General features: G+C 53.9%; 3 protein-coding genes across 3 annotated transcripts; all 3 read right to left on the bottom strand.

The window, feature by feature from the left end:
* Positions 1-3,138: 3,138 nt before the first annotated feature.
* On the bottom strand, positions 3,139-5,452 carry S1PR4 (sphingosine-1-phosphate receptor 4). Its single transcript, XM_037165207.2, has one exon. The coding sequence runs from the start codon at positions 4,677-4,679 to the stop codon at positions 3,525-3,527; it is 1,155 nt and encodes a 384-aa protein (XP_037021102.2). The 5' UTR covers positions 4,680-5,452; the 3' UTR covers positions 3,139-3,524.
* A 5,294-nt stretch (positions 5,453-10,746) lies between these two features.
* GNA15 (G protein subunit alpha 15) lies at positions 10,747-31,634 on the bottom strand. Its single transcript, XM_037165240.2, has 7 exons — positions 31,073-31,634; positions 23,618-23,802; positions 19,478-19,632; positions 18,696-18,824; positions 16,169-16,298; positions 14,883-15,036; positions 10,747-11,657 (listed from the first exon to the last, which is right to left on the bottom strand). The coding sequence occupies exons 1-7, from the start codon at positions 31,215-31,217 to the stop codon at positions 11,431-11,433; spliced, it is 1,125 nt and encodes a 374-aa protein (XP_037021135.2). The 5' UTR covers positions 31,218-31,634; the 3' UTR covers positions 10,747-11,430.
* Positions 31,635-38,449: 6,815 nt separating this feature from the next.
* On the bottom strand, positions 38,450-62,016 carry GNA11 (G protein subunit alpha 11). Its single transcript, XM_037165260.2, has 7 exons — positions 61,632-62,016; positions 47,771-47,955; positions 45,602-45,756; positions 44,800-44,928; positions 42,772-42,901; positions 42,483-42,636; positions 38,450-41,178 (listed from the first exon to the last, which is right to left on the bottom strand). The coding sequence occupies exons 1-7, from the start codon at positions 61,765-61,767 to the stop codon at positions 40,988-40,990; spliced, it is 1,080 nt and encodes a 359-aa protein (XP_037021155.1). The 5' UTR covers positions 61,768-62,016; the 3' UTR covers positions 38,450-40,987.
* Positions 62,017-67,104: the final 5,088 nt, after the last annotated feature.

Below are 67,104 nucleotides of genomic sequence, written 5' to 3'. Positions count from 1 at the left end.
TTACTCCCCTGCTTCCAGCCATTCCCCAGGCCTCTGCAGGGAGGCTCCGGGCCTGAGGAGTCAGAAGTGCCCTGGCAGTGCAGGGAAAGAGACAGGAATTATTCTGGCCCACATGCTCTTCATCGGCAAATGTTTCTTACCTGCTTCTTCCATCGGCCTCCCATTCTCCCAGGCCAGGCTATGAACACACAAGATACACACACACATACCCAGAGACAGGCCAAGATAGGGGCCTGAACATGGCTCAGATGTTGAGACTTGAACCCTAGAGCTGCCCATGCTGCCCCCTCACCCTAGCCTTGGTTTTTCTGTCTTAAATGTGGAGAATCAACTAACCCTGCTCTGCGGAGATGAAACCCTGGGCAGCCCAACGAATGATATCTAACATTTTTTCTGAGTTTTCTGAGGAGGAAAGGGACTGATATTCATTCATTCATTCATTCATTCATTCAATCATTCAATCATTGAAGAGGCAGTAACATGCATGGATTGAGAAGCCACCTGCCTGGGTTGAAATCCCAGCTCTACTGCTTCCCAGCTGTGTAACCTTGAGTAAGTTACCTAATATCTCTGGGCCTCTAATTCTACACCTACAAAATGGAGCTAGTGGGGAGGTTTTGTGAGGATTAAATGAGTTAATACAAAGGCACACCAGGCACCAAGTGATATATAAGGCATTGTTGTTATTATTATTCTTTCACAAGTACACACATAATAATTCCAGGACCTCTTTATGTCTCAGGTTATCAACATCCAGGTGGGCAGGGGCTATCAGTGTTCTCATTTGACAGATGAAGAAGCTTAGGTCCACGGTGTTCAGCACAGCTGAGAAGTGGTGATAGGTTACAGACCTCTGAGCCATCTAACAAGCCGGAGACGAGGACTGTTGGGAACGATTTCGCCACTGTCAGGGAGGAGGGCTGGGGAAGGAAAGGTGGAGGGGGAAGAGGTGCTCAGGCTCAGCAGAAGGAGTGCTGCTGACTCCTGTGTTTCCAAAACTCCCGGTCACTGAGCACCTGCTGTACGCTGAGCTCTGTGCCAAGTGCCAGGGACATAGTAGTGACCTGGACGCCACCACAATCTCCATCACCACACAGCTCACACACAGTCCAGGAGAGGAGGTGGACACATGACTGGAGTGGTCAGAGCTGCCATGGGACTCAAAAGCAGCTGAGGGAGTCCAGAGGAGGACTAGGGAAGGGGAAGTAATCAGAGGGGACTTCCTGGAATAGGTGATGCTAAAGCTAAAACCCAAAAAATGGGCAGGACAGATGGGGCAACTAAGAGCCAGCTCAATACAGGGTGAGCACAGGCTGAGAGCTTTGGGGGTGGTCCAAACTTCACTCACATCAAATTTCACAAAGCCCCCATCCTGCCTACTTCTGCCTCAGGTAAACACATCTGAGAGAGGCATCAAGAAAATATAAGAATCATTCCAGCTTATTGTGCACCCAGACACGTGCCAGGACTCTCTCCAGCTGTGCCCAACAGAACTTCCCATGGTGATGAACGTCCTGCCTCTGTAGTGTCTGAAACAGTTGCTATGAGCCAATGTCACCACTGGGTACTTGAAATGCAGTAGCGTGACTGCCATGGGTTGAATTTATATGCTGAAGTCCTCACCCCCAGGACCTCTGAACGTGACCTTATTTGGAAAATAAGGTCATTGTAGATGTCACAAGTTAAGGTGGCCCTAATCCAATATGACTGGTGTCCTTATGAAAATAACAGGGAAATTAGGATGACTCACACTCACACACACACACACACACACACACACACACACACGGAGAATGCAGTGTGAATGTGAAGGCAGAGATGAGGATGCTGTGTCTACAAGCCAAGGGACACCAAAGATTGCCAGCAAACACCAGAATCCCTCGTGGCTCCAGAAGGAACCAACCCTTCTGGCATCTTGATCTCGGACTTCCGGCCTCCAGAGCCAGGAGAGAATAGATGTGTGCCCTTTAGGCCCTGCAGTCTACGGAACGTTGATATGGCAGCTCAGCGAGGCCACACACCGAGAAACTGTAGTTTCAAACTCCCTCTCATTTTAGTTAATGACAAAGAGCTGCACGTGGCTAGTGGCTGCTACACCGGACAGTGCAGTACACGGTTTCCAGTCAGTGCACCGCCCTCCCACCCCGCATTGTGCAGAGGAAAACAGGGATGGGGGTGGCCCCGAGAACTTGGGAAGACAGAGTGATGGGGAGACCCACAGGCACTGGCCTGGTCCCGGGAGGGTGATGAAAGGGAACATCCCCCCAGCCAAAGGTGGCCACGTTCGGGGGACGTTCACCTGTGCTGTCCGATATGGCTGCCACAGGTCCCAGGGGCCATTTAAATGCAAATTAATTCCAAGTTCAGTTCTTCTGTTGCACCAGCCACTTACTGAGTGCTCAACAGCCACGTGGGGCTCCTGTACTGGCCAACACAGACATAGAACCTTTCGCCATCACCTGACCTTTTGTCGGACACATGGATGCCACTTCCTGTGGCGAACACTGAGCATGTAACAATAATTTCATGCCGTGGGTTCTGCTTGTTAGCAGCCCACTTTAGATGGGGAAGGATGAGGATGAGGACAGGGCTGTTGTTGGTGCTGAAAGAAACTCTGGAGAGCGGGCATGTTTCCTGAGGCCGGCAGGACCAAGCTGCTGCCCCTCTGCTGGCCTGCAGGCTGGGTTCCCAAGCGAGGCAGAGCCCAGGGGTGGAGGAAAGAGGCTGCGGGGGGGACCAAGATGAAAGATGGGGCAGGAAAGGGGAAGTGAGTGAGCGAGAAGGGGCGGGTGCCAAATCTTGCTGACCTCCACCCTGGTAGCCTTATAACGCTCAAACACTTCAGCAAAGTGGTCCAGTCACCCGCAGGGGTGTGCACACACCCCCTCCCTGCTACACCAGGAAGCATCTGCAGGCACTCGGAGGTGCAGCTTGTGCTCACAGCAGGGGCATGTTCTGCCCCCCTTCTCTCTCTTTTTCACACGCACACCGCCCACTCTCACAACCACACGCTCCCCCGAGCACGCAGACCCAAGGCCTTCACCGGCCACAGCCAAGGATGCAGGCTCCCAGCAGACCCACCAGCCTCATGCGATCGTCCCTCTGCAAAAACGGGAATAAGAGGAAGGCTGAGACATCTCATACCACCATTGAACTTCCATGTTGCTAGGGCAGTGACCCCACAGCCTACCCCTTATTGCCTAGGAGCCCCACTGAAATCCAGAGAGCAGCTGGGGCATACATAGTAACCTCCCTGTCCCCATGCCAGGGCCCTCTCTGTTCCAGTGGGCAGTCACCTCCTTCTCCGAGACCACGAAGCACCGGCAGACCGGGGACTGTGAGGAGGAACACAGAGCCTTGGGACCCCTGGCCAGTTTTCTGCTCCATCCTCTCCATCTGGACCTGCCTGCTGCCTCTCTGCATGCTCCCAGGCTCCTGGCCCACCCACTGTGGGCCCCTCCAGGCCAGGAGGAGGACCTGTGGGGGCATGCACTGGCAGCTGGGCCTTCTTCCCCAGCGGTGGCTCAGACGCTCCTCACACTGGAGATACTAGTCAGTGGCTCTCGCATCCGAAAGCTGAGTGACCGGGAGCCCCGGAAGCTGTCCCTGGGTCTCAGCGAGCTGTCAGTGGTGGAGGCTCCAGAGTGGGCCTCAGCAGCCCGGGCCAGGCAGTCCCCAGGCCCTCGAAGGCCCAGCCTGAGACACCCGCTGCACAGGAAGCCCAGCACGGCCCGGCAGACTTCCCGGCTGCGGAAGGAGTAGATGAGCGGGTTGACAGCAGAGTTCAGCACGGCCAGCGCCAGGATCCAGTCCATGCCCCTCAGGTACTCCTGGGCCCAGACGGTGGAGCCGAAGATGTCGGCCAGCAGCAGGCCGAAAAGCGGACCCCAGCAGACCACGAAAGCCACCAGGATCATGAGCACCGTGTTGAGCAGTCGGCGGGCCTTGCGGCGGACCGGGGGACGAGAGGCCTTCTGCCCGTTGGCCCGCACCACCCGGAAGATGGCCCCATAGAGCACCATGATGGTGGCCAGGATGCAGGCAAAGATGACCACACAGAAGAGGATGTAGGCCTTGGAGTAGAGCGGGAGCAGGCTGGAACAGCTCTGGAAGGAGCACACGCAGTTCCAGCCGAGCAGGGGCAGAAGGCCCAGCAGGGCAGCCAGCAGCCAGCAGAGCCCGATGAAGCCCAGGACGCGGCCCCTCTTGGTGTCCCCACTCTCAGCCACCGGCCGCACCATGGTAGCAAAGCGCTCGCCGGCGGTAAAAAGCAGGCTGAAAGTGGACGCGGCCAAGGCCATGAAGAGGACGCCCTCCCGCAGGAACCAGGAGGCGGGGGCCAGGCGGAAGGTGTGGGCCCCGGACAGCAGGACGTTGACTAGGTAGGCCAAGCCGGTGAGCAGGTCGCTCAGTGTGATGTTGACCAGGCAGTAGTAGACCCAGCGCCGGGACTGCATGCGCGTCACGATGGCCACCAGCACCAGAAGGTTCTCCAGCACCACCATGCAGCTCACGGCCACAAAGAGCCCCTGTAGGACCCCCAGGCTCCCGTCGGTCTCCGCCCGCCCCGTCAGCCGGCCAGAGTGGTTGTAGTGCAGGATAATGAGCTGGCTATGCCCACGAGCCGCCAGCCGCTGGCAGTCCTCGTGGGCCTCCACTGGGGACCCTGTGGCGTTCATGACAGTCCCCCAGGGCAGACTGAGGCCCAGGGTGGCTGGCCCCAGGCAGGGTGGAGCTGCTGCCTTGCCTGGTCTTGGTTTCCTGTTATTTGAAATTTCCTGTTATGTTCAAGGTACCCCCAGGGTGGGGGTGAGGCCCGGGCAGGGAGGGGCATCCCAACGGTCTGCCCTAACCCCAGGACTCAGGAGGGCGCTGCAGCTGCCCCTGCAGTGAGACCCCAGCTCTGTCTCACCTCCGTTCCTCGAAAGCCCAGGGGGAAGGGGGCCCAGAGGGAGGGAAGATGCGCCCCCAGAAGCACTGGCCATCCCTCCCGGCCAGGTCACCCCCTCCAGGAAGGGGCGATCCCATCACTGTCTCCCCCACTGCTCCAACTGTGCACGGAACGCAGCTGGTGCTTCATAAGTGAGCGTTAAGTGACCACCCACACGTGAGCGTAAGCACTGCCGGCCACCCTGTTGGGGTTCAGGTGCGCCCCGCTTTATCCTCATGACAGAGCCAGAACAGACCTAGGGTACACCTGTCCCAGAAGGGGAAACTGAGGCCCGAAGAGGCGGCACCAGCTGTCACACAGTGGGAGGTGACCACCTACAAGAACGCAGGGGGTCTCAGGGTCCAGACCCTCCTTACCAGAGTTTTCGGTTGTCTCTTCTGGCCCCTGAGGGAGGCCCTACTAGGAGCAGAGTTGTGAGCCCCCACCCAGGGCAGTCCCTCACCTCTGGGAGCAGGAATTCACAGGAAAAATGGGGCTCACCCCACACCCACCCATGTCCATCAGCCGAGCTCGGCGGTAGCATATTTCTGAATCTGAAATGGCTGAGGACTGAGGTGTGGGCAGTACGTGGGGGTGAGAAGTGGGAGAGGCAGCCCCGACCGACGTGGCTCGGTTGATTGAGCATCGTCCCACCAGGTGAAAGGTTGCCGGTTCGATTCCTGGTCAGGGCACATGCCTGGGCTGCAGGCTTAGTCCCCAGTTGGGAGCATCTGAGAGGCAACCAATCAATCTTCTCCCAGCCTGCTCCTTTTCCCTCCCTTCCCCCTCTCTAAATAAAATTTTAAAATAAAAAATGAATTGAACAGGAACTAGTATAAAGGACACATGGACAACAACTAAGGGGGGTGGAAATGGGAGGGAGGTGAGGAGCACTGGGGGGTGGGCTGGGATGGGAGTAAAAGTCAGAAAACTGTACATGAACAACAATCAAACAAATACATTTAAAAAAATGAATTGGGGGAAGTAGAGTGGTCCTGGGGGACTGGAGGGGGAGAGGCACAGCCCTGCCCTGGGGTCTTGGGGGGAGAGGAGTCTCCCGTGCCAGGTCCACACAAAAGGCAGGGAGGGCAGAGATCGGGGAAGGTGGTCCAGATGACCTTGACCCCGCCCAGCACTCCTCTCTCTGTTCACTGTTCAGCTGTGGCAGCAGGACCGTTACAGGGAAGTTCAGAGAAGGGCACTGCCTTAGGAGGCGGTAGCATATTGTCACTGGAGGTGACAGGCAAAAAACGGCCCTAAGGGGAGGTTTGGGGGGAGGGGCCACCCAGGCAGCAGTGCAGGCAGCTGGGGTCAGAGGCGGAGGGCAAGGTGGGAAGCTGAGCCAAGCCTCTCCCACACCGCTGTGTGCAGTGGGACCGCTGACCCTCATTGCTGCTCACGCAAGGGGCCACCTGACTTGGGCACACTGACAGAGATACACCGCATGTCCCGAGGCTACCCCTGTATCCTGGATTGAGTCCTGATTCCAGGCTGAGCCTTGATCTTGGGCTGAGCTCTGAGCCCCAAGCTGAATCCTGACCTTGGCTGAGCCCAGTCCCAGGCTGAGCCCTGATCATGGATTGAACTTTGATTCCAGGCTGAACCCTGAGCCTGTGACCATAAGCTTACTATGACCCTGATGCATGACCTTGGGTGAGACCCCTGAGCCCTAATCCCAAGATGAGACCCAACCCCAGCTGAGCCCCTGACCTCTGGCCCAGAGAGCAAGTTCAGGAGAAACGCACAACACTGGGTGGGAGGCAGCAGTGTGAGCACCGAGGCAGAGCTGTCCAACAGTGGCCTCTCCCGTGAACCGCCCGCTGCAGAGAGAGAGGCCATGCACACAGCATGCCTCATTTAATCTCACAGTTCTCTCCGTGCAGCAGAAGCACAGGCTCCCTCCAGAATCTGCCCTGAAGACACAGCTCCAACAATATGCAGGTTCACAGGCAGAAGGTCATCACTGCTGTTTGTAAATGAAAAACATTAGCACACCAAATGCCTGTACACAGGAGCGAGATGGATACATTCTGCTGCTCCAGAGTGGAGCACAGCTTTTCCAAAAAAGCTGTGAAAAAGAACACAGATGACCTCTGTGGACAGAATGGCATGATTTCCGGGCCATATTGTTAAGTGGGGGGAAAAGTATGAAAGAGCTTAGGTCATATGGCACCTTTTGTGTAATTAAAAAAGGGGGATAAAACATACACGTATCTGTTTGTTTTTGCAAAACAAACCCAGGAAAGATAAACCAGGAACCAATGAGATTGGTTGCCTATGGGACCGGTGGATGGGACTGAAATTGAAAAGAGAGAATGACACCCTCTGAGTGTTCCTCTTTGCACAGTGTTTGAGCTCAGTGAATGCTTCCTAGGGTCCACAATGAAATGACATCAACTGGGATGGAGAAAAGGAGCTTTAAGGTGGGCTAGTAGAAAAGAAATTAAAGTAATTGCATTTCACATGAAAAACATAATCACCCAGAAATGGAAAAGAACCAGCCCATACAAGCTTTGGACACAGTACCAGCTCTCAAGATGAAAGGAACTACAAGGAGATTTTGAACTTTGTTTAGATTCGTTTTTGAGAGTGGAAAGGAGGTAGCGATTCTGAAACTCCCGCCTTTCACGTTATGGAGCCGAGCACAGCAGCGAGTGCATCGACAGCAAAAGCCAGGCCTGCCCCGGGGGGCGGGGGTGAGTGTGCAATGGGAGAACACAGAAGAACCTTGCAGGAGTAGAACCGGATTGAAAGTGCCAGTGTGAACTCATGATTTAAACAAAAGTCTGTTTCCTGACTGTCCGCCGAAACTCCCCAACAGCAATGGAAGCATCAAACACCCAGATCTTGCCTTCTAAATATCACCCCCTTCAAACAAACAAACAAAAAAAGAGTGAGGCAGGAAGTGTGCAAAATGAGCCTGGAACATAGCATGTTGGTGTGTCAGAAAGCAAGAAAGTGCTCCGAGGAGGGTGGGGACCTGTCCCGGAGGAGAGGCGGGAGCCAGCCTCAGGGCCTGCGGGTCCCACCTGCAGCTCTGAGCACCAGCAGTGAACATCTTCGAATCAGAGAGACAGGAAGTAGATGGTGGGAGCTCAGGCCCAGGGGAGGGGGTGGGCAGCGAGGGTTTAATGGGGACGGTTTCAGTTTTACAAGATGAGAAGTTCTGGAGCTGGTGGCAGTGACAGCTGCACAACAGTGTGAATGGGCTTAATGCCCCTGAAAACTCGCCTGAAACAGTTAAAATGGTCAGTTTATATCGTGTGTAATTTACCACAATAAAAAATTGGGAAAAATCCTTCCCATGATCCAGCAATTCCATTCTCAGGTGTCTGTCCAATGACAGTGGGAAAAATCACTCCTGTAACCATCCTGGAGTCACTGATCCGGCCGAGGATCACTGCCGAAATCACTGGGCTGCAGCTTTGTAGGGGAGCAGGATATTTGCATAATATCAAAGTATATTCCTACGGAGTACATATTAATTACAAAGAGAAAAATAGCCTACCCGAGAAACCTGGTGAATGTCGCCTTAACCAAGAGATCCAGATAAAACGTCACCGGAAATGCACCAAAGAAACACGGCCGGCCTCCTGATAGGACACTGAGGGGGACACAGCCCTTCTGTGAAACCCCTGTCAAAGGACGCAGCCTGCATTGGATCACAGGGACATAGCAGACAGACGCACACTGAGGACGTCCCACCGAATAACTGGCCTGTACTCCTTGAAAAGTCAAGGTCAGGAAGGTCATGAAAGACAGAGAAGGCTGAGCCTGCCTTGGATGAAAGGAGACCCCAGACACACCAAACTAAATGCACTGAGTGGTCCCCGATGAGAGACCAGAATGGAGGAAAGCTGCTGTAAAAGACAATACTGAGGAAATTTTCATGCGGGCTGTGCATCAGATAGTACTGTATGTGTGCTGCAGGTCCCGAATTGGACTATCGCCCTCTGCTTTTACAGCAGCAGATTGTTTTCATAAGAAATACACGGTGTTTGGGAGTAACGGTGCACGACATCTCCAATTTACGCTCAAATTAGTTAGAAAGTGAAAAAAAGAATGGGTATATTCTCTACAGGATATATTATGCACATTTATATTATGTTTATAATATAATAGCTAGGGGGTCAGCAATTTTTTTTTTCTGCAAAGAGCCAAAGAGGAAATAATTTTCGGCTGGAGAGCCAGACAGTGTCCGTGGGAACTGTTCCCCACGGGAAAGACAGCTGGACACAATATGTAAATGAATGGGTGTGGCTGTGTGCCAATAGCGCTTTATTTACAGAAACAGGCACCGACCGAGTGGTTTGCTGAACCCTGACCTAGATGAAGGGCAGATGGGAGTTCACTGCAGTAGTCTTGCAACTTCTGTAGGTTTGAATGATTTTCAAAATAGAAAGATGATGAAGAAAAGAGGGATTTCCAAACTCCGTGGCCAGGAGATGGTCTCTAAACACATTGTATTAAAAGGAATCAGGGCTCCTTGGAGAAAGGGCCAAATGCAGAGCTGGTGCTGGTCAAGTATAGGACAAGCCAAAGAGCATCTTGCTGGGCCAGAACCATGAACTCTTAAGACCACAGGGGTCCTGTCAAGGGGACTGAGGAACAGAGTCATTCGACTGGCCACTGGCCAAGGGGTGCCTGGGGCGGTCGGAAGCTAAAAGAGGAAGGAAGGATTCTGCCCTGGAGCCCTCAGAGGGAGTGTGTGGCCTCCGGAATCGGGAGAACACGTTTCTGTCATTTTAAGCCAGCCAGTCTGTCTAACCCACTCGGTCTGTTACAGCAGTGCCCAGAAAAATACCAGCACTCCTTGAAACTGTCAAGGTCACTAACAACAGGGCAAGTGTGGGAAACATCACAGCCAAGAGGAGCTTAAGATGCTGTGAGGGCTGAGTGTCCTGTGGGGTCCTGGGACAAAAAAAAAGACATCAGGGAAAAATCTAGGAAATCCAAATAGAGTATAAATGTTAGTTAATAACGTGTCAATATCGACTCATTAATTATAAAAAAGCACCATGTTAATGTAAGAGGTTAATAGTAGAGAAATTGGGTGTAGTTTTTTTATAAAGCAACTCTCTACACTACCCTCACAATTTTTCTGCAAATTTAACTATTTTAAACATAAACTTTTTTAAGTTAAAAAAAAAAGCCTGTTGAATGAATAGAATCTTGGCTCTGTGATCTCCCAGGTGTGTGACTCTAGTGAAACCGTTCAGTGACTCAGTTTTCTCATCTGTAAAACGGAAGTGAGAGGGCTCTGGCCAGGTAACTCGGTTGGTTAGGGCATCCTCTAGACACACCCAAGTTACAGGCTCCACCCCTCATCAGGACACATGGGAGAATCAACCCGTGATGTGCCAGTAAGTGGAAAAACAAATCTCCCTTTCTACTCCCTCCCTCCCTCCCTCTCTCTAAAATCAAATGTTAAAGCATTTGAAAAATGGGAACAATAGGGATTCTCCCGGGATTGCGCTACACGGAGAATCCCTGAGAATGCTGGGAACCCACGATCTGGTATAAGTGGAGCCATTATCTTTATCTTCATCTTCAGAGATGGGTGGGAGCTGTGCTGGAATCTGGGTGAACAGCAACGCGGGGTAGGTTTAAATGCGCTCCCCTCCAGGGGAGGGGTTGGACTCCACCTCGGGGCTCAAAGTGTGCACCTTCCCTGAGAGCTCTGGGTAAATTGCCCAGCACCAGTATGTGAACAAGAACTTTTCCCCTTCCTTCTCCATGTTTCCATCCCATCTTGGATAGGACATCTGAGAAGGGACAACAAGGGGATATACAGCACACCCCTAAGAAATCACAGGTCCCCAGAACATCATTTCTTTAATGTTCAACCTGGCCCTGCAGGTGAGGGAATAAATACAGTAGATTTTCAGATGCAGCGCGCCAGGCCCCCAGCCTGGAAACGAGGGGGATGCCTGTGGGCCTCAGTTTCCCTCGTCTGTAATCCTAAACAGGATATACTTCGAGCCACGAGACTGTTAGAAAGTACACCTCCTAAAGGGAGGTGTCTGAGGTACCGAGACTTCAGGTTGGGAGATACCGCCTCATGTCCGCTAGAGGGCGCCAGAGTCCGGTTCCTGGCCCGAAGGACCACAGTCCCATCCCTGGGGATGCGCATCAACCCTGGGGGATTTCAAACTCGTGTCCGATAGGGGAAACACCCAGAGGTGGGGATCCTAAGAGAGTCCACCCACCCAAGTCTTCCCTCCCCTGCTCTCTTGACCTCTTCTTCCACCCTGGTACCCCAAGTGGCCACTGTGCTCTCTTTCCGAGGAGGTAAACTGAGTCTAGAGGGGAGCCCAGATGCTGTCCTGGAGAGGGGCAGAGGAGAGGTGGCAACTGGCCTTCCGTCCCCAACTCCTTCGTGGCCTTCCCACCACCTGGACCAGCAGCGACAAGTGGAGTGTCTGGGCTTTCGGCGCTCCGGCCCCGCCCGCTCATCCTGCCTGCCACACTTTCATCCGACCGGAGGGGCGGGGCCCAGGTCACAGCAGGTTGATCTCGTCGAGGTAGCGGGCCAGGACTGAGTCCCGCACGTCCTTGAAGACTTTGCGGATGTTCTGGGTGTCAGTGGCGCATGTGTAGTGGCTGAAGAGGCGTCGGGAACGCGGGCCCTTCCTGCCCCCATCAGCACCGTTCACGCAGCTGGTGTACATGCGGGTGTACATGTCCAGGATGAACCTCTTGGCTGCCTCTGCGTCCTGCTTCGGGCCTAGGGGGCAGAGGTGAGGGCAGTCAGGGCACAAGGCTTTTGAGGCTGGTGGGGACTCTCTTCCCGTCATGGGCAACTTAGGGCGACAGAGACCCCAGCAACCACCCAACCACTACAGTCCCAGCAGGTGGACGCCACCTAGCGGGATACATGACTCCAGCTCAGCCATTAGGGGCATCAGGCTGGGTGGGTCACATGACCTGGGATGTACCAATGAGCCTCAGCTCTGGGACTCTGGTTGGAATTTGTGTTGAAGCAAGACCATCCCTCTTTGCTGGGTTTGGAGCTGCAGAGACAGATGCTGGTGCAGACAGGAAACTGAGGCCAGGAGGAGGGGAGGGATGGCAGCGCTGGCAAGCACACAGGCCGCTGTGTGAAAACACAACATGAGTTAAGGGCCCAATGCCTGGCTCTGCTACTTACAAGTTTGGTTACGTGTTAACCCATATAACCTCTGTGAGCCTCAGTTTCCTCGTGTGTAAAATCAGGATCAGAATAGTCCCAGGTCTCCCAGAGTGTGAGGACTCAAAGCAGTCACGTCCAGGGCTCTGTGCTCAGTGCTCAGAAGGCTTCATGAGTGTGTGCTATCATCACTCTTTCAGAAAGGCAGTTTAGCATAGTGGGTAGGACCTGCCATCCCTGAATCCAAGGGCCTGGGTTGGAATCCTGTCCCTGTCACTGGCTGTATGATTTCTGGCAGGTGACTGTACCTCTCTGGGCCTCAGTTTCCCCATCTCTAAAGTGGTGAAAAGAGTTTTACTTCACAGGGTTTTGTTTTTTTTTTAAATGAGGATTAAGCAAGTCAATACGTAAGGATGCTTCCATTGGTGCTACATGAGCTAGTTGTTACTGGCTAATTTCTGTCACCAATATTATTTAATACACAGGAGGCAAAGGCCAAGAGCCAGAAGTTTAGAGTACTGAGTGCCACAGCCTCTGGCTGGGAGAAATGGATGAGTTGTGGGGCTTCCTTTGACTTTAAAGAAAACAAATAATCCTCAAAACGATCTACTTTATCCCTGTCCCCCAACTCTCCAAGTGCTGCTCAGCTAGGAATGGGGGTGAGGAGTGTCCAGGCCACCATCCTGGAACAAGTTGACATCTGTCACCCAGACCCTGAGTTTTGTGGGTATGATGGGCTGAGACTGGCTACTTGGGCTCTGACAAGGTCAGGGGGTCGCATCCATGGTGATGCCACCAAAGTTTAGCTCACATGAAGTAAGGGCTTCATCTACCGCGTCTGACTGTATATTGGGAAGAATAGTGTCTCCTCACCCACAGTCATGTCCACTGAGAACCTCAGAATATGATCTTATTTGGATATAGGGCCTTTGCAGATGTAATGAGTTAAGTTGAAATGAGGCCATACTCAGGTTGGACCCCAAATTCCGTGACTTGTGTCCTTATAAAAAGAGGAAAGATAACCAGAGACAGAGAGAAGGCCAAGTGCCGATGGGGGAAGAGACTGGGGTGGTACATCTATAAGTCCAAGAAAGCTAAGGACGCAGGCGGACACCAGAAGAGCGGCCTAGGCCAGGTCCTCCCTCACAGCCCCCAGAGGAACAGACCCTGCGTGGCCACTCACTGGCCAGCACCTTGGTTTCCCACTTACAGCCTCCTGGGCTGTGAGGGAATAAAGGTCTGTTGTTTTCAGGCCCCCATTCCATGGCCATAGGTCACGGCAGCCCAGGGACACAGACAGCTGGTCTCCAAGGCGGCTGCCGTTGCCTCCTGCCCCCCGCAGGTGCATGCCGCTTGGCCTTCACCGAGTAGACTGTTTGCCTGCATCTGAGCCTGGGCCGGCCTGACCGATGGTCCTGACCAATGGGATGAAGCAGAGGTAACCGTCTGGGACTTCTGAGGCAAGGTCAAGAGCAGAGGCTTCCATCTGGGCCGACGAGGCTGGCCACCCTGAGACAGCCATTTTGTGAACTTACCCTGGATCAGCAGATACCAGACGGAGGGAGAGAGAGGGAAAGAAAGTGAAAGAAAGATGGAGAGGGAGACGGAGAGAGAGAGAGAAGCAGTCAGTAAAAGGGGAAGGGGGCGGGAGGGGGCGGAGCACAGAGTCGCCGTCCACACCCAGCACAAGAAGCTGTCTCTGAAGTGCATCTCCAACTGATGCCACAGGTGGACTTCCTAGCCTCAAATTTCCCCAAATTCCTGACCCCCCACAATGGTAAGCAAAGTGAAATGGCTGGTTTAAGCCCCCAACTTTGGGGCGCGTTTGTTACTCAGCCGGGACGCTCCTAGCAGCTCCCTTCTCCTTCACAGTGGCACTCGGGGAAAGCACTGGCTGGCGCACCCTGCCCAGACTCACGGAAGCCCAGGTCTCCTCTGGAAGATACTCCGCATGGTGCCCAGCACTCGCTCTGCTCCGCTCTGGTTAGCCTGGGCCCTTTAGCTTTGCGCCTCGGGGCACACCAAAGGTTTGTTCCCAAACCTGCTATATTCATCCTCATTAATGCACTCATAAGGAGACACTACACAAATCTATTGGCTACAAGCTTAGCATGGAAGAGGGTTGCTGCGTCACTGAAAACTGGGCCACGTGCGTTGGAAAGACTTGTTTCAGAGGTCAGTCACAGATATAAAGATAAAATTGTGCCCTGGCTGGTGTGGCTCAGTGGATTGAGTGCCAGCCTGAGAATCAAAGGGTCACCGGTTGGATTCCCAGGCAGGGCACATGCCTGGGTTGCCAGCCAGGTCCCCAGTTGGGGGTATTTGAGAGGCAACCACACATTGATAATTCTCTCCCTCTCTTCCCCTTTCTCTAAAAATAATTAAATAAATATTTAAAAATAAAAAAATTATATAAAATCACCACACAATTAAGTATAGATGAGCCAACAGTGAAAGTTAGAAAAAGTGTCAGAAATCGAAGAAGATTCTGGAAATAGTTGTGGACGCCTTCTGGGTATGCTGTATGACAACGAACTCTATCTGGCAGACCCGCCCCCACAAGATCTATAATACATGTCTTCTGAGAATCCTCCACTTGAAGCGATCACATCGAGCATGAAGGTATCTGGTATGTATCCCCATTCTACAGATGGGAAAACTGACGAAGAGAGGCTGGGCAGCGCAAAGACCTGGGTCTGGAACTCAGGCCCGTCCAATTGTATTTGAAACTCCACTGACTGCAGACTGGGGAGAGGCCCGGGCGGGTGTCATTCTTGGGAGCTGCTTTTGGGAGGTAGGCATTGAAAGTTCTAGAACACTCACCCTGGAAACTGGGGAAGTAGGTAGCCAGGTGGGAGGTGGAGATCTTCTCCTCCAGTATGTCGGTTTTGTTGAGGAAGAGGATGACGGATGTGTTTTTGAACCAGGGCAGCTCCAGGATCGTGCCGAAGAGGGCCAGACTCTCCTTCATCCTGTTCTGGGTTGGGGGACAGAGGCAGCTGATGGCTGGGGCCAGCCACGCGGGGATGGGTCCGCGGGCGTGCAGCTGGCTGCCTCTGTGTGCCCGATATGGTTTTGTGCCTCACCTGGTTTGACTAGTGTCCCCCCCCAAATTCATGTCCACCTGGAACTTCAGAACATGACCTTGTTTGGAAATAGGGCCTGTAAAGATGTAATTCATTAAGAAGAGGTCATACTGAAATTGGGTGGCTGGCCCTGACTCCAATGAGTGGTGTCCTTATAAAAAGGGGAAATTAGGACCCAGATGCACACAGGGAGGAAGCCATGTGACTGACGATGGAGGCAGCAGTGGTGGGTGATGCACCTACAAGTCAGGGAATGCTGAGGACTGCCAGAGTCACCAGCCGTCAGGGGAGCACAGGACAGACTGTCCCTCAGGGCGCCGGAGGAACCAGCTCTACTGACGCCTAGATCTCAGACTTCAGTCTCCAGAACAGGAAGGGAGTTCTCTTCTGCTGTCTCAGCCCCACCCCGCCACTGTCTGTTACTTGTAACAGCCGCCTGAGCAACCTAGGACATCTCCTGTCACTGGATTTGAGCAAGAGCTACGTCCGGATGACCTCAGATGCGTTCTGATTTAGTCTGAAAGTCAGAATTATAACATCTCCCTCTCAAATGCACACACTGCCCAGGTGACACTTCGGCCACTAAATGTGCACGTGTCAAAGGTGACAGCATGCCCGACCTCCATGCTGGGTGTGAACTAGGAGAAGAGGTCATAAAAATTCATCTTCACAGCATTTCTGAATCAAGGGGTGATGCTGTCCCTTCAGTGTGGCAGTATTTCCAAGGCAGCCTGCACTGTGCTGGCAGGGGGGTGCCTCAGCACACGGCTGTCCCTGTGTGTATTTGTGGGTGCATGCATGCCACATGCGAATGTCGCTGGCGACACAAATGCTTGTGAATCAGAGTTTCAGGGCTCAATGATCTGATCATGAAAGAAGGTTAACGTAAGGCTCAGAGCCTCACCAGACACCCACAGGCTGCTCAGGAGTAGCACTCAGGCCCCCCGCCCGGCTGGGGGTCCCTGGGCCCACGGGGGGAGAAGAGCGGAGGAGATGGCGCTCCTGCCTCTCAGGGCCCCTCACCTCTTGGTTGTTCTCCTCCAGGCATTGGTCGTACTCGCTCAGCGAGGCCAGGTAGATGAGGGCGATGACATTCTCGAAGCAGTGGATCCACTTCTTGCGCTCTGACCTCTGACCCCCAACATCGACAATCCTACCAAAGTGCCCCCTTTCAGAGCTCAGGCTTAATCAGAACCCCACAACATAGCACCCAGACCCCAGTCACATCTAGGACATGCCAAGATCAAATATGACGATCAGCAAGAACAGGGCCAGCGACTGGGCCCACACCGCGTGTGTGTTACTGAATTTCACCCCCCAATGGGACCGCTATTGTACCCATTATACAGATGAGGAAACTGAGGTGCCGAAAGGAGAGGGGACTTCCCCAAGCTTCTACTGCACTGGGTTGCCTGATTTCTGCCCTTGTGGTGGAGGACAGATCCAGAATCTGCCCTGGTTCTGGCTGGTTGAACCGGGGGAAACTGCAGACCACCTGTACAACTCGGTTTCCCTATCAGTGAAATGGGGGGGGCTGTGTTCTGGCTGGCCAGGAGACTGTCCAGTGGTGAACGCTATCCCCTCTGTGTGTGGCCCAAGGTGAGGGCAGGGCCTCCACCCCCGCTCGCCACAACAGAAGCCAGAGTCCTCCTGCCTTCCTGTGCTACCGTCTAAGAAATGTGGGTCGCTGATAACAAACCCTGCGTCATTTCCCTGGGACGTGACCGGTACTCAGGCAGCCAACACAGGAAATGCCAGAAACCTCAGAGCAAGAAGGGACTTGCCCCCGGGGTAGGAGGGCAAAGAAGCTAGTGTCTGTGGCTCCTGATCCCAGAAACCCACCCCTCTCGTGAGTTAGACTCCCTCAAACCCCCATATCCGGAGGAGGATGTGGGTGCCATGGATGAGAGCGGGGCTCTGGAGACTGAGATGGAGTGGGGTGCACTCTGCGCCAGCCCCCCATCTCAGAGTCTGTCATCTCTGTGCCCTCACTCCGCCGGCTGACACCTCTCTCCTCAGCCTTAGGACATGCTCAAGTCTCCCACCTAAAAACGCGCCCCACAGCCCAGCCTTCCTCGTGAATGTTCCCCGCCTTCGCCTTCACTCCATCCATCTGTCCATCTATCCATCCTCCCCCACATACCCACCCATTCATTGATCTACCCATTTATCTGCCCATCCATCTGCTTACCCCTGTATCCACCCACTCTTCCATCCATCCGTCCATCCATCCATCCATCCGTCCATCCATCCATCCATCCATCCATCCATCCATCCATCCATCCATCCGTCCATCCATCCATCCGTCCATCCATCCACCTGTCTGTCCATCCGTCCATCCATCTGTCCATCCGTCCATCCACACATTCATCCTCCCATCTTTCCGGCCATCCTGCCACACTTGCCAACTCCACTCTGACCTTGTTCTGATCACCGCTATGAAGCGGGAGGCTGAAACTCCTCCCCAAACCTGTGGGACTCTCCATCTAGTGAAGGAGACCCATGGAAAACAGCTAAGTTATGAACCTTCCTGGAAAGGACTACTGCAGAGGCCAGAATAGCATGTGTGGGTTGGGAGGAGGCGGCCCAGGGAAGTGAGACACTCAGCACAGGGGGTTGATCACAACCCCTGTGCCCAGACATCACCCCGCACTCGCCACAGCTCCCTGACACCAGCCCACAGACACGGAGCTTGCTCGGGTCACTGATGACTCTAATTGCTGATCCCAGAAGTCTCTTCTCCCACTGCACTCTTCCCGACCCCTCCTTGGACTTTGACCCTGGCCATCACCCTACCTGGACACCAACGTGTGGCACTGGCCACCACAGCTCTGTCTTCCAGCTCAGGCCTGTGCGTGCCCAGCGCCTCCCAAGTGCCCCAGACCCCTCAGACTCGGTCGTCTTGTCTAATACCCCCATGCTGCTGCCGTCGTGGTGGCTGCACCTTCTGCCCGATCACCTTCCCGGGGAAACTGGGAGTTATTTTCAGCTCCCTGCTGCAAGTCTCTCGCTTATCTAGTCCTGCCCATTCTACGTCAGAAACATGCCTTGCACCATGCCCTTGCTTCCATCCCCTAGGCCACTTCCCTGGCCCTTACCAAGCCTTCCTGCCTGGACCATGCCTCCTGCCCCTAACTCTCCAGACCTCCAGCCTCACCCCTTATGGACCACTAGAGGGCTCGCCCTCTGAGCTTCCCCAGCCTCAGATCCACCCCTCTGGCATAGCTCTGATCACAGTCTGCTTCTCCTGCACAACAACCTCTCAAGAGCTGGCACTAGTGAACTCCTACTTATCCTTCAATGCCCTAATACTAATGTTCCCTCCTCCAAGAAGACCTCTCCTCCCAGAGCTCTGGTGCCTCACTCTGGGCTCTTTCAGGTTCCAGTCCTGAGTATATGGGAGGCTGGAGGTGTCCATGTCCAGCTCTGCCTCCTTTAGGCTAGAATCCCCTAGAGAGCTAGGCCTAGGAAACTCCTACTCATCCCGCAGGGCCCCAGCTGCTTTGCCCCTCCTCCAGGAAGCGCTCCCCACCGTGCAGGCTGTGCTCACCGCAGGTTGGTTTTCTGCACAGAGAAGCAGTACTCGTTGATGCCAGTGGTGGGCATACGGCTGCGAAGCACATCCTGGGCCGTGGGAATGTAGCCCTCCTCAGCAATGCGCTCCAGGTCCGACAGGTAGCTGGGGAGCAACAAGTCCTGAGCCCAGCCCTGAAGCTTTCCTTGGCTTCTCAGAACCACCACCCAGGGCCCAGTGAGGAACCCTGATGGGGGAGACCTCCCCAGGAGGGGTCAGGATCTCTGGGGCCCAGGAACACCACCCAGAGGCTGTGGGAGCACTGGGTGGAGCAGCTGGGAATGATGTGACCACAAGACAGTGTGACCTCAAGAACAGCAATACTGCAGAGGGGTGTCACCTTGGAGGGCTGTCACCAAGAGTGGCATTGCCCCCAGAGTAGTGACGGCCTGGGAGCAAATCACCCGAGGTGCCCGGCATCATGCCCAGGACAGGTCACCGCATGCATCACCCCAGAAATGGTGTCACCTGGGGGCAGCCTCACACCAGGAAAAACCTCACCCCCAAAACAGGATCACCCCAGGGACAATGTCACCCCAGGGATGGTGTTACCCTGGGGCACAACCATCCCACAGCCAGCGCGTGCCCCACGGCAGGTCCCCAGGGTGGGAGCTGGCCTCCTGGGACCCCCCTGTCCAGGTGCAATCCTGGGACTGGGTCTTTGCCTGAAGCTGTGCCCATGACCACCTTGCTCAAAGCCCCGCCCCCTGCACCCCACCCCCTGCACCCGGCACCCACCACCCTGACCCCAGACTCACTACACTGCCGAGTCGAGCAGGTGAAACTCGCGCCGGCGCTCATAGCAGGCCCGGACGCCTGCGTCCCTCCACAGCTCCTGCAGGGCCACCGCGTAGTGCTTCTCGAAAGTGGTCACTTTGTAGGGGTCCTGGCTCATGACCAGGCTGGCGTGGTGCTGGCGGGAGGGATGGGGCAGGTCAGAGCCAGCAAGCCCTCTTCCCCTCCTTCCTCGGCCGGCCACCTCTCCTTCCTAGCCCGTGAACGCCCTGCATCTTCTCACCTCATCTCCTCTGACGCGCTCCTGCCTTCATTCATGCATTTAACCCCAGAGCTAGCGAGGGGGAGAGCGGTGCCCGGCACCCGGGGCAGCAGGGAAACACGCTGCGGAGAGCAGTGCGGGAGGAAGGCCGTGGCAGGGTGCACCCCTCCTGCTCTTTCCAAGCACTGGTTCCTTGACTCCTAGGGGACAATCCCTGCAGGTGTCCCCATGTTACAGATTAGGCTCCTGAGGCATGAGAAGCAACGTGCCCAGGTCCCACACTGCGGCAGAGCACAGGACAGCCCCCAGGCTGGGGAACAGGTAAGGCCTGGGCGTCTGTGAATAATCCCTGTGTAGAACCAATCAAACCGTTTGCAGCCTGTTACGGCTTGGATTTGTCCACTACGTCATCCTGGGCGAATTCCCATCTGTAAGTCCCAAACCTGAGGACCTGAGGATGCGACTGTGTTTGGAGGTGGGGTCTCTGACGGAGGTGACAGAGGTAAAATGAGGTCCTGAGGGTGGGCCCAATCTCATACACGACTGGTGGCCTTATACAAAAGAACAGGGCGGCCACCTGAGGACGCAGGGAGCAGGCGGCCACCTGCCAGCCAAGGGGAGAAGCCCTAAGAAGCCAGCCCACCGACGCCGTGATCCAGGACTGCCAGCCTCCAGAACTGCAGACAAACACGTTTCTGTCGTGTGAGCTCCCCGGCGTCACGGGGTCACGGCGTCACGGCAGCCTGAGCAAAATAATGCACGGCCCGAAAACAGGTGAACGCCAAAGTTTTTAAAAATGTAGTAAAAATGAATAATAAATGTAAAAGCAAAAATTTTAAAAAATCATCCTAACAATTAAGAGTAAAAATTATATTCGTGAAGGTCCCAAATGGAGCTTAATGTGCTTTGAATGAAGTGAACAGGGGTCCTTTGCTCCTAAGACAGGAGGCGGGAACCAGGCAGCAGCGTCTGCGCACTGGCACCGTTTCCGGTGAACGCGGTGCTGCAGCCCCGCCGGGGCGAAGGAGAGGAAGGTCGGGTTCGGAAAGGGACGAATCGCACTGTGGTTATTCACAGATGACGTGACTGTATGTAGAAAATCCAAAATAGTCTATAGATAAACTATTTAAATAACCAAGAGAATCTAACAGGGTCCGCAAATGCAAGATCAATAAAGAAAAAATCAGATGTGTGTCTACATACTATCCACCAACTAATGGGGATTTTTAAAAATTTAAATCCCATTTACAGCAGTATCAAAAGATAGCAAATACCTAGGAAAAAGTCTAACAATGCATGTGAAACAAAGGGTTTCTATCTAGAATATACAAAGAATTTGCTTCAAATCAGTCAAGGAAAAACTGAGGACCCTGGCCAGGTGGTTCAGTTGGTTGGAGCAGCGTCTGGTATACCGAAAAGGTCACAGGTTCGATTCCTGGTCAGGGCACATGCCTAGGCTCGGTTCAGTCCCCGGTCAAGGTGTATATGGGAGGCAACTGATCAACGTTTCTCTCTCTCTCTCTTTCCCTTCCCCTGTCTCTAAAATCAATAAACATTTCCACAGCTGAAGATTTTTAAAATATTTTATTTACTTACTTTTAGAGAGAGGGGAAGGGAAGGAGAAAGAGAGGGAGAAATACATCAATGTGTGGTTGCCTCTCATGTGTCCCCTGCTGGGGATCTGGCCTGCAACCCAGGCATGTGCCCTGACTGGGAATCGAACCACCAACCTTTGCTTCACAGGCCCATGCTCAATCCATTGAGCTACACCAGGGCTTGAAAATTTTTTTTTAAAACGGAGAAACTATACTTTAAGTGGGAAAAAAACCCCAAAATTTAAAAAATGGACAAAAAGATTTGAAGAGCTGCTTCACAAAACAGAATGTCCAAGAAAATACACAAAAAGTACACAAGCTTATTATTAATTAAAGGCATGAAAATCGAAACCACAATGAAATGCCACCAAGTGCCCACCAGAATGGCTTGAATGAAGTGACAGACAATATCAAGTGTTGGCTAGGACAAGGAGCAACCAGAACTCTGCATGCACGGCTGGTGGGAATATGAATTTCTACAATTACTTGAAAAACATTTTGGTGTCTCTTACACGTCCCCTCTAGGTAGATACCCAACTGGAACAGGCAGATGACCCAGATGTCAACAACATTAGAACGGACAAATAAACCATGGCATACAGTTATGGTAAAAATAAACCACAACTATGCCACCAAAAGATGGATGGATCACAGATTTACTGCACAGCAACCAAAGCCAGACATAAAAGATCATTCCAGAAAACCGGAGAATTAAAAAAAATGTATGGTGATGGAAGATGGGATAGTGGTTGTCCTTTAGGGGAGCCTCCATTTCAGCTGTAAACTGGGGTACTAGTGGAGATGGGTCATTGCAAGGATGAAAGAATCATTTCGCCCTTGAATGCTCACCAAGCCCACACGGCAGCCCAGGGCCAGTGCTGAGCGCTTCAGGCGCTTTCCATCCGTCGCACAATCACACCAGCCCCGTGAGGGAGGGTGCTCCTCCCCCGGTTGCTCTTCCAAAGTCCTTGGACCATCCCAGATTCACAAGTAAGATGCTTTCAGATTTTAGAAAAGGCCATGTGACCTCACACCTCTTAGGGTGACCATTGTCCAACAAACAAAACAAGAACAAAAAACCATCAAGTGTTGGTGAGGATGTGGAAAAATTGGAAACTGCGCTATTGGTAGGAATGCAAAATGGTGCGGCCACTTTGAAAAACAGTACGAGGTTCCCCCCAAAATTAAAAATAGAATCACCATATAACCCAGCAATTCAACTTCTGGATGTTTATCCAAAAACAAAATGAAATTCCATCTTGAAAGGACACGAGTACTCCCATGTTCACTGGAACACTATTCTTCATAGCCAAGGGGCAGAAAAACCCCACGCCCAGGGATGGATGATGGGTGAAGAAAATGGGGTCTGTCCACGCAGTGGGACAGTATTCAGACTTTAAAAGAAGAAAATTCTTGTAAAGTTTATGACTCTGTGACTACTATGCTGTACACCTAAAACTAACACGAAGTAACTGCATGTCAACTGTGGTTCAGAAATAAAAAGAAGCCCTGGCCGGGTGGCTCCTTTGGTTAGAGCATCGTCCGGATACACACCAAGGTTGCAGGTCAACCCGGGTCAGGGCACATACAAGAATCAACCAATGAATGCATCAATATGAGAAGCAACAAAATTGATGTCCCGCCCTCTCTCAAAATCAATCAATGGAAATTTTTTAAATTAAAAAACAAAAGAAAAGGAACTTCTACAATAGGCAACAATGTGGACAAACCTTGAGGACATCATATTAAGTGACATAAGCCCGTCACAGGACAAATACTGCATGACCCCACTTGCAGGAGGCAATAGGCAGACTCAAGGGACCAGAGTAAAAGGGGCTGGGGGCGGGGTGGGCATGTGGATGGCTATTCGATGGGCGGTTTCGGTGACGTTGGGGGTTGAGGTCTGTTACACAACATCCTTTCTCCAGCCGATACTGTACTGTGCACTTAGAATTTGAGAGGATAGATCTCATGCTGAGTATTCTGATCACAACAAAATAGTTTTTTTAAAAGATGATGTGATGCATGAACTGTGTAGCAGCCCCTCCCCGCAGTAATCAGTCCCTTGTATTAAAGCTGCCACCAGGGAACAGGCGCTAACTCCGGACTCCCACGTGAATTATGGGGTCCAAGGGTGGAGTGCTGGGGGTGCACAGGGAAGCGGGGAGCATGTTGGTGTGGAGCGGCCTGGAACGCACTGCAGGATCCCAAGAGACCCCAGGAAGTGCGTTCTTAACAAGGACCTGGGGGGTCCTAAGCGACCCGCGCCCACCATGGTGCCCATGTGGCAGCCCTAGGACTCTCACCTGGCTCTCCGGCCTGCTGAAGGGGATCTGCAGCTGATCCATGGCCTCGATCATGGCCCTCATGGACACGAAGATGTTCTGGTACACGAGCCGCCGGAAGCCCTTGCGGTCCTCCTCCGAGTAGCCTGCCCCGTGGATGATGCGCATCTGCTTGATGAATGTGCTCTTCCCGCTCTCGCCGGGGCCTGCGGGGCAGCCAGCGCTCGGCCTCAATCCCGACCTCCCGGGCTCAAATCTCCTGGGCCGAGGCCGCGCTCAGGGACCCTGAGGAGCATCTTCCCCACCCTGTGCCTCAGTCTCCCTACCTATAGACCACAGATCAGGATAGGCCCTGCCTGCTCCATCAGTGCGAGGGCGGAGTGAGTCCACTGGAGGGGACCCCCGGGCGGGGTCGGCAAACTGGGGCGCTCCGGCTGAATCCAGCCACAGCCTGTGTTTGCAGAGCCAGGGGGTTCTCACAGTTCGCATGTTTTTTTGTTTCTGATACTTTCCACGGCCCCAGTTTTTACATTCTAAATGGTTGAAGGGACTAGAAAATTGTTTCGTTATCACGTGCAACTTAAGTGAACTCCAGGTTTCACTGTCAATCGATAAAGTTTTATTGGCACATGACCACACCCACCGGTGTTTGAATTGTCTGTGGCTGTTTTCTCCCTGCAGTGATGGAATTGAGCAGTCGGACAGACACCCTCTGGCCAACGAAGCCGAAGACGTTTACTCTGTTCTTACCGAAAAACCGTGGGCCATGGCTTACAGCTTATGTATAGAAGGAGCTACATTGGTGTTCACTATTATTATTAGCATCAGTGTTTATTTATCGTAAGTATAATTAATATTTTTTGCTATAATAATCTCACATGGAGAAACTTTTATGAAGCAAATAAAATAGGATAAAGAGTGTTAGGTGGCCGGAGGGAACAAGAGGAAATGATGGCAGGAAGGGGACTGGGCAGGTCGCGCAGGTCCTTGTGCTAGAACTCGGGCTTTTACCCCAGCGAGGTGGGCATCCTGGAGGGCTGTGATTGGACGAGGAACAGGACCACATTCGGGTGTTCACATGCGCCCTCTGGTGTCTGCTTCTGGGGAGGACAGGTTGTGGGGTACCAGAGCAGAGGCACTGGGCCCTGGTGGTAGGAGATGATGACGTGGCCCTGGGAACTGGTGAAAAGAGGCCCTATTCGCGAGATGTTTGGGAGACAGAATAAAAGGGCTTTCTTGATGAACCAAAGTGGGGAGAGAGGCCTTCGCGGGGCCAGCTACAAGGCCAAGTGCAAGATGAAACCACAGGCCCCTTCTGAGAGAGGGTGCTGGCCCTCTGTGATATCAATTCTGGAATCTTCAAGAGCCCAGGAGCAGAAGCTCAAAGACCAAGTCTCAGCACCCTACTGTCTGAGCTCCAGAGGCCCTCTCCTTCCCTCTGAGCGCCTCTGTTTTCTGTCTGTAAAATGGGTGTGGCAGCCAGACAGGAGGCGCCAGGCTGGGAGGCTCCTCCAACATCCGATCACCCTGCCCGCTTCTGGGGGGCATGGGTGCGGGGGTTTTCCAGGGACTGAAGTGGGGCCTGTGCAGGAGGAACTGGAAAAGCAGCGAAAAGGGAAGGAGTGGCCTGGTTGGAGCCCAGAAAGAGGAAATGAAAGCAGAGGGAGGGGAGCAGAAAGGAGGGTGGGGAGTGTGAGAGGCAAAGAGAAGGAAGGCGCCACCTTGCATCACCCCCCGGGGCTGTCTTATCCCCTGTCTACCCCCAGCATGTCTGAGGGTCTGGAGGGCAGGTCTGAGGTAGCACTGGGTGTTACAAATCCACTAGAATCGAGGTCTAAGAAAAAGAGCCACTTTTGCCCTGGCTCGAGGGGCTCGGTTGGCTGGAGCATCACCCTGTACACCAAAAAGGTCTCCAGTCAGGACACATGCCTAGGGTGCAGGTTCAGTCCCCACTTGGGGCATGCACAGTAGGCAACCAATCGTTTCTCTCTCACATCTCTCTCCCTCTGTCCCTCCCTCTCCATCCTTTTCTCTCTCTTTAAAAAAATCATTAATAGCCCTGGCTGGTGTGGCTCAGTGGACTGAGCGCCGGCCTGCAAACCAAAGGGTCGCTGGTTCAATTCCCAGTCAGGGCACATGCCTGGGTTGCAGGCCAGGTCCCTGGTTGGGGAGGGTGAGAAGCAACCACACATTGATGTTTCTCTCCCTCTCTTTCTCCTTCCCTTCCCCTCTCTCTAAAAATAAACAAATAAAATCTTTTAAAAAATCATTAATAAAAATATCCTAGGGTAGAGATTAAAAAATGAGAGAGAGACATGATGTTCATAAAGGACATCACTAGTGGGGAAACTGGGAAAGCTGCTGGTGTGAGTCAGGGCGGGGGGTGGGGGGCGCGTGGCTGACGGCACCGCACTGGGCTCGTGGCCAGCATTTGCCGTGGTCCTGGGGGACCCCGCTTTGTAGTGGGACTCAGGCCCACTGAAGTACTTAGGGGTAAAAAGGCATCATGTCTGCAACTTACAAATGGTTCAGAAAAAATGAAAACATATATATTAAATATGCACATGTATAGTAAATAAATTATAGCTATAATTATGCATTAAATAAACTACAAGTCTGTATATATACACTAACATGTAGCACATACGTTTGTGTATATATTTGGGGGGAGAAGGATAAAAGAAATGTGGTAAAATGTTAACATCTGCAGAAGAATCCAGGCGCAACTTTTTAAATAAGTCTGGATGCATTTCAAAGTAAGTTAAGAGAGAGGAAAAAAACTCTAAATGCAATGTGAAATGCTGGATTGGGTCCTGGAACAATAAAAAAAGGGGAGGCCTTTGGGGAAAAGACAGTCAAATGGCCCAATGCATTGTCTGGGGTTTAGTTAACAGCGATGACAGGAAGGGTCCCGTCAATTCCCCGGCTGTGACAGTGGTGCTGCAGTTCCAGGAGACTGCAGCTGCTCAGGAGTAGAGGGAGGGGAAGCTGCTCAGGAGTAGAGGGTAACTCTGTGTACTCTCTCTACAACTTTCCCATACATTTTCCCCAAATAAAAAGTTTCCTAGAAAAACCAACAAAAAACCTCTGGCGGGTGCCCCAGACCTGTGATCCCCCCAGCGTGGGGCGGCGTATGTCTCAGATTCTGGAACATCTTGGATTTCAGCTCATCGAGCTCACTAAATATTCTGGAATTGAAACACCTGAATATCACAGCCTCGCTTCCTAATGAGAAGCCCGGGGAGACCTCCAGTCTTCAGAAGCTTGGCGATCAGGGGAGGGCGGAAGTGATGGAGCCCCGCACCCTGGAGAGCCGCCAGCAGCAAGCGCCACCTCACCTGGGCCGTGGCAGGAGGGACGGCCCTTGGCCTCACTTTTCAGGCGGGAAAACGGAGTCCCGGAGCTGTTGAGGGGACTGCCTTGGGGCGCAAAGCTGGCAAGTGGCCAAGCTGAGACTTAAACTCCGTTCTGCCTGAGTCCAGAGATTCTGGGCTTTTTATTTTTTAAGATTTTATTGATTTATGTTTAGAGAGAGGGGAAGGGAGGGAGGAGGAGAGGGAACAGAACATCCACGTGCAAGAGAAACAGAGCTCCGTGGCCTGGCACACGTCCCCAGCCGGGGCCTGGCCCACTGCCCAGGCACATGCCTCCGGTTTGCGGGACGATGCCCAGCCCACTGAGCCACACCAGTAAGAGCCTCATGGGCTTTTTAGTGATCATACAGGAAGGTCCCATGTGCTGCCTAAACAATAGCAACACTAATAACAACTGGCATCACTATCATTGTCACAGCGAGCGCGATTTAACTTTTGGCATCTGCCAGGACAGGGGCCAAGGCACTCGGTGCCCACCCTCTGTCAGCCCTCAGGAGATTCCTGCTGTTTTCCCATTTACGGAGGAGACCGGGCTCAGGAAGGTGCAGTGCTTTTCCCTGGGTCACACAGCTCACGGGGAAGCAGGGCACTGGGGTCGAAGCCTTTACGGGTCCTTCCCCCCCAGAATGGGACTGGGCCAGTTGGGTGAGTCAGGCGTCATCAAAGTATCATTTCTGTTAAAGTGACATTTCTGCAGACGCTCAGAAGCTGGGTGGCCCCTCTGGGTGCTGCCCAAGACGGCACCGAGACTGATGGCAGAGGACTTCACCCTTTGACCTTTCGGTGGCCTTCCAACTCTCTCTCAGACCTCCGGTCTCCTCCAAAAGTATAGAGAACAAAGGTCCCAGGAAGCAACAGTTAACTAGGTTGCAGCGTGCTGACTTTCTCTTCTCTTCTGCTTTATTAAAGAAAAAAATTCCGGTCTGCACCCACAACGTGGATTTTGTGACTCATGAATGGACCACAGCATGAATTCTGAAAAATTCCACAGGCGGAAGCCCCGAGTGCAGCCCGTGCCTATCCTGAAGCCACTGAGGGACCTGGAACCTCTAAAGCCCCTGGCTCCTGCTCTGCCTCAGGAAACCCCCCCCCCTAGTGGTGCTGGGAGCTGCGGGTGGGGGCCGCTGTACCCACCTGGTGGGGTCTTGCCACCCAGACAGGAAGCGGCACTTCCTCCTGGGATGGATGAGGAAGTGGAACGCAGCAGACGCCTGGAGGAGCCGGGCCCAGGCCCAGGCATCACGAGACAGCATGTGGCTTTTGTCGAGAGGATGGCAGTCCCAGCCCCCACCGACCATGGGGTACAGGAGGCAGTCTGGGCAGCAGGGGTGGAGGGCGGACTGGCTGCTGACTCAGACCGATGTTGCCACCTCCCTGGACCTCAGTTTCCCCATCTGTCACTGGGGTTCTGTGGCTTTTCTTTCCTGAGGCATGTTCACAGGGCAGTCAAACACACAGAGTTGGAGCTGGAATTCCAGGTTCTGACACTGGCTGTGTGACCTTGGGCAAGTTGCTTCACCTCTCTGGGCCTGTGTTCCCCCATCTGGGGTTATGGCTTCATTCTGACTCCACCCCTCCCAACATGGTGATCATTTCCTGTCAGGGACAGATGACCCCTCCCCCCACACATACTTGGCCCTCATCCTCAAATGGATTCACAAACATCTAGAAAAAAATCACTTTTGGATTTAACTCCTGTTTTCAAGAAGGGAGGGAAGTGTGGAGGTGGCCCTCCAGGCAAGGATGGGGGTGGCCAAAACCAGTCCACGTGGCTGTCCGTGGGGTGACCAGTGGCACTTGGACACACAAGCAACCTCCTTCCCACCCCCTTCCCCCATTAGCAGAAGGGGCCTCCTGAGTTGGGGCTGGCTGGGCAGTGGGCAGGTGGGGCAAGGGTCCTTCCCAGCTCCAGGAAGATCGGTACGGCTCTGGAGAAAATCTCTCCTGAATCAAAACTGATTGATTCATTCATTCATTTGTTCACTCCTTTATAAAATGTGCACTGGGCACCTACTGTATGTCAAGTTCATTGTCCTGCTGGGACAGGTGCTGGGGGCACAGGAGTGAATAAGACAGACGTGATCCCCGCCTTGTGCTGTTCGCTCTACAACCGCAGAGGCAGACGATAAGCAGGCAAACACCTAAGACAGCCTGTGAGCGGGAACTTTGAAGGAAAGTCAAGCAGAGGACGGAGAAAGAGGGGCTGTGTGGCCGTGGAGTTCAGGGGAAACTTCTCCGAGGTGACGGCCCAGCTCAGACCTGCCTTGAGTGACAGTGCCAGTCGTGACCCTGAGAGCTCTTGGCAGTGAGAACAGCAAGTGCAAAGGCCCTGAGGTTCAGATACATAAACTCAAAATGTGCAAGGAAAGATCACTAACATTGATAAACCCCTAGTCTGACAGATGAAAGAAAAGGACCGGGGCCAGATAATTAAAGAGGGACATCACTATAGACCCTGCACACACATATGACGAAAGAATGTTTGAAAAATGTTATGCCCATAAATTTAACGATTTTGAAGAAATAGAGAGGTTTTTTGAAAGACACCCCTAACCAAAGCTCACTCATGAATCGATAGCTTAAATAGCCCTGTTTATTAAAAATAATAAATAATATGTTAATATATCACATATATTAGTAATATAATAATACCCTATCTATTAAAGAAATAAAATATAGACATAGCTAGTAAAGCAATTAAATTTTTTTTTTTAGATTTTTATTTATTTATCTTTAGAGGGGAAGGGAAGGAGAGAGGGAGAAAAACATCAATGTGTGGTTGCCTCTGGTGCATCCCCTGCTGGGAACTGGCCTGCGACCCAGGCATGTGCCCTGACTGGGAATCGAACCAGTGACCCTTTGCTTCACAGGCCCGTGCTCAATCCACTGAGCCACACCAGCCAGGGCCAATTAAATTGGTAATTTAAAATTTTCCGGGCTCATTCATGATTTTACCAAATGTTTAAGGAAATCATAAAATATTCGATGAAGAGCAAAGAAGCCAGGCAGCTGCAGCCGAAATGTTATGGCCAACAGGCGGAGCTGGGGTCCAAGAGGCCAAAGGGCCAGAGTTTGAATTTTATGCCAGATCTTCTTGGAGAAATAAAGGGGTGGGGGGATCTCTTTTCACTAGTTCAGCAAGAGGGAGCAATGTTAGAAGTTGGAGGGTCCCTCAGTTAGGGTGCAATTTCAGGGTCCAGTGCTCCCACTCTCTTTCCGCTCCTTGACACTTTCCACTGAGCAGGGAAACAGAGAGGAGACTCTCCATGACCAGCCCCTGACCTGGGCCGAGCAGGTGTGCCTTCAGGACACCTGAGGCCTGCCCAGCACCCACCCAGAGCTGGGGGGGGGTCCTGGGAGCCCCTCCAAGGCCCGCAGCTCTGGGGCCACGCTCGGGCACAGTGCTTGGGGGAGTGGACACATGTGGGTGACAAGACTTGAAGTTTCAGAGGTCATGATCTGCCGCCCTTCGCGTCACCCCTACTCCGTCACCCGCTTTAATTTTCCTCCTCGATCTTCTAGCCGGAAAGTGTTTTAGCCGGAAATTGTTTTAGCTTACTGGCTTAGTGTCTGTCTCCCTCACCAGGAGATGAGGTCCCTGGAGGTGGGGACAACTTCCATCTCCTTCGCCGCTGTGTCCCCAGGAGTTGCTCAGTACGTTTTGCATGTATGAATGAACCAATCAGTCCATCAGGACCAGATGGCAACACTCTGCCCACAAAACTCACGCTAATGAACCTCCAGAACCCAGGTCAAACCCCAGCCCCCGCCCGGCTAGCTGGTGTGGCAGGGAGAGAGGAACTGCGGGGCCCTGTGGAGATGGAGGGACAGGCCAGGCCTTACTTGCCTGGGCAGGGTCAGACCTGAGCTCACAGTTGCCTTCCCAGGACTTAGAGCCGGTAGGGTGTGCTGGGCCTGCCAGGCTGGAGCCGCCCCACCAGGCCACCTCCATTCCCGCAGACACTGCAGGGTGGCTGGGCCTCTGGGCGCCTCAGTCTTCTCATCCGGCAGGTGGGTTCCCAGGTTCTCTGGCCCCAGTTGGGGTGAGGACCCTCTCCTCCAGCCTTCTACCTTCTGCCAGCCCACCAGGCCCCAGACTCACCCAGAAGCAGCAGCTTCAGCTCGCCTCGGTCCCGCCTCTTCTGTTCCAGGAGGATCTTGTTGATCTCCTGGTCAATCCTGGCAGCAGCCTTCTCATCCTCCGTCAGGCACCAGGGGCAACAGCGCCAGGTCAGCGACCGGGCCATGATTCGGGGCCTCAGAAGGCACAAGGCAGCATGGTCCCGGCCCCCTGGGGAGGTCACCCCCACCCGGTGGGCTCCAGGGAGGGCTCCCCGCAGCCAAGCGTGAAGGGGCGGCTCTCTTCTTGGGGGTCACCCCCCCGGAACCCCCAACTTCCTGGCCTCCGGCACCCAGGCAGCCCAGCTTGGAGAGGCCTGAGCGTCAGGCACTAGGCGTTGGGTGAGAAGGAGGAGGAGCAGAGAAGGGGTGCAGAGGCTCAGGGCTTCCCGCCCATCTCCAGACCTGCCTGGCCCGGCCTAACAGGTTGACTGGGGCAGCAAGGAGAGGTGGGTGCCCCTGGGGAGGGTGGGGCACCTCAAGGAAGGGCCCTGTGAAGTCTGGGTCCCGGCAACGACTGGGCCCTCCTTCCTCATTCTGAAGGAGGGGAGGACTCCATCCTCTGCGGGCCCCTGACCCCGCCCCTGTTACCAGGCCCACCCCTGAGAGCCTGTTCGGAGCCAATTAGGAGCGATCCTCAAAACACCCACAAGGAAGGCGGGGCGGCACCCAAGGTCTGAAGTCCTTGCCTGTGCGGCTCCTTGCACGTGCCCATCCCCTCAGAGTTATTGTTACCTATCTCCTCCCATGTACAGATGAGTAAACTGAGGCACAGACCATGTTGGGCAAGATGAGACCTGGAGCCGGCTCTCACCCGTGCTGCTCCGGGTCTAAACCCATTATAACCAGGCAGCTTTAGGATGGCCATTTATTCTTCCAGCAAACACTGACCGAGCGCCTACTATGTGCCAGATATCCTAGCTGCTGCGGAAGGACAAAATCCCTGACCCCGCTACCTAACGTTCCAGTTAAGAGAGACAAGTCAGGAAAGGTGGTTTTAAAAAATATTCAAGCCTGTGGGATGGCAATACATTCTGAGGGAAAAGAGTGGAGGAGGGGCGGGGAGGTGTTGGGGGGCTGGAGCTGCGGCTTCACACAGGAAGTCAAGGAGGGTCACACTGACCAGATGGCATTGGCACCAGGAGAAGACATTGAACAGGCAGCCCAGGCACAGGAGAACCTTGTGAGCCTGGTCATGGCCCCCTGCCCGGACCCCCCTTAGCCCTCAGGACCCTCAAAGTAGGACAAGCATGCAGGGGGGAACATACGATTGCTTCCCGACTCTCGCAGCCATAGGAGGGATTGCAAGTTGCCCTTTCTGGGTGCAGAATCCCCTTTGAGAGGTTCTTGAAAGCTCTAGAAAGTTCTGGAACACTGCTCTTCCAAAGAGATATACATGATTCAGGGGCCTCTGGAACCCTCACAGATGTTACTATCAAGGCTCAGAGAGCCTTGGGTCACACAGCAGCAAACAGTCACCCTCGTGAAGCCCAGCCACCGGGAAAGTGCAGTGTTCTTTGTTGTTGAATCATAATGAATGGCGGGTGGAAAGTGTGATAAGGCCCCCACACCCCAGTCACCCCACACCCCACACCCCCACACCCCAGGGGGCAGTCCCCCTGCCCCAGTGGGGCAGGCAGGAGCTGCCCTACGCGCCCACCCACCCGCCCCCAGCCGAATGGCCCAGAGGAGCTCTGGGTGACTTTCCACTGCCGGGCAGGAGAAGAAAAGCAGAAATCAGTCTGGGCTGCACAGCGCTGGGAGGACAGCGCAGAACAGAAACAACCAGCGTGGCAAAACCAGGAGGCCAGGCTGAGTCACAGGCTGGAGGGCAGACGGAAGTGCAGAGAGGCCCCCGGAACTCGGGGGCCACCCTCTCTGGGCATCTCCCTGCTGCCCATTCCAGGGTGCACCCAGCTCCCAGCATGTCGCAACATGCTGGGTGTCAGGCCCTGGTCTGACGCCTTCTGCAGTTCCCCCTCGACCTCCTCAGAAGAACAACCTGGCTCCCTTGACCCCCAACAGGGCCGGGCCTCTGTGAATTTCTCCAGCTTCAAAACAAATCTCCCTTCCAGTTCCCCAAAAAGGCAAACTGGTTCCTCTCCACATGTCAGGCACCTGTGGGGACATTTGTCACATGTGGGTTCATTGGGGAGTACTGGGTGAGCTTGTGTGTGCATACGAAACCCGCACCGAGAAAGTGCATAAAACATGCACGCATAACCTAGCCAGTCGCTGGGAAGCCTGGCCCCCAGTCAGGCCAGGACTGAGTCATCGTCAACCCCATGGGGGTCCCCAGACACCCGTTCAAACAGGTGCCGCCTCCTGTCCCCCCACCCCCTCCCACCCTGCAGTCACCACTGATCTGACTTTTACAGCATTTTTAGGTCTGGGGGTGCTTTTTGACAGTAAGATTAATTTCATTTTTTTTATTTTTTAGACGTGCATGGTGTTGTCTCTGCTTTCTTTGGCGTTTGGTTCTATGAGTTTTAACATGTGTAGAGTCATGTAGATTCTCAGTGAAAGAGTTGACAGAACACAGCGCCGTCCCCCGGAAAAACTCTGTCCTTGGTAGTGTCTGACCTCGCCCCGCCCCAGCCCGGGACCGTCAGTCTGCTCTTTGTCACCACAATTCTAAAAATCTTTCTGAGCTCTGGTCAGGTGGCTCCGCTGACCGCAGCATTGTCCCCTACACAAAGGGCGGTAGATTCAGTCCCTGGTGGGGCACATGTGGGAGGCAGCTGATGGAGGCAGCCAACCGACATTTCTCTCCCTCTCCCTCTCCCTCTGTCTCTCTTCAATCAATAGACATCTCACTGGGCGAGGATTTAAAATATCTTTTTGAGAATGTCATATAAATGGGATCATACATGATGCAGCCCTTGAGACTGGTTCCTGTCACTGAGCACTTGGAACTTGTCTATGCAGTGGGTGTATGAGGACCTGTCCCTTCCGACTGTTGAGTAGTTTTCCTGTTCTGTGCATGCATCACTGTTCATCCACCAAATGACGTTTGGCTGTCTCCCATTTGGGACCGTCCTGACTACTGCCGCTGTGAACACATATGTGCGGGTCTCATATGGACAAGTAGTGTTCACTTCTCTTGCATAAATTCCTACAAGTGGGACTGTTGGGTCCTGGCATACCTGTATGTTCAACCTGGTAAAGAACTGCTGGGCGCTTTCGGAAGGTGGCTGTACCATTTTGCATCCCCACAGTGATGTCTGAGAGTTCTGGTTTCCTGCATCCTCACCAGCACTCGGTGTTGTTTTTATTTTTTTCTATTTTAGTCAATTGTGAATTTGATCTGCATCTCCCCACTGATTAATGATGTTGAATACTTTTTCATGCTCACGCACCCCCCACATCTTCTTTGGTGGAGTGTCTATTCAAATCTTACCATTTCTTTTAGTCGGTTGTTTTCTTCTTACAGTGTTTTGAGAATTCTTTATATATTCCAGATACAAACCCCTTACTGGGTGTGTGGTTCACAAATATTCTCTCCCACTCTGTGGTTTGGCTTTTCATCCTCTTGACCGTGTTCGTTGTGAAGCAAAAGTTTTTAATTTCGATGATGTTCAATTTATCTTTTTTTCTTTGTGGGTTATATACTTTTGGTGATGTCTGTAAGAACTCTTTGCCAAACCCAAGGCCACTGTGATCTTCTAGGATTTTTGTTGTTTTATATTTTACATTTAGATCTGTGATCCATTTCGAGTTAAATTTTTATACAGTCGAGTTTCTTTCTTTCCTTCTACCTTCCTTCTTGCATGTAGATACCCCTTGTCCCAGCACCTTTACTGAAGAGACCGTCCTTTCTCCGTTGCATTTTGCCAAAAGTCTGTATTGGTGTATTTGATGATTTTACTGAGATCTTCCATATTCTTGCTAATATTCTGTCTGCTCATTCTATTTATTTGCAGAGAGGAGTGTTGAAAAATAATTATAGATTTGTCTATTTCTCCTTTCCATTCTATTATATTTTTCTTCATATATTCTGTGCGTACACATTGAGGATCACCATGTCCTCTTGGTGAGCTGATTCTCTTCTATAATGCCTGTTTACTTCCTTGCTTTTCTTTACAAATTTACAGCCAAATTAAGTAACCCTAAAATTCATATTTAACTCCTGCCACTTTTGAACTTGTAAATGAAACTGCGTGAGATGACTTCTGGCGTGTCTGGTTTCTGTCCATCTCCGGTCAGGGTTGTGCCTTCAGTCCTCTCTGGTGCACCTGGCTGCAGTTCACGGATTCTCATCACCTTAGCAGTATTTTCTATTTAGTTGTTAAACCCAGACATAAGTCACATATTCATCTGTTTTCTTATTCTCATCAGTATTGTTTATTTATTTTTAAAAATCAGATATAATTGACACATACTCGTTTCAGGTGTACAGTGTGATGATTCAGTATTTATATATTGTGACGTGAATGTCAAAATAATTCTAGTTAGCACCCATAGCCACACAGCTACAATTTTTTTCTTGTGATGAGAAGTTTTAAGATCTACTCTCTTTGCCACTTTCGAATGTGCGGTACGGCGGCCCTGCTGGACGGGTCATCCATTCCACCGCAAAGGGGAGCTTGGCGGAATGTCACTTTGCAGCTGGAACGCACAGAGCAGCTGGTCCATGCCTTTTGGTGATGATATGTGACTTTCTGTGGGAAAACACTTGGTTGTATAACTGCTGGGTTATAAGGTATTTCCCAGATACTAGCTATTTTTTGCCAAAGTGTACACACTAACCTATACCCCCACTAGCTTTGGGGAGATTTCAAAGAGCTAAACTTATTCCAACATGAAAACCTTCCTTTATGCAGAAAAGATGCAGTCTTTGCCACTTCTCTGTTATTAAAAATATCCCTTTTGTTTCATGAAGAATAAGATATTGACAGTTTTTTCAAAGTGTCTCCCACCCCTCAGTTGATGGGGTTATTTGCCTCTGAGGGCCACAGCTGCTTCTATCCCGGGACCCTGCCCTTGGCCTCACCCAAGGCCATGCCCCCCACAACTAAAGGTGGCCCAAGGCTGGGGTATGGAAGTCTACCCCCCTCTTTTTATTGACTGATGAGTTATTTATTTGGATTAAGAAAACAAGTCCCCACCCAGCCCTTCCAGCTCCGGGTGTGCGTCTGAAAGAATAGAGGTCAGGGCCTTGGACAGTCACTGAAACGCCCGCAGCACCGCGGCTCACGCGGGCACAGCGTGGGTGCTAACTGCCTATCCCTGGCCAGCAGGGCCAGCTTCCCGAAGGCAGGACCCTGGCTCTAAAGACTTTTGGTTTTGAAATGCTCCTGGTTCTGCAATGAGGACTACATGTTTTCTTTTTGCTCCAGCTCCACCTGGCTGCACAGGTTGCAGCTGGTGCTGACACCAGGGAAGCACTGGCCAGCCATCAGGACAAGGGACTGACTTCTCCCTGCCTTGGTTTCCCATGTGGAACCAGGGCAACAATAGGACCTCCTTTGGGTGCATGCTAGATAGAGCCAGCAGGTAGGTGGGACAGCAAGAGAGTGGCCCCTATTGGACACAGAGGGCATGAAGTCTAGGTGATGTCCATGTGCACCGGCAGCCTCAACCAGGATCCCTTACCAAACCGACTTCCCAAGTCCAGCTTATCTCCTGAGGCTTCACATAGCCCAGCTCTCATCAACTCCCACCTGGAACAGCTCAGTCCCCTCCAACCTGGTCTCAGGTGCCCATCCTTGCCTCCCACAGTCTGTCGTCCCCATGTCAGCCACCAGAGGGCACTGCAAGCATCCGAGTCAGGCTCGGCATCTCCCTTCCAGCCTATCCTCCCCACAGCAGTCACCAAAGGGCTAGGTCCTGCAAGGACCCGAGTTGGGTCCTGTCCTTCCTCTGCCTACAGCCCTCCAGGGCACCTACCTCACTCAGAATAAAATCCCAAGTCCTGTCTGTGACTCACAAAGCCCTGCACGACCTGCCCCTGTCCCCTCCCTGTCCTCGCCTCCTCCCTCTTCTCCTTTCCTCTGTGCCAGCTACAGGGGCACCCGTGAGCACCTCCCTGCTGTTCCTTCAACACGCCAGGCACAGTCTGCCCCGTGGCCATTGCATGAGCTGCTTCCTCTGCCTGGAAAGCTCTTCCCTGAGGTCACAGCAGGGCTCCTTCCCTGTGTGTCTTCCAGGATCCTGCTGACATGCCGCCTTCTCAGAGAGGCTTTTCCTGACAAGCCTGTCTGAAGGGGCCACTGTTGCTCATCCCACGTCCCTGCTCTTTTTCTTCATAGATTAATTCATGGTGACAAGTACTGCTCCCCCAAACTCCCGCTGTATCTGTAGCACCTAGGATGATGCCTGGCACACAGGGTACCTTCGAGGATGTGTTGTTGGTGGAGGAGGGTTGGGAGAAGGTGGAGTTTCTTGCACACGGCTGGTAAGGATGTGAAGCGGGGCAGCCACCGTGAAGAAAGGACAGCGGCTCCTCCAACTCCCAGTTTCCCTACAACCCAGAAATTCCACTCTGAGCATTTATCCAATAGGAGTAACAGCAGGAACTCAGAGATTTGTACGCCCCTGTTCACAGCAGCATTATCCATAATGGCCAAAACGGGGAAACAACCTGTGTCCATGGACGGATGAATGGACGGTAGTCCGTCTGGAAGGACATTCTGTCACCTGCTACAGCATGGATGGACCTGGAGGACAGTGTAATGAATGAAATAAGCTACAGAATGACAAATACCCTGTAACTCCAATTACACACGGTCTCTAGAGGAACTCAGATGCATAGACAGAAAGTAGATGAGGATGCCTGGGGATCAGTGTTTAATGGGGCAGAGTTCCAGTTTGGGGAGGCAAGAAGTTCTGGAGACAGATCAGACAGTAAAGACGGCAGCACCACACTGTGAACCTAATGCCGCCGCCGAACTGTGCACTTCAAAATGGTTAATGGTCAATTTTACGTTATGTCTATTTACCATGATTTAAATCTTTAGGGAAAAAATAACTGAAAAAAAGCAGCAGATAGCCTGCCATGCATCTTCAGTTTACAGAAAGGTGGGCGGCTTGTCTTCCCAACATCTGAGTGGTGTGCTGGTCCCTGCCCCTCCCCACAAAGGAGGTGCCTCTTTTGCAGGAGGCTCCAGCCCTTAAGGCAAGTAAACTTGCAAAGAGGACCTCAGAGCAGGGCCCCTGGTGCCCCCGTCCCAGCCCAGGGTGGAAGGCGTCCCCAAAGAAGCTGTAGCTATGGCTCCAGTAAACTCGGACCCTCGTCCGAAGGTGCCAGGATCCAAGTTACCCATAGGGGACAAGACTACATCCCAGGGGGGCTCCAGGGCCCCTCCAATGCCCCCCATCTATCCTGTGGCCAGCAACAGGAAATAAGGCAGAGGGGCCGCAGCGTTTAGGAATGAGATTTATTCCAATTTAAAACAATTCATTTCAGGAGAAAGATATGAAAAGTCAATTTCCATCAGTTATCTCTGGATTAAGGGGTCAGGGCCCCGACACACTGAGCAGAGCCTGCTGTCCCGCCAGTCTGGACGGGCCAGCCTGTGTCTGCCACAGGTTGGCATCGAGCTAACCGTGCCCATCCCCCAGCACGCGCGACAATACATGCATTTCAAATGACAAAAGTTTAAAAACAGCATTTTTATATAATATTCTTTTTTTAAATAGGTTAAGGTTTAAATCGTCTGAAATCAGGACTGTAATATACAAGTATAACCAGACAGTGTTCACCCCACTGGCCGCAAGTTCCCGCACTGCCACTAGGGGGCATTGGCACTAGGACATCTCTCTCAGGGAGTTGGGTGTGGGGGACCGGACATTAGCTGTACTGTGACCTGACACAGTGAGAGGAGCTGGGAGGGTGGCATGAGAGAGAGCATTAGGAGTTCATCAGGGTACAAATCGAAGACATCATCCAACCTGGCATGGGACCAGGGAGGGACCGAGACCTCCTGTCCTGGCTGGCACTGACAGTGGCACAGAAGAGGTCGTGGATTCCCCTGGGACACAGGGTGGCCCTACCCTCAGCTCCTGGGGTGGGGCCAGGCCCATGGGGTTCCAGAAGACCCAGGCGGGGGTTGTTTGGCACTCCAGCCAACCTCGGGCCGTAGGAGGCTTGGCACACTGCCCCCTCTCTAAGAGGAGTTAATCTTTGGGTGCTCCCCCACATGCTCACACCACCCATCAAGCCCAATCCAGCGCCCCTTTTGTGATCTGGACCCCCAAGGCCCATTGCCAACAGCACCACCTGCTTCCCCCCAATTGAGGGCGAGAATGGGGGATTATGTTCAACCCCTTCAAATAGGTACATGGCACAAAAAGGACCCTTCTTGGAAAACTAGCTGAGAAGCTGAAATCGAGGGGCCGTTCTGCCCCCAGATGGGGCTCATCACCAGGAATGCAGCCAGCCCCAACTCTGCCTGCCTTCCACTCCCCACTGCCCTGAGGCCGTCCTGGCTTTGTCCTGCTGGTGGGACTGGGAGAGGGAAAGTGACTGGCTGTCTAGGAGGGCTGCGTTTTTGCATTGATTCTTTTGTATTTCTTACTGGTGCCAACGGCACGGCCACGCAGACTGCTGCTGTGCAGTGCAGGTGCAGTGGGCAGGGCCCACGTGGCTGGTGGTCCATTCCTCTCCCATGTGTGCAAAAAGCAAACACTGTAGTGTTCATCTACATTGTGTGAAATGCCACATCCACCCCACAAAAGACCAGCCCCCTGCTGCTGGTGCCCTCCCTCCGAGCTCCTCTGGGAGGGGCCACCAGGCCAGGTAGCCCGTGGCTCTGGCTCAGTGAGTGGCCATGGCCCGGAGGCCGACCAGGGGCCACGGTGCCAGCTGCTGGCTCCCACACAATCCTCAACAGCTCTGGGCATAGTGACCCCGCTGCCTACTTGATTCCCAGTGGCTCAGGGTGTAGGGGTGAACAAGTGCGTGTGATGGAGGCCACCATGCCTGGGAACCACTTTAGGACTCTCCCTCAACTTCCCTCTGCCTTGTGGGGACAGACCTGAGAATATTCTGAAAACGTCCCCAGCCCACTGTCATCACCGTTTCCAAACTGATTAAACATGGAATGAGAGCGAAAGCCAGGCCCATCCACACGAGCCCTCTCCCGGCCCAGGCCCCTTGGACTCCCGAGGGCGCTCTCCAGCCTGGGTGGTGAGCACGTGACCCTCGGGTGCACGGGGACCAGGCCAGGGGGAGCTCTGAGCAGACCAGATGGCCCCAGAGACACTGCCCAGCGCTTCCCCCAAGCCCCAGGGCCCTCAGAGGGCGATGGGGACCAGGCAACCCCCCGAGGCTGAGAGACAGGGTCAGCAGACGTCTCCTTCACCGCAGAGGAGCACATACGCTTTTTGTTTTCCCTTAAAAAAATGGTTAGGCACTTCCCAGGGCGGGCAACAGGGGGTGCCACCCACCCCCACTTCTTGGAGTCCAGTGAGCAAGAACACAGCAAAGTTGTGAGGATGGCAATAACTTAAAAAAAAGGAAGAAAGAACAGTCAGTCACAGTCTCCACATCTCCACGCCAAGGGACCAGGGCCACGGGCGGCTCTGTCCCACGGTGGCCCGAAGGTGCGGCCCTGGCTGGGGTGGGGGACACTGAGGGAGGCCCGGAGGCGCGGGGAGGGCAGGGCACTCGTGTGTCTCATCTCTGCTTGTCTCATTTTTTTTTTTTCCGTTTTTTTTTTTCTAGAAAAAAGGCGAGCCACAGTCAAGGCCAGAAAAAGGCAGCCTGTGCTGCTGACAAAGGTGAGAAGGTGCACGGAGTAAATAGAAAGAAAGAGGAACATCCCCTGATAACTGTGAAATAAAAACCATTTGTTAAAAATATGAAAAAAAAAAAAAAAAGACCACCCAGCTCCTCCGCGCGCAGAGCCGCGGCCACGCCGTCACACGGGAGGGCCTGTCCGTGGCCCCCGAAGGGTCACACCAGGTTGTACTCCTTCAGGTTGAGCTGCAGGATGGTGTCCTTGACGGCCGCAAAGACAAACCGGATGTTCTCTGTGTCGGTGGCACAAGTGAAGTGCGAGTAGATGATCTTGTCACTGTCGGGGTTCAGGTCCACGAACATCTTCAGGATGAACTCCCGGGCGGCCTGTGCGTCCCGCTGCGGCCCTAAGGGAGGTGAGGCGGGTGAGTCAGGCCTGCCGTGCAGGGGTGGGCACTGGTGTGCCAGCCACATGGGGCAGCATATGCTGTGGGCTCCTGGGCCAAGATGCGGCTTCAAGGAGGCAGCTCTGTGTGTGTGGGCGTGCACGGGGGTCTGCGCGTGCCCCGGGCCCCTGAACCAGTCCCACCGCTGCTGCGCACAATGGACACTCCCCTCACTTCCGAACTGGGGCCAACCTTCCTTCCCAGCCTCACTCCACTCCATTCCATTCACACCGCACCACACACCCCCACATCCAAACATGGACACGTGTCCACACACGTGCCCAGACACGTATGCACACATACACCCATGTGCACATGCAAACAGCTGCCACCCTAGCCACTACCTCTCATGGCCATGCTGGCTGTCCCCACAAATGTCCACACCCTTGCCCAGGGGCCCCGGCCTGTGATGTCCCTCCTGCCCAGTCCACGGTTTGCACTTACCCTGAAGGCTGGTCCCGTGATCCTTGCTGTTCCCTCCCAGCAAACCTCCTGTTTTCCCCCAACCGGAGGAACTCCCTGCTGGGCTGCTCCACCCAAGGGGCCCAGAGGGCTGAGCTCAGAGCCCAGTACCCTAACTGCTGCCAGGCCTCACTCAGGTCTATAGGACAGGAGCCAGTGGCCCAGGTTACGAGGCTCCAAGCACAGGCAGCACCACCTGCTCCGGGAGGAAGGAGTGGCCGAGCGTGCTGGGGCGCAAACAGCTACAGCTCATGCACAACTGAGCACGGGGCCAAAAGGCAGGTGGGGTGGTCCACACGAGTTGTCTGCCCTCCACTGAGTTCAGCTGATCCAGGGAGGTATTGGGACAGTGAGTGGTCCTGAGTCACTATTCATTCCCAGCACCACGCTCCTCCTCATGGCCAGGCCACTGAGTCCACAAGAACAACTCACTCAACATGGGCAACTGGGGCAGGCCCCTGAATGGGGTACCCCCTCCCACAGACAATGCTTCCTGGGGACACAAGGCCTTTCTGCCCATCAAGCACTGGGAGAGCCCTGGACCACACAGTGAGACCACAGCTCTGGGGCCTGGGAAGTCCTGGCCGGCCCTAACCACACACCAGTCCAAGGGAACCAACCACCTTCCTGGCTGTCAGATGAGGACACCAAGGCCCAAAGCGGGAAAGGGGATTCGCTGGAGGCACCCAGATTGCCTGCCCAATAGACCCGGTGAGGCTGAGGGTCTCCAGAATGTCTCCTGTTTTGCCAGGGCCACGCAGGAAGCCCAAGGCCCAGAGTGGCAAAGACAGCCCAGTGCTCACCATCAAACTCGGGGAAGTAGTCCACCAGGTGGGAGTACAGGATCTTGTCCTCCAGCAGGTCCTTCTTGTTGAGGAAGAGGATGACCGATGAGTTCTGGAACCAGGGGTAGGTGATGATGGTCCGGAATAGGGCTTTGCTCTCCTCCATGCGGTTCTGCAGAGGGAAGGCTCCAGGATCGACAGGGCCCCAGGAGCCCTCAGAAGGGCAGGGGGCTGGTCCTGGGGAGCCCTCACCTCTGCCCAGGGTGTCCCTCCCCCCTCAGGCCGAGCACCAGGAGGGGTGCCTCACCTCGTTGTCCGACTCCACCAGGACTTGGTCGTATTCACTGAGGGCCACGAGGAACATGATGGACGTCACATTCTCAAAGCAGTGGATCCACTTTCTCCGCTCGGACCTCTGTCCCCCCACATCCACCATCCTGCAGAGGACAGAAGTGCCGCCAGGACTCAGTGCTGGGCTCCACAGACGGAACTACTGCCACTTCTGCCAGCAAAACACTCTCCCCAGCACGGCTGTGTCTGTCAGAGCTTGAGGGCCCTCAACACCTGCTAGAGCCATAGGGGCTCCCAAATACCCGTTAAAGCCCCAAGAACCTACCAATATCCATTAGAGCCCTGAGGGTCTTCCAATACACATCAGAGCCACAAGGGCCCCTCAATACCTGTCTGATCCCCTACAGCCCCCTAATACCTGTTAGAGTCCAGAGCACCCCCAGTACATGTTAGAGCCATGAGGAGCCCTGTTATCTGTGGGAGCCAGCAGAGGCCCCCGTATCTGTGGGAATGAGGTTAAAACAGCACAGGCCTGACATCTGGCTCCAAGAGTGACCAATTCCTGTCCTGACGGGAGCCCTTGGTCTAAAGCGCCAGAGGACAAACATGCGTGGTGGGTGTGAGGCGTGGACCCAGTGGGACCTGCAATGGGCCCACCCTCCAACCCCACATCCCACCCTCATGAGGAAACCCCTCCACCCCTTGGTCACCACACAGCATCAACTGTAAAACACTAGCCCCAGTCTCCACCTTCCCAACAGGGACACCCAGATAGACCAAGGGGCATTCAGCTGCCAGACCCGTGTCAGTCACTGCAAGGAAATGAACAGAGGGCTGAGCAGAGCGGGCTGCACAGAGCGCAGCTGGGTGACAGGGCACCCAGTGGGTGAACAGAGCAGGCTGCGGAGCTCCCTATCCAACATGAGAAGCAGGCAAGAATCAACGGGTTCAGAGACAAAAGGGCAGGTGGGGGAGGAACTGGGGATGGCACCTGAGAGTCAGTGTGTTACTGGGCTTTCTCCTTTCTGCTTGTGAATTCCCTAGGTTTCCAATAATGAGCAAAGAGACTATTTTTTAAAAGTAAGACAAAAGCTATAAGGGAGAGCAGCCCTCAAGCCCCCCATCCTGAGCTGGAGAAGGCAGAGATCCCCACAACTGCCCCCGCCCCCTCGAGGGGAAGGCGGGGCTGAAGCACAGGCACCCCGCCAAGGCCGAGGAGGCCAGTCCACCTGGCAGGGATTTCTCAGAGGAGACTCCAGCAAGCACAGGTGGAGGGCAGATGTGCCAGGGTGACTGCGAAGGGACAGAGAGTGGTGACAGACCAAGAGCCCTTGGATGACATGCACACGCTGGCAGCTGCAGCCAGTCTGGAAATGCCAACGGGGACGATGGTGTTGGGGGCCGCAGCCTTTCTGGTGCATGAGCCTCCCTGCTAGAACTGGGCTGAAACCCAGGCCCCAGGGGCCAGGTCCACACGAGGTAGCCCCCTTGGGACCAGGCTCCTCTCGCACACTGGAGCCATCAGGCCATCCTCCAAGGACATCTGAGCGCCAACTGGGGCCGGGCCATGAGCTCGGTCGGTGCCAGGGCACTGGCCTGTCTTCCGTGATCACATAACCAGACCAGGGCATAGCTGGATAAGATACAGCTGGACAAGGCACCTTTAGGACCCCTCAACTCCCCACAGCACCCCTGTGCTGGCAGGACTCCAGACTACTTCCTGTCCTGCAGCACCACTCAGCGCCCTCCCTCACGCACGGCCCCGTCCTGAAGACCCCACCAGAAGGCCATCTCCCCCAGGCCACCTCTGGCCAGCCTCCAACAGTCACTGGGACCTGGTCACTCTGACACTTGGGGACAGTTACTTATTTATAAATCTCATCCCCCCTCCTGGATCAAAGCTCCCTGAGGGCAAAGACCAGGGTCCGATGCATCTTTTGCTGCCCCCACCACAGGGGCTTGAAGTCTGGGAACAAAGAGTCCTCAGAGCAGCCCCAGGGCTCCCCAGAACGCCACTGCCCTCGGGAAGCCAGGACATGGGCACCTGAAGATGATGTTCTCCAAGTCGAAAGGGTATTCGATGATGCCAGTGGTGGGCACACGGACCCGAAGCACGTCCTGCTGGGTGGGCAGGTAGCCTGAGGTGGCGATGCGGTCCACGTCGGTCAGGTAGCTGCAGGAGAGCAGGGACAGGGCTGCTCGGGCCAGGCCGTGGGAGGAGCCCTCAACTCCCCTCAACTCCCCACAGCACCCCTGGTCCTTGAAGCAGCCAGGAAGGGCCTGCGAGGGTCTCTCCAGCAGAGGCTGAAGCAGCCTGGAATATTCAGGACAAGATGGGACACGGCCTCCCCACCCCTGACTGGGACAGTAAGAAGGAGGCCACTTGCTGGGTCTCGTGGGGCAGAAACGATGCCGACCGGGGGAAGACTGGGGAGGCCTCTCCGATCACAGCTGCCCCAGCACAGCTGCGCTCAGAGAACGGGGACCGGCGCCGGGGTTTCCGAGAGAGGCTGCTGTGCTAGAGGGGTGACTCTTCAGGAATGAACTTACTATTTTAGCGTTGTTTTAGAGCCACAGAAGAGTTGTACAGACTCAACAGAAACCTCCAGCACATACCCAGTCTCCCCACCGTGAACGTCCTCTGTTAGTCTAGCCCGCCCGTCTAACCAACTAGTCTAATTAACTAGCTAGCTAGTCAGCATTCAGGGGGTCATTAACCAAGTCCACCTTTCTTCCAGGTTGCCGCAGTTCCCCCACCATCCTTTCTCTTTCCCAGGCCCCCAACCAAGACCCACGCGACCGTCAGCCCACTCTCCAGCAGAGCGGGCAGGCAGCGCCCCACTCACTACTTGGCGGAGTCGGAGAGCTGGTACTCCCGCCGCCGGTCATAGCACTCCTGGATGCCGGGGTCGTTCCACAAGGTCTTGATGGCGTTGACGTACCGGTGCTCAAAGGTCGTCACCTTTTCCACATCTACTTCCCGGATCAGCAGCGCATTGGCCTGTGAGGGCAGGAGGGAGAAAGGCCGTGGCTCTCCACAGGCCTGGACACACATGGAGCCTCGTTCCAGGACAGAGCTGGAACCACCGACTCCACTTTTGCGTCAATACCAGAGAGAAACAAGAATGATGGCCGAGGCTGTCCCTTGGGCCAGGTCCCGAAGCAAACCAGAGATCTAGACGGAGGCATCTGGGAACAGGGCCTGCCCGGCCACCACGTCCCCGTGTGTGCACTGGAAGGGGCACTTTGCAGATGAGGGAGGTGTGTGCCAGTAAAGCTGTGTTTACAGAAACAGGCCACAGTGTGCCTCCTTCTGTCCTAGATGCTGATGGTCATCTGTGGTCCAAACATGAACTAACTCTGATGAGCCTTAGCTGGAAGAGATCATGCAAACCGAGACCCAGAGGGCCACAGGCTCGAGGTGGCCCCACACACGTGACCTCACAGCCAGGATGGCAGGACTAGCAGGGGTCCCTGAAAGCCTGTGGTTGGGGTAAAGGTAAGAACACACCATCAGAGACACATCAAAAGCCTGACTGACCTCCTCAGACCTGAAAGTAAATGGACTGACTTAAGCCTCCTTTAGACATATATAGACTCTGGGCCATGCACTCACCCAGGGAACACTGCTGGGTGTGGGAGAAGCCCCCAAAACAGGTCTACAAAAGCAAAGCTGAGGGAGGTCACCAGTAGGACCCATGACGAGTGCCAGCTGCTGGAACAACCCCTGAGGAGAGCAGACGTCACTAGGCACACGCCTAGGACAAATGAGAACAAGTGAGCAAAGAAAAACTTGTTTACAACTCTGGCCAGTGTGGCTCAGCTGGTTAGAGGGTCACCCTCTAAATGAAAGGTCGTAGGTTCAATTCCAGGTCAGGGCACATGCCTGGATTGCAGGTCCAGTCCCGGGTTGGGGCATGTGCAAGAGGCAACCGATGAGTATTTCCTCCTAATGTCAATGGTTCTCTCTCCTCTCATCCTCCCTTCTCCCTCTCTAAAATTAATGGACATACTCTCCAGTGAAGGTAAAGCAACAACCCGTTCACAAATGTCACAGCACTAGAATTCACAAAGGCCAAAAAGTGGGGACAACCAAATGTCTACTGATGGGTGAATGTGTTCCATCCACACACTGGAACATCACTCAGCCATGAAAAGGAGCGGAGCTCTGACCCTCGTCACAATGTGGATGGGCCTCAGACACGTGATGCTCATAAGAGGGGCCAGACACAAAAGGCCACACAGGGTGATTCCATGTATGTGAAATGTCTGAAAGAGGCACATCCACAGAGATGGGAAGTGAATTCACGGTGGTCAGGGGCTGGGGAGGAAGATGGGAAGTGATTGCTGATGAGAACAGGTATCTTTTTGGGGAGATGGAAATGATATGGAATTGAATAAAGGCGATGGTGCATGACTCTCTGTGACTATGTTAAAAACAAGTTGTGTACTTTAAAAGGTAACTTGTATGGTATGTGAATTCCATCTCAACAGAGATATTACTTAAAATTAAAAAAAAAGCCTCGCCTGGTGTAGCTCAGTGGATTGAGCATGGGCCTGTGGACCAAAGGGTCAGCAGTTTAATTCCCAGTCAAGGCACATGCCTGGGTTGCAGGCCAGGTCCCCTATAGGGGGCGCACAAGAGGCAACCACACATTCATATTTCGCTCCCTCTTTTAGTCCCTCCCTTCTCTCTCTAAAAATAATTTTTTTTAATCTTTAAAACAAAAAAAGAGGGAAGTGCCACCCCCATGGGGTCACTGGGAGGGTCAGATATGGTTTGTAAAGCACCTGGTAGGACAGGGATTCTCTGAGGGGCCAGGAATCAGGAGTTCACACAGCCCACCCCAAGGCAACTAACCCACTGAATGGCTTCCAGGCCACAGAATGGGGGCGCTAACTACCCGACAGGGGAGCCTGGGCTTCCACCAGGACGTGCAGACCCAGCACCTCCTCACTGTTTCCTGCAGTCCGTGTGCTGCCCGGTAGCGCCTCCCAGCAGCCTAGAGCCTCACCTTGTTCTGCTCATACTTGTACAGGATCTTCAGAGTCTCCATGGCCCGGATCATGGCCTGCATGGCGGTGAAGATGTTCTGGTAGACCAATTTGGTAAAGCCCCGCTTGTCCTCCTCCGAGTAGCCCGCCCCATGGATGATACGCATCTGCTTGATGAACGTGCTCTTCCCACTCTCGCCCGTGCCTGCAACACGCAACACAGCCCAGTGAGAAAGCACAGCGGCCAACATGCTACCGGCTTGCAAGCTCACCATGTCCCCACCACATCCCCACCCAGTGGGCCAGGAGACAAGCCTCTGGGACACATGCTCTTGGCCGCAGGCGGCTTGTCGGCCCTCAGATGGGGCACAGGACTCGCCTGACCGACAGGTGACCGACAGGTGACCACTCGTTGAGGCACATCCCTGGGGTTCACCTCGGTCATCCTCCCACCTGCACCATCCTACACAAGAGGACGCTGAACATCAGAAAAAGGACGGATGGTCCTGACTGGTGTGGCTCAGTGGGCTGGGTGTCACACCCTACAAAGCGAAAGGTCACCAGTTCGGTTCCCAGTCAGGGCACATGCCGGGTTGCAAGCCAGGTGCCCAGATGGAGGGTGCAAGAGGCATGCAGCTGACAGCTGTCTCTCTTGCATATCACACGTCGATGTTTCTCTCCCTCTCCTTCTCCCCCCCTTCCCCTTTCTCAAAAAGTAGATACTGTACTTCGCCACGTATAATGTGCCCCATGTTTTTGGCCCAAACTTTCCGGAAAAAGTCTTTCATTTATTTTTAATTCAATTATTTATTTATTTATAAGTATTTTTTATATTATAAAGGAATTTTGGCATTTATTTTTGAACACATTAGGATACAAGAATTTTATGTAACTAGTAATTACAAGACCCAAGAACAGACAGAAGGTATTGCAGGTACTCCCCATGTATAACACACATAATACGCATCCTCATTTTTCCCTCAAAAACTTGTGCAAAAAAAGTGCACATTATACACAGCAAAATGCAACCTTAGGGTAAATGATATCTTTAAAGAAGGAAAGAAAAAGAGAAAGGATGACGGTCTGCGGAACGGTTAGCACCTATGCACAACAGGCAGGTCTGTCCCTGAAGTGCCCGGCCGGGCCACAGGGACAAGGAGGCGAGCGGCCACCACACTGGGTCTGGCTCAGTGCAGGTCAGAACTGAACAGGGCTGCAGACGAGGACGGGAAGGCCCGAAGCAGTTACATGTCTCTCCACCAGATGCCGCCACCTCCTCACCTAGTCAGGTGAGGCCACCTCCCCCTCAGAGTTCACTCAGCCCTTTCCCTAGGCCCATCCTGAATCCCAATCTAATCTGACAATGTCTGTCCACACCCTCACTGCACCCCCAATGGCAGAACAGTCTCCTTTAGGGTAGGAGTTTGGTATCTGCATCCAGGGCCATAGCAGTGAGGGCCAAATCAAGTTGCGGGGCACAGGACCATCACCCCAAGGTCCCCAGAAGCTCCCTTCTCATTAGCCCCACACCTGTAACCCAACCCTGCATGAAGACATCCCAGCATCCCAGCACGCCCCCGGCTCTATCCAGTGTGACCACAGCACTGCGTCCCATGTCGTCCCAGAGGGTGTCACCCACCGCCCTCCCACTACCACATCCGCTCTTACCGCTGCTCCGCCGTGCTGATCGGAGCTTCACCAAACCCCTTTGTGTCTCATCTCCTCCTCAGAAAGCTCGAGGGGCACGGCCGCCTGCCGAGCTCTTCTAGAGCGAGTGCTCTGACTGCCCTCCCACCTCAGAGAGAGGCGCACTGAGGTTCTGCCGCCTCGCAAGACCCAAGTGAGGAAAGCCACCCAAAAAGGGCCCCTGGGCCAGCTGCGTCCCCCCTGACCTGGAGGGGAGGCCCCTGCCCCAGCCCCACTGCAGCACCAGTTCAGCCCAGGGCCTTCTCTGCTTCCGCTTCTCACCGCCCTGGTCACCCCACTTTCGTGCACCCCCACACCCAGGGACAGCAAATGCATGGCTCTAACATGTCCACAAATCTCTGAGGAGCTGAGGCCTCCCACCAACAGCCACGTGAGGAAGCCATCGTAGAAGGGGCTCCTCCAGCCCCGGGAGTCTGCAGATGACGCAGCCGCAGCCAGTAGCCTGGCCGCAGCCTCAGGAGAGACTCCCAGACACAGCCACTTAGATTCCTGCCCTCGGACTCTTCAGCTATTAAGTTTTAGATGATTTGATTATAGAGCAAGAGAAAACCACTCAATTCTAAGAACGCACTGCTTCAGACCCTACTCAATAACGCAACAAAGGTCCCCTCTCACAGACTGAACCCCTTATTCCCTTTTGGGGACTCAGAACACCCCAAACTTGCCCAAACCCACCCCGCCAGGCTCATCTTCAGCACCCTGTGAGTCGCCCTGTGTCTGCCCACCTCCATGTGGCTGCCAGAGCTGTGCCTCTGTCCATGGTGCCATCTGCTCACAGCTACCCGTGACCTGGCCTTCGCCCCAGGCGGGCAGTTCCCTGCCATGGACACTGGGAACCACCACCACCACCTGTGTGGGGAGCCTCTCTGCAGGGTCTGTCACCAGCCTCTGAGTAGAAGCTCATGGAGAAGAGGCCAACGCCACGGGCCCCACAGTGACCACACCGCCCTGCAGCCAGCCCCCCCCCGCCCCCCCACCGAACAATGACTGAGTGACTGACCACAGGTGCCTAAGCTCACTAGGGGAGACCAGAGTCAAACACGAGAAACATGAAGCAGAAACCTGGGCCGTATTGCCTCTTTCTGCTACTTTATCAACTACCTCAGGCCCTTTCTGCAATAAATAAATATGGCTTTGGTTCTGCCATCAAGTGGTAATGACCCCCACACCATCCTACCTCAGACAATCTCCTCTACCAAAATGTACGAGACACCAAACAACCACGTGCTCCAAACCCACTGTGCTCCAGGGGCTGAAGAGGGCAGCAGGGCCGCATGCGGGACCCCAGGTCTCCTCAGAGGGACCGCGCCGCAGGGAGGGGTGGGCAGTGCACTGGTAGTGCCACTCTGTGTGTATTTTCTCCGACCAGGCCTGCCCCCGGCCCCGGCCCTGCTGACAGTCATCCTGGGGCAGGGGGTTGCCCTGGGCACTGTGGGGGGTTGAGCAGCATCCCTGGCCCTCACCCACTCGATGCCAGGAGCACCTGCCATGACTAGCACAGATGCCCCAGACACCACCCAGTGTCCCACAGAGATGGCTCAGCCCCAGGCTAACAAAACACTATCACACAAATGTCTGGAAGGGTCTTTCACTGGCCACAGCAAACAGGTACAAGAGTGAAAGCCACACACCCAGATGAGGCCAAGCTGGGTGTGCTGCACCCTCAGTCCCAAAGCCCCTTGTGGTGCCACTGCCCCAACTACAGAGAAGGAAAGGCAGCCTCAGCTTTCACATGAGGGCGCAGGGAGGACAAGTGACGAGGCTCAACATGCGACTGCTGCCCGAACGAGGAAAGCACGGGCCTCATATCAGCGTTTTAAAATGGGGGCAAAATGATCACGAGGGCCCCCCATGGAGGTCTCCAGAGGCAGTGCAAGCACACCGAGGGGTGTGTGTCACACGTGCACACACACATCTACACACACACACACATGCACGCAGCCCACTCCAACCAGTATGAGACACTGCTTGGGCCCCAGGACAGGGTGGCAAGTGCAGGGGTGCGTCTGTTGAGGGGTCCTGAATGCCACCTCATGATTGATGAGAAGCTGCCAGCCCCCAGAGATGTCAGGGGTCAGGAGGCAAGTAGCCAAGGTCACGTAGGTCCCTCCAAACCCTCAGCCATCGATCTGCGGTCTGCAAGTCCCCCCACGCTGCAAGGACAGCAGCCATGACCAACCTCCAGAGGAGGCAAAGGGCACAAAAAAAGCTCAGGCACATGGGGTGCTGCAGGTGTTAATTCATTTAACTGTGACACTCGTTCTGCAACACACACCTGCATCAAATCATTGTGTTGTACGCCTTAAACTTACTAAAATGCCCCATGTTGATGGTGTCTCAGGAAAGCTGGGGGGCAGGCAAAAGGGACCCCCCAGGGATGATGTGGCCTGGGACGTGGAACGGGCAGCCATCACTTTTTGAGGAAGGTCAGAGAAAGGAGGGTGTGGAGGCAGCAGCCCCAGAGCGGGCAGGTCTGCGGGACAGGGTGCCAGATGTCACGCGTTGCCGGAGTTCTGGGCCAACAGAGACTGAGTGAGGAGACGCCAACACCAGCTCCAGGTGTGAACCTCCAAGCCAGGAGCAGTGGCATGGGTGGCAGGAGCCAGCAGGGTCCTCCACCCTGGAACAGGGCAAGCCCAGCTGGCCAGAGAGGTACTCAGCCACCACTGTGCCCAGCGGGGACGGACAGGCTCTGAGCCACACAGTGCCAGCCCAAGTTATGTTTCAGATGCTCCGGCTTCATTTTGAGCTGGCTGCTGTCTCCTAGTCAACTCAGCCACTGCCACATCTTGTCAGCACGTCACCCATGACAGACTCTCTGGCCCCAGGATCCTCCATGCAACTGACCAACATCTGCCTACCCAGAGAAGTCTCTGGGTGTGAAGCCTGCCTGGACCCCGTGGCCACCCACCCAGTCCACTGCAGACTCTCCAGGGCCCTAGTCAGCTAGCTCTGCCCTCCTGCCTCCAACATATCACGCCCAGCCCTCGGTCCTGCTCTTCCTAGGCAATCTTGTCATACACACCTTTCCACAGCTGCCGCCCCTTTGAGAAAAGCAAGCCCCCTCCTCAAGCAAAAATCTTCGAGACACCCATGCTGGGTCTCATTCTGCCCAGGTGTGCTGGTCCACAGCACCCACCGCACCCCAACCACACACAGGGCAGCTGTCTGGACCCACACGTGGCACTGCAGATAGCTTTATTTACAGTGGCCAGAAAGTGGCATTGGCCCCATGTCCTCCATCGGGTGGACAGTCACAAACGATAGCCCACCCACACCATGGACACTACTCAGCGATAATGAGGAAGCCCTGTGGACACACCCAACAGCTGATGTGCCACAGAATCGTGCCAAGTGGGAAACAACTCACCCCCAGGAGGCTATGTGCCTTCTGGTCCTGTTTACAGAGCACGTCTGAGATGACACGAGTACAGAGTGGGAGGGTGGGTAAGGTGGGTGCTTCAAAGGGGCAGCAGGGAGGGAGACATGAGCATCCCTCCTGTGCTGTCAACACTCAGGACCCTGACAGTGGTTGTGGGTTCAGGTGCCTGCTCAGGTGACAATACTGCGAGGAAGTGACACTCTCACCACCTCCCCATAAGGAAGCCAAGCAGCTCCAGGTCCTGGCTATAGTCAGACCTCAAGTTCATATCCATGGGACTCCTAGTCCTGCCTCCCCATGGTTTCTTGGTAACACAACAAGGCTAGTGTTTTGAGAGGACGTCTGTGGGCACCTGCAGCTGTGTGCCAGCGCTCCCACCCATTAAATACAAACCACCCCCACGGGCCCTTCCTCTCCAACCCCACAGAGCTCCTGGCACAGACACCCCCAATTCGTGGTTTCCGAGAAACGCCCAGCACTCCGACACCCCAGCCGTCCTTTCCAGAGGCCATACGGCCATTTACTCTGTATCTGTGAGGTCTGCAGTTCTCATTTTCAGCACACTGGGGACAAGCTCCCCAAAACCAACGGTCTGCCTGCGCCCTCCTGCACCAGCCCCTAGCACGGGTCACAGAAGGCCCTGCACAGTTTCCCCTGATAAGTCTGACCCAGTCCACAGTGCTGGCTTCATCATGCATTCCCACAGGCCCCCAGGTCCTCTGAGCTAAGGCAGGCCGGACTTGACCTCTGGTTACTCTGGGAACAGGGGTGGGAGACCTGGGAGTACAGCCCACGGGTCAAAGTTCCCCCCGCCCAGCTGAGCTCTTGGAAGGTGGCTACAGCACCCGCTTACCCATCCATGGGGCCTAGCGAGTCGGGGACACCGCAGGGCTGAGGCCTGCAGGACACCCCCTCACACACCCAGTCCTGCCACCACCAGAAGGGCGGTGGGAGTGCTGCCCCCTCTGAGACCGACTGGAAGAGGAGGAGGAAAACAAGCTCCTCTGTGCAGGGAGGGGACCACCGACCCGACCCGCCTTCACTAGTTGGCAGCGATCTCGGACTGGATTAAACAAAGTGAGTCTGAGCCCCAAGCCCTGGCAAACACTCCCAAATGTGGGAGAGAAAGGGCATTCGGCCCCGTGCCAGCTGCAACCTGGAGCACAGGAAGGATGACATTTACCTGGTACCACTAACAGACTCAGGTGCAGAGCCATCATGCCCGCACCCCGTGAGCAGGCAGCCTCCGTCTGGCAGTAAATGCTGAATTGTCATTGTAAAAAACTGGGGTTTGGGACAGTCACCAGGCTGTCCACCACTCTGGGGTGTGGGTGGTGAAGCCAGGAACCCCCAGGGCCACAGGGAGGCCCAGGCCATAGCACTGCCGGGGACTGCAGCGTGGACCTGAAGCTGTGTCAACAGATCTGAGATCAAAAGGGGTGCCAGCCTCATGCAGGAAGATGCAGAAGATACAAAACCCTCGCGCAGCCGAGGGGAGCTATTACAGCCCCTCTCGGCCCCACTGACCCGTTCCTACATTCGTTCAGTGGTTCGACTATCACCCCACCTCCCACTGGACAGGTGAGGAAACTGAGGTCACACAGCCAGAACTACGGAATCTCAAAAAACTAGGTTCTTCTGGCTTCACGACCAGTGTCTCCCTCTGCCCAGGACTTCCATCTCTCCTGTTCCACAACCGCTGCCACGGGGAAGTGAGAAAATGTAAGCGCACTGGGGGAAGTGCTCCTTGGCCAGCCACAGGGCCACCAGAGACAGAACACCCCGGCAGCCACCTACACTGATAAGAGACAGGAAGTAGGGCAGAAAAGCGAACCTATGGACTCTTCACAACATCTTATCTCCACCCAGGGCAGAGTCGGGGGCGGGGGGGGGGGGCTGACCTCTCCTGCCCAGGGGCCTCCAAGGTGCGACACCTCTCAGTCAGGACACTCCACCTGCTACAACTGAGGCCACTGTGCAACAGCCCGAGGGTGGCACTGCCTGTGCCCACCGTTTCAGTGGGTGTCAGAATTCTGAGTCCCCACTTTTATCCCCAAATGCTGGGCCTTCTTAAAAAAGACTTTACTTATTTTTAGAGAGAGGGGAAGGGAGGAAGAGAAACATCAACTGGGCCCTAACTGAGAATAGCAGGAGCCACCAATCCCACCCATTCGGCACCAGGCTTTTAGCCCAATTGTGGGTGGGGGGCAGGGCCCAGGGCCAGGAGACAAGAGATGGGGGTGGACCCTGACACCTAGCCCAGCTCACTGACATCACCATCAACTCAGATGAGAGGAATGATGGGGCAGAGACACACACCCGCTCCCAGGTCATACTCCCACCCCCGGGGGGTCTCCCTGAGGGATGTGACCCGTCAACTCTTGTCCCTCCCCATTCTACACCCCCCACCAAGGTCCACAAGCAAACAGACATCAAGACAGGAAAGGTAACTTCTACCTGTTTCAGCTGGAGCCGCACCTTCAAAGGTGCTTATTGTGCGCCCACCTCCGACAGCACCACCTGGGCACTGGGGATTGGAAAAAGTGCCAAGATGGCCAGCCCTGATGGCCAAGCTCTGGGCACCCTGCAGCATGACAGGGAAACCCGCTCGCTGTCTCGGTACTGGCCGAGGGACTGGCTGGCCAGTGTGGACAGTGTGAATATAAACAACAGTGCTCCCGAGCTTAAAACTCATCGCCAGAGCACCTTATCCTCCCAATAATCCTAAACTGCTGTCCGTTCACAGAAGAGAAAACCGAGACTTGGGAGTCACGTGTGGACAGAAACCCCACCCCAGCAGCACGTCCTAGCACTTCCCACCTCAGTCCCGGTATAGATCCCCGGGATAAATCCCAGGACTGTTCCCGCAGCTTCATTTTTAAAAAGATTTTGTTTGTTTATTTATTTGTTTATTTAGAGAGAAGGGAAAGAAGGGAGAAAGAGAGGAAGAGGAATATCCACATGAGAGAGAAACATCAATCGGGTGCTTCTCGCACACCCCCAGCTGGGAGCCTGGCCCACAACCCAGGCATGTGCTCTGACTGGAATCGAACTGGCAAACTTTTGGTTTGCAGGACAACGCCCAACCCACTAAGCCACCACCAGTTCCTGCAGCTTTTTAAAAGGAACTTATGTGCCATGGTTGGTGTGGCTCCGTGGATTGAGTGCCGGCCTATGAATCAAGGGGTCACCGGTTTGATTCCCAGTCAGGGCACAGGCCTGAGTTACGGGCAGGGTCCCTGGTGAGGGGCATGTGAGAGGCGGCCACGCATTGATTTTCTCTCCCTCCCTTTCCCTCTCTAAAAAAAAAAGTAAGTAAAATCTAAAAAGAAAAATGAAAAGGAACTTACACAAAGCTTTCACTGTATGCCATTTCATACCACAACAGAGGCAGGGGCACCGTTCCCGTCCAACAGATGAGGAGCCCAGCCTGGGAAACATGACTGAGTGACCATGGTCTCACCCTGGAGCAAGCACTCCCCCTGCCGCCCGCCCTGGCTGGGGCCAGGGGAGCAGGTCTCGGGGTGGATTAGCTGAGCCCATTTTGGGGGACCTCAGAGACAGGCAGATGTGAGCTGTGCCCTGAAATGCCTGTGCACCTACCCAGTAGAGCACAGGACCACAGGCAGGTGGTAATGGGGTTGCCTGAGCAGGGAGCCCCACGTGCAGGCAAGCTGGGTGCTAGGTGACTCCCATTCCACCTGCTTGGGGGGAATGAATTCAATCACAAATCAGTCACTCAGAACACATTTCTGAAGCCTGCAAGGCCCTGTGACACATGGGGGTGGGTGGTGAGGACATGCAGGTGGGGCAGGAGTGGGGGGCAGGGAGTGAGGAGGCATCATGCTGGTAGGGTGAAATGCCACAGCCGGCCAGGGCCCTAAGGCTGAGAGGTATAGGGAGACCACAGGCCAAGGGGCACAGGGACTATGAACGACTCCACAAGCCAACCAGCTGAGGTCTGGGGTCCTGGTTCTGTGAGCATCCTGAGTTCCACCAATAAATCCCATCCACCACTCGCAAACAGCAGGCGGAAGGCTATGTAGGCTAACAGTCCCCACCGAACAAGGCACAGCTGCTAGCTAGAAAAGGAGCACCCTCCGGGAGACCGGAGATAGGACCGTTCCTCCCACTACTGTCCAGCTCTGCCCACTCTGCATGGCTCACAGGTCCAGACAAGACGCACCCAGCCCAGGGCCTACACTAAGAGAGAAATGCGCCCCTCTGCCAGGGGTCCTCATCTAAGCTATGTCTGGTCTCCAGCATGCCACTCCGAATGTCCAGGGCCACAAGCAGTGGTGACTGCAGTGGTGTGTGGGGCTGCACCTAGGAGAGCTCCACCATAAGAAGCAGAAAGTGAAACCTTCTGTGGTTAAATGTCTGAGGCGAGCACTTCCTCCAGTCTCACCGCAGTGACCGGCACAGCTCGGCACACACAGAACCACGCCCGGAAGCATGGGTGTCTGTGCAAATGAAGTGTAGCGCCAGCCTTGGCCCCAGAGCACAGTGACACACATGATGAGACCATGAGACCATGCTCTGAGCGCCCAAAACATTAACTGTCCTTTGTGGGGAGCTGTTCCAGTGGTGTGGCCCTGCAGGCCCCATGGGAAGGGGACAGAGCCTCATCCAGGCACTGGGCATGATAAACAGACAGGAAAACAGACAGCTGGGTCCAAGGGCAGCCTGGGCTCCTGAGGTACTTCCAGGGACTGCACCAGGGAAAGCAGACCCTTTTAGCCAAAAGTATTTAATTTAATTATAATTTAAAGGACATTAAGACTCCTGGGGTGAGCTGAGGTCCTTTCACAGCTCCAGGGGAATCAAGGGGCAAATGAGAGGACACCCAATGGTGTTCTCTGCTCTCAGTCTGCAGGGGATGCGGCCAAGCCTCTCTGCCAGAAGCCGGTGGCCACACTCCACTCTGCACCTCAAAGCACTGGGAGGCGCGCCCTTCCCTCCGGAGCCACCACACCCCAGGCCAGATTCCAAGTCTTTTCACCGCCCTGTGGGGCCCAGAGCTGGCTGACAGGAAGCCTGAGGAACTGCCCGCCCTGCTTTATTTAGAAATCCCTGGAGCCACTAGGCTCAGCCTGGTCAGGATGCTGGGCCTCTGCACCTCTAGAACAGGCTCCCATGGAAGGCCTTGAGTTTCAAATGGGTTAAACCTGCCTGGAGGAACAGACGAGGGACCCCCCCACACCCATCAGTGGGTTTCTACTAAATGGCGGAAACACCATGGCAAAGGGCTGTGCCAGAAGCAGAGCGCCTTGCCTGCCTGGTACCCCCACCCCAGAGCTCCCAACTGGGCCTTGGGGTGCTGGCCCACAGGACGAGAGAGCGATGCTCACTGTGGGGACTGCAGCACAGACATACTGGCTACCTGACACAGACACAGCATTAATAAGGACACAGCTGGGAACACCAGTGCTGTGACACTGAAGACCTGCACCCATGCATTCACATGCACACACACACAACTTTGGACCCAACAAAAACACTTACTTTTAAAGCACTCACAAAACATCTGACAGATAATGTACACTAATGATAAGCCGGTGCTGAAACACACATTTCACACTGTGTACTACCACCATAGGACAGGGGCTCTCAGACAGAGGTGGTCTCGCCCCCAGGGCATGCCGGGTCACGTCTGGTAACATCTGTGGTTGTTAGACTGGGGGTCTTCCTGGCATCAAGTGGGTGGAGCCAGGGATACTGCTCAACTCCCCATAGTGCCCCATGGAAGCTGACCTGGCCCCAATGTCCCCAGTGCCAAGGGGGAGACCCTGCTGTATGGAAAAGAGATGCCTTTCTGAGGTGATGAAAGTCCATCTTAAAAGGGAACCGTGGGGGCCCTGGCTGGTGTAGCTCAGTGGATTGAGCACGGGACTGCGAACCACACAATCGTGGTTTGATTCCCAGTCAGGGCACATGCCTGGGTTGCAGGCCAGTTCCCAGCAGGGGACTCATGAGAGGCAACCATACATTGATATTTCTCTCCTTCTCTCCTTCCCTTTCCCTCTAAAGATAAATAAATAAAATCTTTTTTTTAAAAAAAGGGGGGGAGCTATGGGGGAAGCACTGGAGACTGAGCTCGTAAGGTTCCCCCAGTCTGTGGGCCACAGTATAGCTCCAAGAGCTCCACAGGTTGGTCACGCACCACCAGGATGGGACATTAAAATCCCCAACAGGCTGAGAGCCTCACTGGTCATGTGCACACAGCCCCAGGGAGACATCAGACCGACATGATGAAGTGGGCAAGGGCTCCTCCAGTGACGGTCACTTGCTCCCCCTGGTTTCAAGCATAGGTGCCAAGGCAGACACCACCAGAACCTCACAGAAACAAGACTCCCTCACCCGGACTGCAGCTGGAAAGCTCAGTGCATCCCTCAATTTTCTCCCTGCAAAATGGCTCTTTCTCCCTGCAACCTCGGCCAGTAACTGGCTTGCTGGAGGGGAGAGGCTGGAATGAGTCCCATAAGCAGGTTGGGCACCAGGCAGAGGGTACTCAGTAATGATGCCCTCCTCGCATCCTCACACCCTACTCCATCCTCTCATCATCAAAGTATTTCCAGTAAGGAGTCCTCAATCTAGGGGGACAGACTGTCTGGTCATAAGGGTCCTCAGGGTTCCCAAAGAAGTCCCAGGCCCAAAGCCTGCAGGATTGCTGGTAAGGAGCACCTCAGGGTCAGCCCCCATCCCCACACATCCCCGCTCGGCACTGATGGCTATCCTCATGTCAGAACCTTTTAACCATGGACCTGTGAGCTCACGTCACCCTCACTGTCTTATCTGTCCCCCCATGCCTCGGATGTAACCTCAAGAGAGAGGTGCCCGATCCCCCGTTGTGCAGGCAGCAGTGGGCTAGGGGTCCCCCTCGGGCTGCACAGGAGAGGAATAGTGTGAACGCAGACTCAGGGGTCCTTGCAGCTGACTCCCCATGCCCTTGGGCAGGCACTGGCCACTTCTAGATCAGCTGCCAGGTTCCTAGGGACTTCCGGGCCCAGGGAAAATGCGGAGGCACACCAAGGCTGCAGAAGCACAAGCTGCTGACTTGTGGCCTTGACCCTCACATCAATCTTGAAGCCTAGACATGCTACAGACAGGCTGTGGGGGTGCCTGGAGGCTCGCACAGCCCCTGATGGAGGCTGGTTGATGGTATTGTTAAGATACCTCCAATTTCCAACTCCCTTCCAAGATAAATTCTACTGTCCACTGCAAAAGCCCCTATCGCAAGGTCCTCCTAAGTGCCACTCGAATACCACTGCACGTTTCCTCCAAACTTTCAGGTTACTCTCTACCTGACTCTTCTGTAAAATGCCTTTTCATAATCTTTAGGTAAATCAAAATACATATATTTGGAAAACAAAATAGGGAACGTATTTCACCAAAAGGAGGACCCTGCAGGTGGGAAAAGAAATGCATTTCAGCCAAGACCCGCTGCCTCCCGAAGGGCCACCAATGCCACTATCCGCTATCAGGAGCTGCACAAGGCCTCTAAACACTCCCCCCCCCATCCTCCTGCCCCAGGCCCATCAAAGCTACCTCTGAGAAGCTTGCAAGCATTTCCAACTTTCCCCACAGTCCAGGAATGAAAATGAAACAAAGGGCAGGGCCCAGGTTTCTGTTTTGTAAATGACCTTCTTGCCTTTGACGGCTTAGGTAAGTCCTTCAACAGCCCTTATTTGGGGTGACAACACTTTGCTGACAGCTAGACCAACTTACTCCCTGCAACAGGTGTGCCCTGAAGGGGTAGGGACTCCAAAAGGGATCTTCCCGGATGGAGGAAGACCCAGGAGAATCAGCTCCCACAAAGGAGAAGGAAAAGACTTGAGGGAGGTTGATGAGTTGGCCAGTTCTGAAAACCTGCAGAGACTTAGGACCCTACCTGCTCCCAGCTTCCAGCTAAAACAGAAACGTCCAGAAGAGAAGTCTGTCTTTCCCCCAAGGTGTGTTTCCTTTTCAGAAGGGAAAAAGTTTTCCCCCCCTGCAGTGAGGAGGGGAGGATCAAGGAGCTACAGGGAGGATGAAGAGCTACGGAGACACAGAAAGAGCTTGAGGGAATGGGCAGCGGGCGGGGGGGGGGGGGGGGGGGCGAGGTGGTGGAATAGGCCCTGAGTGCAGGGAACAGGGCTCCACCTGGTGGGAAGAGCAGAGATGGGATCATGGGAGGTGAGGGGCGCGTTTGAATGCGGATTACAACCCAAAGGTTTGGGCCTGAACAAATGCTGGGGGAAACGAGGGGGAATATTCAGTTGGGTACGAATAGTGGGAGGGCCAGCCCTATGCAGGGAGGGGGCTAATCTCGTGAGAAGGGGCAGAGGGCAGACCCTCCAGGGTTCTGGGGGCCCGACATGAACAGAGGCAGGGCTGATCCAGCAAGGATCAGAGACCTCCCTTGGACGGCACAGGCTGAACCTGAGGATCCGGGATATGGATGTGAACAGCGGAGGTAGGGGCTTACCCATAGGGTTCCAGAAACTCGACATGGGCAATAGTGAGAAGGGCTGGCTCTGAAAAAACCTGAGACCTCATATGCACAGTACAGGCAAGGGCTTGGCCCTACAGTGGGCAGTGCAGGCGGGGATAGACTCCGCAAACTGGGGTCCCCGCCACGCACAGCACAGGAAGGGGCTGCCCCAAGGCCCCAGACCCCAGCCGTGGACAGAACCGACAGGGACTGACCCTCAGGCCCCTGTCTCCGGAGTGGACAGCACCGGCAGTGTCGGCCCCGCCCGACAGCACGCGAACCGTCGGCTGCGGACCCCAGCAGGCCCGGCCCAACTCACCGAGAAGCAGCAGTTTGAGCTCGCGCCGAGCGTCGCGCTTATCCCGCCTCAGCTGCTTCTCGATCTCGGCGTTGATCCGCTTGGACTCCTTCACCTCATCGCTGAGGCAACACGCCATCATGGACTCCAGAGTCATCGTCCCGGCCCCGGCCGCCCGCCGGCCGCCCCCGCCGCTGCCCCCCGGTCCGGCCCTTGCCTGGAGCCGCCCTGTCCACGCCCGCCTGGCCCTCGGCGACGGCCCCCGGGCCGGCGGGTCCACTGGGCTGCTTGAGAACGCCGGTCCCACTCGGCCGCCCACTCCAGCCTAGCCACCCCGCGTCCGCGCCACCGCCGCTACCGCTGCTGCCGCCGCCAACCGCAGCCGCTGCGACCAAGCGACAGCGCCGTACAACCTAACCCTCCGCGGCACAGAGCCGACGGGCGGGCGGTACAACCAATGGAAAGAAAAGGCGGCCAGCGCGCCCGCGGCGAGGGCGGGACTAACGGCCGGGGTGGGCGGAGTGGGGCGGGGCGAGGCGGGCGCGCCCGCAGTTTGGTTGCGCCAACCTGGGAAGGGGGACGCTCAGCCCGGAGCTAGGCAGAGCCGCCCTGGATTGTGGGAATGTGGCGGACTCGGCAGGCTGTATGTGTGGCGCTCGGCTCAACTCGGCCGGGGTCGGCCCCACTTCGCTGGAGAGCTGGACTCATGGACCCCGCCAATGCGGTCACGGGGCTGGGAGACCCCAGCCCCACTAGAGACATTGGGATTCCAACCTTCGCAGTCTCCTGGGAAGAGCCTTGGCATTATCTAACGGGAAAGAATCTTCCACTCATCCTTTCTTAGAACAAGCAGTAATGGAACACCTCATGTATACTGGGCCTGGGGACCCCGATTTACTCAGCGCCTGCTATATGCCACGTTTGCAGCAAGCTTTAATGGAGTGACTACTATATAGCACACATGGATCAAGCACTAATGTAGCACCTGCTATCTACCAGGCACACACCAGGCATTAATGTAGCACCTGCTAGGTACCAAGTATGGTCCAGATGTGAGTGCAGCACCTGCTATCTAACTAGGCATAAACAAGTATTAATGTAATGCCTGCTATATACCAGAGGGCAAAAACATTATGGAGTGCCTACTGTAAACTAGGCGTTAGTGCAGTGCCTGCTACATTCCAGGCAGCAAACAAGCATTAATGAAGTGCCTACAGTATACCAAGCATTGCTTTAAGCCCCTTAAACCAACCCTACTGCCCTGTTGATATTCTTGGGGTGCAACCACATCCCTTCATTTACATATAGAGCTCTGGCTGCTTTTACCCTGCTCTAGCAGACGAGTTGTGGCGACAGTCCTAAGATACTCTCTGACCTTTTACAGGAAGAGACCTAGAATGAGGCCGAAACACGCAGAAGGGGCTCAATCAATGCCTTCTGAATGATGGAAAAAGAATAAAGGCCTGAAGTGTTCATAGATACTAGGAACCCATTTCACAGACAAGGAAGCAGGTCTCTGACTATGGCACCTCTCCCAGCCCAGACCTGCCTGGATCCCCCACCTCCTCTTCCCACCTGGCCCTGCCCAGATCCCATCATACACCTTCCAAGCTGCACCTTGCCACGCTGTACTCTCGTGTCTTGAGATAAGGGGTGAGACGAGGGTCAAAGTCTCCATTTATTACTTGATTGGGAGGGTAGGAAGATTAGCTCTTCGAAACTCTCGTCTTGGGGGCTGCCACCTCCACCTCAGCCAGTTGCCTTTCACAAACAGACATAAGTTTCACTTGAACAAAGAATGCACAGCCAGGGAAACAAGAAAAATGCTGCCCAGGAGAGGAAGTTAGGCAGGGTTGCCTGACACCACCCCCCCCAGTCACTGCCCTGTGTGATTCCACCACCCAGCCCTTTCACGGCCCCAAATAATCTTTTAAAATTAACTCTTTATTCATTTATTCCCCCTCCATAATATAGCATATCTGTGTCTGTCTTGATCATTGTTATATCTAGAACCCAGCTGGGTACACAATAGGTGCTCAATAAATATTGAAGGAAAGCATGGTTGAGTCGCTTACTGTTTGCTAATATGGTCTGCTATCCATATCCACCACGCGAGACTGTGAGCTACAGGTAGGCAGTAACCACCTTTGCTGGGGTCCCTGCAGGGCCCCCATGTCCAGCACAGAGACTCAGGCCTCTCCGTCCCTCCAGCAGTACACCTGCATGCTGGATGCTAGACTAGATATTGATGAGTAAAATCAGTCACCCACGTGTGTGAGTTCCAGGGAACTTGGTTCATCTCATTCTCTGTGGCATTCCCAGGACCTGAAACACCACCTGGCATAGTAGGTGCTCGATGAAAGTCTGTGAAACTGGCGAAGGGACCCAGCTCTCCTGGATGCTTCTTCTCTTTCTCTGGAGTAGAATATAATAATAATCTCACTTTCTTCCCTTTTCTGCTCTTGTTCTTTGCTGTCATCAGCCTCTGCCTCATACAGAACTTACAAAGCTCAAGATTGAATTTTTAAATATATTTTATTGATTATGCCATTACAGTTGTTATATTCCCCCTTCATTCCCCTCCACCCTGAACACCCCTTTAGTTCATTCCCCCACCATTCCCCCCCTTTAGTTTATGACCATGTGTCTCAAGTTCTTTAGATTCTATATTTCCCCTACTATTCTTGCCCTCCCCCTATCTATTTTCTACCTACCATTTATGCTACTTATTTTCTGCACCTTCTCCCCCCTTCTCCTTCTCCCACTCCCCTGTTGATAACCCTCCATGTGATCTTCATTTCTATGGTTCTGCTCCTGATCTAGCTGTCCTCTTAGTTTGCTTTTGTTTTAGGTGTGGTTGTTGATAACTGTGAGTTTGCTGTCCTTTCACTGTTCAGCTTTTTTACCTTCTTTTTCTTAGGTAAGTCCCTTTAACATTTCATATAATAAGGGCTTGGTGATGATGAACTCCTTGAATTTGATCTTACCTGAGAAGCACTTTATCTGTCCTTCCATTCTAAATGAAAGCTTTGCTGGATAGAGCAATCTTGGTTGTAGGTCTTTGGATTACATGACTTGGAATACTTCTTTGCAGCCCCTTCTTGCCTGTAAGGTCTCTTTTGAGAAATCCTCTGACAGTCTGATGGGAACTTCTTTGTAGGTGACTGTCCCCTTATCTCTTGCTGCTTCTAGGATTCTCTCCCTCATTTTAATCTTGGCTAATGTAATTATGATGTGCCTTGGTATGTTCCTTCTTGGGTCCAACTTCTTTGGGACTCTCTGAGCTTCCTGGATTTCCTGGAAGTCTATTTCCTTTGCCAGATTGGGGAAGTTCTCCTTTCTTATTTGTTCAGATAAGTTTTCCACTTGTGGCTGTTCCTCTTCCCCTTCTGGTACCCCTATAATTCAGATGTTGGAGCGTTTAAAGATGTCCTGAAGGTTCCTAAGCCTCTCCTCCTTTTTTTGAACTCTTGTTTCTTTATCCTTTTCTGCTTGGTCATTTTTTTCCTCCTTCTGGTCCACTCCATTGATTTGAGTCCCAGTTTCCTTTTCATCACTATTGGTTTCCTATGTATTTACCTTCATTTCAATTAATTTAGCCTTCATATGTTCCTCTAATTTGTGACTAAAATCAACCAGTTCTGTGAGCATCCTGATCACCAGTGTTTTGAACTGTGCATCTGAAACTTTGGCTATTTCTTGGTCACTTAGATTTATCGGCTCTGGGGCTCTGAGTTGTTCTTGAGCCATGTTTTGATCTGTTCATGCCTGTTATGTATGAGGAGCAGAGCCTTAGATGTTCACCAGGGCGGGGCCACCCAGGTCACTGGTTTGTGATGCTGTATGTGGGGGCAGGGTCAGAGAGGGACAATAGTGGTCCCCTCTTCTGCTTCTGGCCGCTGGGGCCTGCACGGGCCAACTCACTGCTCACTCTTTCACCGGTCCATCTGCACGCGAATGTGTGACCGCAGCTAGCCCTCAGTGGGTCCACCCACTGCTTCTCCACACCTGGGATCCACCCATGGCTGCTGGCGCACCTGGGTCACGCACCTGGATCGGTATGGTGGCTCTTTCCTGCCTGACCCCGCTCTGCTGCTGGCTCTGCCCCTTTTACCGGTTTGGCTGAAGGGTTTGTTATTGTCGGACTTCTGTATAGTTCAATTTTCTGTGGTTTGGCTGCGTTTTGTTGCTAAAACTTTGTTGTTTTTAAACTTGGTTGTGAGAGAAGGTACAGTGCTTCCACCCACACCTCCATCTTGGCGGAAGTCCCTAAGATTGAATCTTATTTTTGCTGTTTACTTGGTGTGGGCAGCAGGCCAGTGACTTAACTTCCCTTGTTTCCCCATCTGTAAAGTAAGCATAATATCAGTTGTGGTTTTCTTTTTTCTTTTCTTTTCTTCTTTAGAGAGCTGTTGTAAAGAGCCAAGGAGACAATTCTTGTGGAGTGCACAGTAGAAATATTTGTTTCAATACAAATTTAAATTCTAGGGGACAGTGGCCGATAACCTCCAGGATGAGCCCAGTGAGCCCCTCCCCCGGCCTGGTGCTCGTGGCCTTGTGCAATTCTCCTCCCATTCAGGAGGCAGGTTGAATTTGTAGTTACACTTCTAACAGATAGGATATGGCAGATGTGACTTCAGAGACTGGATTATGAAATGTTTTTGGTGTACGTCTTGGGCTCCCTCTGGCTTCCTCTTGTACCTTCAATCTTTACAGAAGCCTAGGCCATCCTCCTGCAGAGTCATGCCTGGTAGAATCGAGGCCTGCCACCAACAGCCATGTGAGGGAGCCATTTTGGAAGTGGCTCCTCCAGCCGCGGATCAAGCCTTCCAATGAGGCAATTCTGGCCAAATGCTAGCCTGCAGTCTCATGAGAGAACCCAATCCAGACCCATCCAGCTGAGTCGCAGCCAAATTCCTGACCCTGAGAAACTGTGTAAGATAATGAAGGTTTTATTGTTCGAAGGCACCATATTTAGGGGTGATTTGCCACGCAGAAATTGATCTCTAAGACATGCACCCAAGAGGAATAAAAGCACATGTCCACCCAAGATCTGTACTCGAATATTCACAGCAGCTTTATAGATAGCATCTCCAAACTGGGAACAACTGAAATAAATGTCCACCAGCAGGCGAGTGGAATACACAGAATGGTCAACCCAGGCACTGGAATATTATTCAGCCGTTAAAAGGAAAAGCCCTCCCTGCCCTATGGCAACATGAAGGGATCGTGAATGCTTTACGCTGAGTGAAAGAAGCCAGTCACAAAGAGGATGTAATGTCCGATTCCACTCATATAAAATTCTGGAAAATGTCAGCTATGGAAGTCCAGTGTGACTAAAAGTGGGTTGCTAACTGCCTGGGGATGGGGTAAGGACAAGGGGGGGCTAAAGAGAACTTTTGGGGATGACAGAAATGTCAGTTCACCGCTCTGATTGTGCCCACGGTTGCATGGCAGGGGTGGGGGGCATATGATCAAACTCATCAAGTTGTAC

Source organism: Artibeus jamaicensis, unplaced genomic scaffold (assembly GCF_021234435.1).
Source record: "Artibeus jamaicensis isolate MK-2021 breed Jamaican fruit bat unplaced genomic scaffold, CSHL_Jam_final scaffold_537, whole genome shotgun sequence".
Taxonomy (NCBI): Eukaryota; Metazoa; Chordata; class Mammalia; order Chiroptera; family Phyllostomidae; genus Artibeus; species Artibeus jamaicensis.
Note: the sequence above shows the minus strand (reverse complement) of the source record. Positions and strands in the feature narration are given on the sequence as shown.

Excerpts from the sequence above, each read along its gene's own strand:
- S1PR4 (XM_037165207.2), bottom strand. The coding sequence starts at position 4,679 with ATGAACGCCACAGGGTCCCCAGTGGAGGCCCACGAGGACTGCCAGCGG.
- GNA15 (XM_037165240.2), bottom strand. The coding sequence starts at position 31,217 with ATGGCCCGGTCGCTGACCTGGCGCTGTTGCCCCTGGTGCCTGACGGAG. Across the intron at positions 23,803-31,072 it reads GCTGAAGCTGCTGCTTCTGG|GCCCCGGCGAGAGCGGGAAG; the intron begins GTGAGTCTGGGG and ends GCTGCCCCGCAG. Across the intron at positions 16,299-18,695 it reads GTGCAGAAAACCAACCTGCG|GATTGTCGATGTTGGGGGTC; the intron begins GTGAGCACAGCC and ends GCACTTTGGTAG.
- GNA11 (XM_037165260.2), bottom strand. The coding sequence starts at position 61,767 with ATGACTCTGGAGTCCATGATGGCGTGTTGCCTCAGCGATGAGGTGAAG. Across the intron at positions 47,956-61,631 it reads GCTCAAACTGCTGCTTCTCG|GCACGGGCGAGAGTGGGAAG; the intron begins GTGAGTTGGGCC and ends TGCGTGTTGCAG. Across the intron at positions 42,902-44,799 it reads TTGGAGAACATCATCTTCAG|GATGGTGGATGTGGGGGGAC; the intron begins GTGCCCATGTCC and ends TGTCCTCTGCAG.